This window comes from Vigna unguiculata, chromosome 3 (assembly GCF_004118075.2).
Source record: "Vigna unguiculata cultivar IT97K-499-35 chromosome 3, ASM411807v1, whole genome shotgun sequence".
In the NCBI taxonomy this organism is placed as follows: Eukaryota; Viridiplantae; Streptophyta; class Magnoliopsida; order Fabales; family Fabaceae; genus Vigna; species Vigna unguiculata.
This window is the reverse complement of record NC_040281.1, coordinates 43042421-43114509: the sequence shown is the minus strand read 5'-3', so window position 1 is coordinate 43114509 and position 72089 is coordinate 43042421. Positions and strand designations below refer to the sequence as shown.

At 32.7% G+C, this 72089-nt stretch overlaps 1 protein-coding gene across 3 annotated transcripts; it reads right to left on the bottom strand.

Annotated features, from left to right (window-relative positions):
• Window positions 1–28911: 28911 nt before the first annotated feature.
• LOC114178409 (protein MICRORCHIDIA 1-like) lies at window positions 28912–58632 on the bottom strand. Of its 3 annotated transcripts, none has more exons than XR_003603320.1 (19): window positions 58321–58632; window positions 57548–57622; window positions 56173–56207; window positions 55391–55469; window positions 55193–55282; window positions 51684–51759; window positions 48146–48224; window positions 47934–48062; window positions 46747–46845; window positions 38079–38186; window positions 37844–37993; window positions 37103–37201; window positions 35176–35227; window positions 34974–35085; window positions 34151–34385; window positions 30727–30800; window positions 29611–29653; window positions 29343–29524; window positions 28912–29261 (listed from the first exon to the last, which is right to left on the bottom strand). XR_003603320.1 is itself a non-coding variant. In XM_028064281.1 (19 exons), exons 1-18 carry the CDS (start codon window positions 58577–58579, stop codon window positions 29423–29425), a joined length of 1896 nt encoding a protein of 631 aa, XP_027920082.1. In that variant the 5' UTR covers window positions 58580–58632; the 3' UTR covers window positions 28912–29261; window positions 29389–29422. The 3 variants fall into 3 exon arrangements, 2 of the variants coding, with proteins under 2 accessions (XP_027920082.1, XP_027920083.1); XM_028064281.1 differs by having other exon boundaries at window positions 29389–29524; XM_028064282.1 differs by lacking the exons at window positions 28912–29261; window positions 30727–30800 and having other exon boundaries at window positions 29478–29524.
• Between the last annotated feature and the right edge of the window lie 13457 nt (window positions 58633–72089).

The following is a 72089-nucleotide window of genomic DNA, read 5'->3' as shown; positions in this document are numbered from 1 at the left end:
GTATTATAACTTTTATTAGTGTATAAAAAAGAGATTCATTAGAATTTAAAAGATTGAAGTAAACAAACATTTAAAATATATTTTAATTTGAATATTTATTTTCTTTTTATATTTTTTTAAAAAATATTTTTAAATTTTATCAACTATGTTTCATTAACATTTGCAAATTTAATAAATATTTTGGTTCTCATGAAATTTTATTTGGTATTATAATCTAAAATGTAAACAATTATAATTTATTTTAAAGTTTTTGATATCGAAGAATTAACCATCCTTCTAATATTGAATATTTGATAATATTATGTTTCCTTTACCATAATTTTTTATTATTTTATATAAATTAATTAAAATTAATATTGAAGTAGTAAAAAAACGGGTATGAATATGAGTACACGATTACACCCGTTATCCTATGGGAATGTGGATGAGACAAAAGTTTGATACCTATTAGTTTTGAGTATGGAGATAAGGATGAATTTTTTATAATTTGACATCCTGAAAATATATATATATATATATATATATATATATATATATATATATATATATATATAAATTCTGCTATTGCCTTTATAGTTTATATATAAAGAATTTCAAATTTTCGAGTTTTTAGCTAACATTGCTGAAGTAAGCTGGCCAATAGTCTTTACCCACAATTAGATCACAGCGTCAAAATTTATTTCTTATTGAATAATCAAATTTGAAGATTTGGAAGTCAAATGATCAGATTAAAAAGAAATGGTTAAAAATATTTACTTAATATCTTTTTATTTGAATTTTTTTAAAACTAACTTTAAAAATATATTTCAACTTTAAAAATTAATTATTATTTAAATTTAAAAAATATTTAACAAGTTACTATCCAAAATTTATCTCTCGTCACAAATTCAAAATTATTTATAAATGCACAAAAATACTTATTGCAAATCCTTACAACGGACTTTTTTTTTTCTAAAATATATTCGTTATACCTATTAATTGTAAATATTTAAAACTACAAATATACGTACTCCTAGTTGAATTTTGAAATTCTTTTACTAAATGTGTAATCCTTTTAAGTTTGCAGATTGAATTGTGAAATTTTTGGAGAAGGTATAAGTGAAGAACGAAAAAAAAAATTCAGATGTGAATGATGTTAAAATTAATAAGTTAATAATAAGAGTGTAAATTAATATACAAGAATGAATATCAGATGATCTTTATTCCGACGGAAACATTGTTGGAAGTGTGACTCAAAACCTTATTTGGTGTAGAAATGGATAAAAATATCAATGTATGGGAAGAAATATAAATATATTGTTTGAACGTTCAGAGTTAAAGATGGTAAATTGACCTTTCATATAGGATTCACATTAGTTTCAATGTAAATTATAATTTGGACATACATGTTAGTAATAAAGTCAACTTATTGTTTTGGGTTAATAATTAAGTATAATATTTTCAAAGATTGAATAGCATGATGTTTAAAATGTTTAAGACGTGGCGTCAAAATTATAGATGTTTAAGACATTGAATCAAGCTATTAGAGATATCTAAGGTATATATAAGATTGAGCTAAAAATGTTCAATATGACTATGATTTTAATTTTTTATTTGATAATGAAAAGATGAAAGTATATAAGTAAATCTAGAGATGCTTAAGAATGAAGTCGATTCGAATATATATTCGAAAATAAAAAATAAAAGTTGACATATTATTAGAAACAAATCGGCCTTGATAAAGCAGTGTGACAGTTGAGAAAATTTTCTTTTAAATAGATAAAATACAAATGCAAAAGGCAAAACAGATTTGTATGTCATGTATATAAACAGTGTTTAAATACAAAGATTTTTGTATGACTAATGTAGTAAAACTTGTACTGAAGTAATAACTTGGTTGTGGCATATGGGTATATGATAAAGATATTATATTTTTTTATTCTATTTTATTATTATCAAATATTCTATTTTATGATGGTATATATTAGCTTGTTATTTTCTTTTTATATTATGGGATTTTGTATTTTATATACTGGACAACTTTCTAATAAACCGGTCTGAAAGCTCTCATTAAGTTGTTCTTCATCAAACGCTTCTTGTGGGTATTTGTTTTTCTCATGACTTATACGTATCTAACATGGCATCAAAACTAAGTTAGAGTCTATCATAACGATATTTTTTGGACATATTGTTTCACCCGCTATCGGACCACCCATTTCTAGTCCGCGAACGAGATACATATACCTTGAGGTGAGAGGATGTGTTGGAAGTCTCACATCGACTAGAGATAAAACAATTTCATAGTATATAATTGGGGTGCAAACCTTACCTTACTAGTTAATTTTATGAGGTTAAGTTAGGCTTAAAGTCCACTTCCTAACATGGTATCAGAGCCAAGTTAAAGTCTATCCTAGCAAGATTTTGTGTTTCTTAGGCATATAGTTCCACCCGCTACCGGACCACCCATTAATGTCTAGTCTCAAATATAAGGAGGGTTGAGTTAGCTTATATATAATGTAGTGTAATGTCTCATTATTAAATTTCTTGAAAAGATCCATTGGTTTATTTGGTACTTAAAACATGCTCCTGGATATGATGTTTTCTTAGGCCCCTCTTTGGTCTTCTTCTGAGGTTGAGTGACAACAATTTCGTTATTCATAGTGTCAAGAATCTCACTTTTCATGAGAGAACCAAACATATAGAACTTGATTGTCACATTATCTGACAAAAGCTTGTTGATGGCCATATCCACATTTTTCATGTTCCTTCTACAAATCAACTTGCTTATATGTTTACTAAGTCATTGCATCCTTTTGCTTTTCGGTATGTTACTTTTAAGTAGAGCCTTTCCAATATTCATGCATACCTTGAGAGGGGTGATAGCAATGGCGGATCTTGACCAAGAGTTTTGGAGGGGCTAGAATAATATAATTTTTTGATCATTTGATTGGATCATTAGTATAAAACTTTAAAAAATGACTCTTCTATAAAACAATTGGATCATTAGATTGGATTATTAGTATAATGCTTTAAATACTTTAAAAGATGTGAAGAAATATAATTTAACTTGTTTTCATCTGTAGCTTCCCTTTTACTACTCCTACAAAATAAATTATTATTTTATTCTTCATCGATATGCTTTTTTTTAAATATACTAAAAAATAATTTATCATAATCTAATAAAATATTGAGAGACATAAGTATTAGAAGAAAAATATATTATAATCAAGTCACAATTAAAAATCGATTATAAAAAAACATATAATACATGATTTTTTTTCTTCTACAATCATAAAAAATAAGTATACAAAAGGCTCATGAGATAAAAAATAATTTTAATAACTATTAAAGTAATATTTCATCATCAAGTAAGACAAGAGAGAGTTACATTTTTTTTTCTTCGAGAAATGAAGGAAACAAATGAGAAATGAGAGCAAACATAATGAGTATGTGTCTAACTTCATTTTTTCTTCAAAAAAAAAAACATATGATAGTGAGAGATGAGTATAATTTTGTCAAAATTTTAAAAGCCAGAAGAAAATAAAAAATATTTTAATAAATGTTTGATTTAATTACTCTTTTGGTTATTATTTCCAAAAATATAAGTTGATCTTCCCGTTCTTTTACTTTCAATTTAGTGGCAATTTGATAATTTTATATGAAAACAGATACTAGAAGACTAATTAAACCTAAATATTTTTTTTATTTTTTATTATTTATTAACATTAAATATTGTATTTTATAAAATAAATAAAGAGACACAATTTAATTATCATCAATTTCTAAAATATACTATATATAATTTTAAAATTTTCAAAATTTTTAAAAATTAAAAAAAATGGATATATAATTTTGGAAAAAATAAAAAATATTTGGGGGGGCCTAGGCCCCTCCCTGCTCCTATGAGGCTAAACCCTACACCCTAAACCCTAAACCCTCCGCCTCTGGGTGATAGAGATATTATATTTTTTATTCTATTTTATTATTATCAAATATTATGTTTTATGATAGTACATGTTAGGTTGTCTTTTTCTCCTTATATCATGAAATTTTGTATATTAGACAAGTTTATAATACCTCATTGAGTTGTTCTTCATCAAACACCTCTTATAGGTATTTGTGAGTTTTTTTTTTCTCGTGATTTATACGTATCTAATCGTATATGAAAACATGCTTGTAGAAAAAAAAATGCACATGGTGTGAAAGATATACCCATGTATAATTCCTTCTTGTTGAGATTTTGTATGCTGATTTATGATTTTTTCTATTATCTTACAAACAATTATGGAAATATATTTAAAGTATTTTTGTATGTTAATGTGATCATATTTTTGTTACACGTGATTTAAAAATATAACATGTTGGAGATAAACAACTGTCTCAAAGAAGAATCAAGACTCTTATTTGTATGATGTCAAAAAGTTTCATTGGATCTTTATGGATGTCAAATAGTTTGAATATATATATATATATATATATATATATATATATATATATATATATATATATATATATATATATATATATATATATATATATATATATATGAGGCAAAATAGGATACGTTGAAATGATTCAAACAAGAATCAGACTCTTATTTGTATGGTTACAAAAGGTTTCATTAGAATGTCAAGTATATTTACTAAAAGTTGTACATATATAATAACTAGATCTTTAGAGGTGGAACATTAAAGTTGTATAAATTAAATTATAGATTACATCGAAAAAATAACTCTTTTCCATGAGATATAGGGTAGAAAAAGAAATCCACCTTTGAGCGACACTTAAGATAACAATAGAATAATAAAACTTAAATTAATGTAAAAAAGAGTTTGTACTACACTCTCCACCATTAAAATGTATTATATAGGTTTCACAAGTTTTTTTATTCTTTTAAAATAAAGGATACACCAATTATATGCAAGAATATATTAAAAGTATATAAGCTGTTATGTTTTATATGATTAATAAGTGATTTATTGATAATAACTATTTCATAAGCCCTACTGCAACACTGCTTATCTATGACGGCTAAAGCCTATGAAGACGGTTCTAAATTCGTCGTTAAAAGTAATCCACAATAACAATGATTATTAAAATTGTTGTCAATATTAACCAATGTGACGACGGTTTGAAGAGTCTTTGTTGAACTATGAACGAGAACAATATGGGGTTGGACCTAGATCAAAAACCTAAAACACAACGATGATGGTTTGTGTCAAAATCGTTGTGGATTTAACACTTTTTAATGATGGTTTGGGTCATAACTGTCGTTAATTAGTATTTTTTTTAAAAGGTAGCTTTGTTTAATGTCTTAATCCGAACTTGTAATTCAGAAAACAGTTTCAATCCAAAACAAAATTCAAATTTAGACAAAGTTCCAATCCAAATAGAATTCTAATCCAACAGTTCCATCAAAGTTACAAATAACTTATATGATAACATAAGTCTAACAACATAAGTCTAAACTACCTCTAAGTCTCACTAAACCTAACTCTCACTAACTACAAATAGAAAGTACTTTGCCCACCTTTTTGAATATAAGCTATTGCTTATGAATCTATTGGACTTGGGTCATTGAATTTCTTTAAAAGTGTTGAAAAAGTTAATAACAATACATTTGTAAATTAGGTTAAGTTAAAATTAGTACATAACTTTAGCAAAGGTTTGTACTCCAACATCACGAATCATGTCCTTTAATCTATATTTCATTGTTTATTCCACAAATTGATGTGCTTCAACCATAGTTTGAGTCAATACCAATTCACCATACCACACCCATGTTGTATAATTCTTTAAAAATCCATCGCATAAAAGATGTTCTCTAATCTCGACCACATCCAATATTCTCCCGTTCAAACAATTGACACAAGGACACCTTATCTTTCCTCTATATTTTGCACTACCACTATGACGTTTAGTCAATTCTATAAACTCCTTGACTCCTCTCTCATAATCATCACTTATACGTGATAGATTAATCCAGCTTCGATCCATTGTAACATCTTAGCCAGATATTACTTATTTAGAATTAAAATAATAGAAATACTATTAAACTGCATTTATTCATAAACTATTTTCCCAAAAACGCGAGAAAATTAAAACTTTAGTTTATACATGCCAAAAGATCAATTCCATAAATGTGTTCCACGCTTACAATTAAACAACAGTTAATGTAAAAAGATTACAAATTAAATAAGAAAATCCATAGAAAATAAATCCATGAAAAAGTCCCCAAGTTGGCCCCCTCTCTAGCTCTAAGTATTCACGGGCTCACCTACATCAACATCTGCTCCCTTGTAAAAAGTTACATGATCATCGCTAAACACACACAGATAGGGTGAGCTCAAATAAAAAGAAATGCAATATACAATAAAGTAATGATTTTAAACTCATTACTCTAACATAAAACCCCATTAAACCCAACATTCACATCTTTCTCTGGACGCCTCTTGATTCTATACCATTTGATGAGTACATTGATCGATCTTTGTTGCCACAAGTGTCTACTCGCCCTTCTAACTACAGGCCACCACCTATAGTCCATATGTGGGAATAAATTTGTTGCAGCCACAATCTGCAACACCAATGGAGTTCCCTAATACGAACCACAGTCCGCATTTGTCCTAAGACTACCAAACTCGTCGGATAAAACTAAGGATGGCAATCTTCCGGAACCCGTCCGTACGAGCCACGATCTCGTACACTCCACTGGACCTCCAAAACCACTAGGCTACAACCTCGAGTAGCCAGGTGTTACTCCAATTCAAGATACACTCGTAACTGGCCCCCCAACAAAAGCATCGCCTCAAGACCTCCATCCAAAGCCGTGTAGAATCTTCCTCACAGTCTAACTCTGCACCCAAAACTGCCCGACTCTTCACACAAGTTGCTAGGCGGAAATTGATTCTAGACTGCCTGGCGGGCACCACATGCCACCAGGCGCTACGCACCTCCAAAGCTTTATGTCTAACAATTGTCGCCTGGCAGAACCATCCTCACCATCAGGCGCCACGAGATTCAAGTGGCCTCTGTCTTAGCCGCTATCGCCATACTAGTAGCGCTAGTGCTACTGGTTTGTGACATTTTAGGCAGGTTCCAAAGAACCTAGTCACCCCACATGCAATCTAAAACACCAAAAATGCCTATCATGTTACTAACATGCCTCAATCACATTCACTACATAATATGCATAATACATCCGCAAACTAAGATCAGGCAATCACTTAAAATTATACTCTATTTTGTTTTTAGTATTACAAAGACACATCTCGAAAGAAAGAAAAAAACTACGATATTATTCAACCACATAAATATACATATAAAGACTTACAATACCACCGTTCAAATATATAACATATACATCTCTCATTCGTAATTATGACCTTAAAAACATGTCCGAAATCAATTTAATATTATAATTGCATTCATCCAATTCCCTTTACATAAATATCTATATGTATAATATTTTAATATAGTTTAGGCATCATCTTTTGCTCTTTACGCTAAATATACTATATAAAACCTATATTCTTATTCTAATATATAAAATGAAAACCACATGCGCAACTTTATACCATTATAGTAATACGTTTAATATAATCTTTACATGAAATCAATTTCAATTATACCATTTTCATTCAAAAAGCATTTGTCCCAAACTCTCACGTTTGGATACTTAAAGCATTAAAGGCATTGGACTTCATCGAAAATTATGCAATGGTTTGAAGCATTCCTATATATGGCCAAATTGGAAGCATTTATTCCACCATATAACAGCCACAACAAAAGAGTGAAATATTGTAACATGAAAAATACTTATATATATATATATATATATATATATATATATATATATATATATATATATATATATATATATATATATATATATAACATAGTATAAAATAACATGTTACTGAATCAAGGACATGCACCACCGTTGAGAATCAACAACACCAATGACAAAATGAATGCAATTTACGGTTCTCCTATAAGGCATCTAATCATGGTCGTCGTATATATATATATAATTAAGGAAACAAAAGTTGCACCATAACCCAACGAAACCAGAAGACTAAGCAAACTAGGGATTTCTAAAATGCAACGAAAACAGTGTGATTGAAAAAAAAAACTTTAAAAGCACACAACTGCCACACTAACCAACCAATAGCACGACCTCCTCTAGCAAGGTTTGCAGAGAATGCGAAAACAACTAAAGCGTAGAATGAAATGTACACAATTGTAGAATATTAGTAAGGTTCTAAAGAGCAACCACACCACATGAAAACTTTCACAGCATACTAAAAACCACGAGAACAAGAATACAACATCAAGAGAAGACAACCACATATACTTTTTAATGCCCCATTCAACAACCAACACAAGATAAAGAGAAGAAAACAAAGCCAAGCTTCCCCTAACCTGGAAATCCCGCCAAAAATGTTCTTTCTTGCTCCCACGTTGATCCCCACTCTTGAGACCTTCTCTCAACCGTCAACACTCTCCTCACTCGATTTCTTAGGGTTCTAAAATTTCCTTGTCGGCGAAATTTACCTAAGTCTCATAACTCCCTTGTCTATGTCGAGATTCATAGAACTCACCTCCAACTCTTCACCTACTCAAATTCGTCACTAAGGCAAAATAATATATTATGATTTTTCTCTAGACAAGGTTCGAACATACAACCACTCAATTGTCAAGTTAATGCACAACCATTCAACCAATTCGTGGTTCATGATAATTCCTATACATCTAGGATTATATTATCACTAGTGTATTTTAGAGCTTTTACAGCGCTGTATATGCCTCGGTTCATGCGGACCCGCTGCATAAAAGCACGCGGTGGCAGTTTTGTAATTAAATTGAACTTTTATGCCTCGGTTGTCATAATAACCGAGGCATATAGAGCTAAAAAAAATTTGACTCAGCGCGTTGACCATAATTTAATTTATTTATTTTTTTCACTGATGCAATATGCCTCGGTTCTCTCTTAACCGAGGCAGTAGAGACACTTAATTATTTTGACCACTGCGTTGACCCCTAATTTGAATTTTTTATTTTTTTTACTGAAGGAATATGCCTCGGTTCTGTAATAACCGAGGCAGTAAGTGTAATATATGCCTCGGTTCAGCGCCTACCCGAGGCAGTAAGTGTAGAATATGCCTCAGTTTCGAATAACCGAGGCAGTATCCCTTCGTAGGGTTAAAAAACCCCAATTCCTTCGTTGTTCTGCGATTTCATCTTCTCCGTTGTTCTGCGAGTTCGTCTTCTCCGGCCAACCTTCAGTTCTCCGACGACCAGCACCACCGTCACGCACAGGTCCCATCGTCCGGCACACCTCCGGCGCACCTCCGACGCTCCAGCGCAGCTCTGCGCCACCGTCCCGACGCTCCAGCGCCGCGGCTTCTTCTTCTTCGACCAACTACCACCGCACTGCTCCGCCCTTCTCCGACGACCAGCGCAGCTCTGCGCCACCGTCCTGCACACCTCCGACGTAGAGCTCCCACCATCCCGCACACCTCCGACGTTCCAGGGCATCGTTTCGTCGCAGCACCGCACCGCCGCGACTTCTTCTTCTTCTTCGACCAACCACCACCGTCGCTGCACCTTTGAGGAGTCGTGCACTGCCACCGGAGCCGCAGCGTGTTTGTTCTTCGAGCAACCATCACCAACGGCTATTGCAATTCTGTTCAGTCTGCCTCCACAGCCACTGCACGCAGCTCGAGGAGGTTCTTCCGGTGCCGTTGCCATTGCCTCCATTCAATCCACCGCTCCTTGGTATGTTTATTTTTACGATTTGGATTATTTTTGGATCCACTGGATTTAATTTTTTTGGATTGCTTGTATGTTTTTATATTTTCAATCTTGAATTTGAGATTATTAAAAATATGGAAGAAATTTTGGATTGTTTGTACTAGAAGATAATTTGGATCCTAGGAGTTAGTATGTATCAATTTCATGAGAATTTATTTTAAACTTTTGACAGTGTTGACGTAGTATCCCTGTTGTCCGACTGTGGGTACAATTGATTCTCCTCCGTTGCTACTCACGTCTCACACTCTAGGTTCTTAATTTTATTATGAGCTTATAATTGTTTAGTATATTGTTTATTTAATATGTTTTTTATTTATATTTTAAAGTAAATCAATTTATTTTGTTTGATCTCAAATTGTCGTTGCATGGAGTTAGCCATAGTTTCCCGTTTGAGATTGAATACGAAAATTATTTACTTGTCTCCAAGTATTTTTTTTAAAGAATGTGTATTTTTTTTAAAAGGAGACAATACTAATAATTTAAATGTATTCAATCTTGAATTGTCCGGTTGGACAGTTTAAGAAGATAAATCACTTCTTAATAGTTTATTAGTGCATGTCTATTTTAATATACATATCTCAATATTCATGAATATTTGTCAATTGTGTTTTGTATTGATCTTTGGGTGCATATTTGACTGTGGTTAATAATCACTTTCATTTCGTGTAACCTGAAGACCAATGCGAAATGTTGGCGAAATTTCGTGAAATTTAAGATATGTGTTTTAAAATTACTATGTACCAATAAACTAGAAGAAGTGAATCTTCTTGAATGGGATAGGGTCACACCTTAAATACAAAAGCGAGGTGATCATTCATTTAAAGATTACTGAAATTGTTCACACAATTTCAGTATATAAACGTATGGATCGAGACTGGATTTACTTGCCACGCATCAGTGTTGAGTATGAGAAAGGAGTAGAAGAATTTATACAATTTGCGCAACGTTATGAAGGTAGAAGTGATGATGAAGTGAAGTTTAGATGTCCTTGTGTGAATTGTTTGAATGCGAGAAAGTTGAATGCAACTGCAATTAGGGAACATCTTATTTGCGATGGTTTCCTTCCAAGTTATACAATATGGACATGGCATGGCGAATTAATAGACTTTCCAACTGTCTCCCGAACTGAAAATTTTGTGGATTCCATCATGGAAGATCAACATGAAGAAGACAAATTAGAGGACATGATTCGTGATGTTGGCGCTGAAGCTTTTGCCGAAGCGCACGTGTATGAGACAATCTCTACTGATTCAGAGACTCCGTTGTATGTTGGTTCAACTAAGTTTACAAGGTTGTCAGCGGTGTTAAGATTGATGAATTTGAAGGCGACTAATGGGTGGACCGATAAGAGTTTCACAGAATTATTAGTGTTGTTGAATGAAATGCTTCCAGATGGAAATACACTACCCACTCGCAACTATGATGCCAAAAAAATTCTTTGTCCGATGGGTATGGAGTATAAACGGATACATGCATGTCCTAATGATTGCATACTTTATAGGAAAGAATTTGAAGGATTGAAAAAGTGTCCGAAGTGTGACTTATCACGGTACAAGGAGAAAATCAACAATGAAGATAAAGGTGAGTTAGAAAAGGATGGACCCGCTTTGAAAGTAGTCTGGTACCTTCCAATCGTACCTAGACTTAAGCGTTTGTTTGCGAATCCAAAAGACGCTAAAAACCTTCGATGGCATGCAGATGAGAGAAGATGTGACGGCCTGCTTCGTCATCCAGCTGATTCAATGCAATGGAAAAATATTGATCACGAGTTCCCCCAATTCGGTGAAGAATGTAGAAATATTCGCTTTGGTTTAGCTACTGATGGAATGAATTCATTTGGTAATTTAAGTACCAACCACAGTTGCTAGCCCGTTATATTATTTATTTACAACTTGTCTCCTGGACTTTGCATGAAAAGAAAGTACATGATGTTGTCTATGATGATATCCGGTCCAAGACAGCCTGGAAATGACATAGATGTTTATCTCAGTCCACTAGTTGAAGACTTGAAGATGTTGTGGGAGGATGGGGTTGAAACATTTGATGCTTTTACTTCTAAGACTTTCATGATGCGTGCAATGTTATTTTGCACAATTAATGATTTTCCAGCTTACGGTAATTTGTCAGGATATAGTGTCAAGGGTCATAAAGCATGTCCTATATGTGAAGAAAATACTGCAGCTCATCAATTGAAATACGGAAGGAAAACAGTATATATGCGCCATCAAAGATTTTTGCAATCGAATCATCCTTATCGAAGGTTAAAAAAATCATTTAATGGACATCAAGAGAATGATGATGCACCAATTCCATTGAATGGCTTTCAAATTCATGAAAAAGTTAATAAAATACATCATGTATTTGGGAAAACCTCTAAGAAATCATCTACAACGAGCCCTTGGAAGAAAAAATCAATATTTTTTGATCTTCCATATTGGTCGAAGTTAGAGGTTAGACACTGCATAGATGTAATGCATGTGGAGAAGAATGTGTGTGATAGCTTGATTGGTACACTACTTAACATTCAAGGAAAGACAAAAGATGGAGTAAATGCTCGGTTGGATATGCTTGAAATGAATATTCGCAAAGACTTGGCACCAAGGGAGGCTGGTAAGCGTACTTATTTGCCTCCCGCATGTTACACCATGTCTAGACAAGAAAAGATAAGTTTTTGCCTTTGTCTTAAAAGTGTCAAGGTACCACAAGGATACTCTTCAAATATTAAGAGTTTAGTGTCAATGCAGGATTTGAAGCTTGTTGGCCTGAAGTCTCATGATTGTCACGTCTTAATGCAACAATTGTTACCGGTGGCTATTCGTGGAATTTTGCCAAAAAATGTTCGACAAGCTATAAATCGTTTGTGTTCATTTTTCTCTTCAATTTGTAGTAAAGTCATCGATCCTTTAAAGTTAGATGACCTTCAAAGTGAGATTGTTATCATCTTGTGTCAGCTGGAGATGTTTTCCCCTCCATCCTTTTTTGATCTTATGGTACATTTGCTTGTTCATTTGGTAAGAGAAATCAAGTTCTGTGGGCCAGTATACTTAAGATGGATGTATCCTATTGAACGCTATATGAAGATTTTGAAAGGGTACGTGAAAAATCAATATCGTCCAGAAGCTTCAATGATTGAAAGGTATATAGCAGAAGAAAGTATTGAGTTTTGTTCAGATTACATGACAAAAGCAAATCCGATAGGAGTTCCTCCTAGATCATGGTTGAACAGGTGTTCTATAAGTAACAACATCCGGGGTGTGAATGTGGTAACCAAATCTTGCGCAGAACTATTGCAAGCACATCTATACATATTGAACAACACTGATGAGGTGATCCCTTACTTATCTGCACACAAAGCCATTGTAAAGAAACAACATCCAAGACAATCAGAGAAATGGCAGTTGATGGAGCATAACAAAACGTTCATGCCTTGGTTTAAATATGAGGTTTTGAAAGATTCACAATCTTCTGAGACTTTGATGTGGCTAGCAAATGGATTGAAATTTGATGTCGTAACTTCTACAGGTTATGAAATTAATAATTGCACATTCTACACAAAGTCTTTGGATGATAAAAGCACAGTACAAAATAGTGGAGTGAGTCTTGAAGCTGAGTCGCTGCAATTTTCCACATCCAAAGATCAAAATCCGGTAATTGGGTCAATGACGTACTATGGTGTAATAGAAGAGATATGGGAGGTTGACTATACTGTGTTCACTATTCCACTCTTCAAATGTAAGTGGATTGATAATAAGAGTGGTGTCAAAATTGATGAATCGGGTATGACTCTAGTTGATTTTCGAAAGGTGGGTTATCGAGACGAGCCTTTTATCATGGCACATCAACCATCTCAAGTTTTTTATGTAAAAGATCCTGCAACTGAACATTGGTTTGTTGCTCTTCATGGCAAGAAACAAATTGATGTTAATGAAGAGAATTTGAGTAACCTTCATATTGCTGACACTCATCCATTTAAAACAGCGATAAATTTTGATGAGGCCCCAGTACTTGACGATGTACAAGCAATTCGGGAAGATCACGATGAGGGAATATACATATGACCAATCCATAACTTTATGTATGAATCTGAATTGTTTATATAAATTTACGTCTTTTGTGAAATAATATGTTATTTGTTATTAATCTTTTGTATTTTTTTGTTTTAACAACAGATATATGGCTGACCATCAGACTTCATCATCATCATCGGAGGATGAATTGCCTAAAAAGAGAACCACCAGAGGAGCCACTAGATTGAGGAAGCTCATGTTGAGAAAAGCTAAAGGTAAGAAGACTCATGTCATTATTGACGTCATCACTGGTCAAGCTTCAGGTCGTAATGGAGACCTCTTTAGAAGCTATTTAGGAGTACTGGCACGTGAAAGAATATCCATCCTTACTCCTAGTTTCGATCATGTGTCTGAAGTTCAACGGAACATGATATGGCAGGATCTAACGGTAAATTATGTCACGTAATTTTTTTAATTTATATTTTTATTATATTGGTAAAATACTTATTGATGTTCATTTTCTTTATTGCAAACGACATTTGATATTCCAAATGTGCCGACACTTAAACATAGATGTCTGGCAGCAGTCGCCGAAGATTTTCGTGGTTTTAAGACAAAACTAACGTCTAGGTATGTCTATGGATCTAAAAAGAATGAAGATCCACGTGAGCTATACACTTCAATTGATGAAGACACTTGGCGTCAGTTTGTTGAGTCTCATACATCTGAGCGATGGAAGGTTAGTTTACTTGAATTCAAAAATTTGTTGAAATTGTCTACAAGTTGAACTAATTCATAAAATCAATTATATGTTACAGGAAATAAGGACAAAAGCCCAAGCAATAAGTAAAAAAAATAAAAACCCACACATATTGTCTCGTGGTGGGTATAGAAAGCTTGAAGAAAAGATATTGAAGGAAAAAGAAAAATCTAGGCCCCCACCTTCTGAAGATGATTGTCTTGCGCCTCCTTCACCACCATCTCGTCATCAAAAGTGGAAGTTAGCCCGCCTACGATCATCGGGCACCTACACTTCCGAAACTGCACGAGAAATCTCTGAAAAAATTGTAAGAGTTAACTTTACTAAAATATTAATATCATTTTATACCGAGTTTCTCTTAATTTTCTTGTGTTATATTGTAGGACTCCTTGGTTGAGCAGAGCTCCCAAGGTACTTTCATTCCAGAAGGTCGTCATGATATTCTTGCTACTGCAATTGGACAACCTGAGCACCCCGGACGTGTGCGTGCTGCTGGATCAGGAGTCGGCATTCGTCAATTTTTTGGTGGCTCCTCTAGTCAATCTTCATGGACACATAGTGCTGAGTATGAAGAAAAACTGACTCAACGGTTGACAGAACAAATCACTGAAAGGGTTATGCGTCAATTCGAGCAACATTTTGGTGGTCATGGCAACCCTCCGCAACTAATTCCCCAAGCAGAACCTTTTGTGCCCCCAACAGGTAGAAGCAAAAAGGGGAGTTGCTCGGGTCCAGCTGTACCAGGGGATGATGCAGACAACACTCATCGATGTGAACTATATGTTCTGCATGGTACAGGGAAGACACTAGTTGCTCGTGGAACAAAATTTGAGGCAGCCACTATTCTTCATGGTATGGAGCTGGCGGATGATGAGGTTAAGGTCACTGTAGAGGAAGTTATTATACCAGATGCTTTAGTTCCTGTGCCAACAGATGAGGTATATACTGTGGCACAGGCATTTCAGTCTTTCCTCGCTTGGCCTAAAGATTTAGTTGGTTCTATTTCTGACCCTTCGGTATGGATCCCCAAACTCACCTTATAGTACTTTGCATTTTAAGTTTACATGTTATTTATGTTCACAATCAAATTATTTTTTCCATGTACTAATAGTCGCATGAAGTGGAAAGTCCTGAACCTATGAAGATTCCAATATCTTCGGACGATCCTCTTGGTGCATTACACCAGCTTGCTGACATCATTAGTGATAAGCCGATGGTAGTTCCATGGGATTCTGATGTATTTGGGAGAGATAGTGACATCCCAATGTACCTGCATAAGCAAGATGTCTTAGAGCTTGCGTCGGGTACAGAAGAACTGAATATTACCCTTATTCAGTTATGGATGATGTAAGCATCTAAACTATTCATTATGTTTAATTAATTTATATAGTAACTTATATTAAATAAATGTTTTTGTCCAGGTATATTTTTAGTGTTAGTAACAATATGGGGTTGAGTGATGTATATGGGTTCATAGACCCCCAACTCACTCATGTAAGCAATAAATTTGATGACATTCAAGCATACGTCACTGAATGCTTTGGACAAGGGAAGAAAATATATTTTGTCCCTTATATTTCTGGGTAAGTGTAGTTTGTTGACTTCTAATTATAATATATTATTTTAAGGTACAACAACGAATTTTTTTTTATTGCAGGCGTCATTGGCAACTAGTTGTAATTTCCATGAAGGACAACATTGCTGTGTGGCTTTGTTCCTTGCACAGGCCTCCTCCTAACCATCTGAGACAAGTTATAGATTGGTAAGAACCTTAATTTTATGAACTTTCTTTCTTATATAATTGTATCTTAACACATTACCTTTTTCATAGTTCAATCGCTAGACATAGCATGTTGTTAGGGAAATCAACTGCTATGACAAAAAGGCTAGCATGGTTGAGCCTCAAGGTTTGCTATTTTGGTCTATAGTATTATAATTATTCAATTTCTTTTCTTCATCAATTACTTATATATGTGCATTCATTGTAGTGTAATTTACAAACCGGCTCATATGAGTGCGGTTACTATGTAATGCAATGGATATCAACCATTGTACGTGCTCGTATCACAAGTGGTTGGGAAACGGTAATTGTTTCACTATATGAAATACTTATATGCAATTTTGGCTTAGTTTATATACTAATTTAAATTATTCTCTTGTGTGCAGAGATTTGGTACCAGTACATCAATCCCCGTCAAGTCCATCAAATATTTAAGGATAGCTTTGGCAAAGTATATTATTCAAATGTACAATAGTACTTAGTATATTTGTTTATGGAAGCACATGATATTGTAATGAGTGCTACAATATGAATAGTATTTAAGTATTGTAATGAGTCCATCAATTATAATATGATATTGTTTCTGGCTGGGTTTGTATTTCTGGTTCAAAATTTGCAGGTTAAATGTGCTAGATTTGAATGAAATAGGACTAGAATTTAAAAAAAAGAAATAGCTTTATGCCTCGGTTGTAACCAAAACCGAGGCAGAAGATCATCGAATTTTTAATTTTTTTTTTTAAATGGCCATATGCCTCGGTTAGACCAGAACCGAGGCAGTAAAGTGCACTTTCTGTCGCGGTCAAAACAGACCCGAGGCAGAAAGTATATTAAATTTTTTTTATTTTTTGAATTTCTGGTACGCATTAGGCCTCGGTTGGGCGGAAACCGAGGCAGTAAATATTTTATATGCCTCGGGTTATAACCGAGGCATAAACTACTGGCTTTTTACCTCGGTCGTATATGCAGCGGTTGCAGACCCGAAGCCAAAAGCTGAAAATAACCGCTGTCATTTCCCTTCCCTGCACTAGTGTATCACTCATCACGTTCAAGCACATTATTATTAAAATAACAAATAATTAAAATAAAGAATAAATGGCAAACATAGGACTCAAACCCAAGTCCTTTAATAATAAAGGAGTACTCTCAAGCATTTGAGCTAGTACTATTCCACATCATAAAAGCCCGTATTAATTACTATAAGGGTTCCCATTACCCGCATTTATTAATTAATTAATTATTTAATTAATTAAATTTCTTGGGTCTTACATCCATCATTGTTCTGTAACGAGAAAGAATTTTACAATACATAAAAGTAATAAGTGTCTGGGGTCGGATACCTCCAGACTCAATCTCAACGCATTGCCGAGGGTCGGACACCACCGGACTCAATCCCAACTCGTTTGAGAATACGCATATACCATAAGAATTCAACAAATACTCAAACATTAATAATTATAATATTAAAAAACTAATTAAAAAGAAATACATTTACCTAGTAGTCCACAACCACGATGTTTCGAGGGAGAAGAAGATGATACAATTAGCACTACTTTGGGCTGCTCTCATTCAATTGGTAGCGACAAGGGATGTGCGGTGGTAGCAATTACGACGCAATGACAACAACGATGGAGACTTCGCAAGGGTAGAAACGGTGTGGTTGTAGCGGCTTCGAAGAACCAACAGCGACATGGTGGCAAACTTCCCAACAACGACGTAGTCACAACAGCAATGACACAGTGGCAGTGGCGCAGTGACAGCGCAACCCAAGCAGCAATGTCAGCAAACCTCGCAGCAGGACGCAATGGCAGCGGTGGCAGCAACTATAGTGAAGCGGCGACAACGATAGTAGGGACACGGTGCGATGGTAGCAACATGGTGGACGTCGCAGCAGAACACAAGCATAGAGATGGCAAATAAACCCGTGTCCGTGGGTATCACCTGAACCCGTCTCTGTTTTGACGGGAAATTCTGGCATTGACTAGGTATGAGTATGGATATGGGTAATATCCGAAGTTTTCAACTGGGGATGAGGATATGTATGAAAATATACATATCCTCGCAAATACTTGTCCAAGCTTAAATTACTAAAATATCTATAATTTATTAGATAATCTAATTAATATAATATATATATATATATATATATATATATATATATATATATATATATATATATATATATATATATCGCAACCGAAATCGCGACGGGACAATGAACCAAAAATAAAAATTTGTAAAAATAGAGTTTGGAGTCGCCACCATAGTTATTTTAGGAAAACCATAAAAAAGAGCAAGGTCTGCGAAAAACCAGATTTTGGATCCGGGAGTCGATTATGCGTGGGGAAGGTATTAACACCCCACAACGCCCGTCCTAAGACGATACCTTTAATTAAATGTGCAAAAGTTATGTGATTTTTCAAAATATATATTTTTTCCAAAAAATAATATAAAAGGATGTACAAAAGAAATAAAAACATTTTTTTTGTTTTTTGGGCCCGACGAGGATTAATCCTCGCTCTTACGTATCTCCATGTGAATGGAGAATCAGGGTTACGTAGTTCTTCTTGAGAAAGCTATTTGGAAAAATATTTGAAGAATGATTTAATTTTTTTTAGTAATTTTGAAAAAAATTTCATTCAAAGTTTTAGTATTATTTTATTATTTGTGTCATGCGACGCGAGCAACCGGACCGACAATAAAAATAATTTTTTTATCTCTTTAAACTCTTATAATTTTTCATATTCTTTTAAAGTTATTTAGAAGTGAATGTCGATGTCGCTACGACGTGAGCAACCACATAGATATTAAAAAATAAACAAAGAAAACTATTTTTTTTATTCTTAGATTGGTATATATTTTTTAAAAAAAAAGAAAAAGAACGAAAGTCTAAAATGAGTGTCATGTAATGCGAGCGGTCAAGCAAACACCAAAGAAATATGATTTTTTTTTATGATTTAAACAAAATAATGAAAATTAAAAAAAATCAAAAGAAAAAGAAACTAACAATGACATACCTTCTGTCTTTTCTTTTTTTTTCTTGTCTCTTTTTATAATATTTTTATGTTTATTTTTTCAAGAGAGATAAAAATGAGATGCGTCTGTATGTGTGGTAATGAGAGAGAAAGAAAGAGTATAGAGAATCTTCTATTCTTTTACCTCCTTCAATATGTTTTGTTTTAAAGAGAGATGAAAGAGGAGGTGTGTATGTGGGAGTGGTGATGGGAAAGAATTAGAGAAGTGTAGAGAATATCTTTTTTTTTGTCTCAGAGTGCGTATTTATACTCACACCTTGCAATATCAATGCAATCTTAGCCTTAATTGTAATAAACAATATAAGAAAGGAATTGGTCATGCTAGCAGCACATTATAGAGATCGAATCATAGCAAATCAGAGCACAAAATCAATCAAGATCATTAATATTGATTCTAATTATATGAAGAGATATTACTTTTAAGTATTAGAATAATATCACTAATTTCTCTATCAAAACAAAGGTGGTAGAAGATATGTTGAGTTGTTGGGCTCATAAGACGGAGTGTGATAATAAATAACAAATTGGATCTTCCTTTTTTTTTTCCTTTTTTTTTCATCTCTTTTTTTTTTAAATTAAAGTTTGAAAATTTTTGAAGAAAATTTTGTTTCACATTTTTTTATTTTCCATTAACTAAAAAACTTTATTTTATTTTATTTTTTATATTTTTTTAAAAAAATAAATTTATTTATCCGGACGAAATTGGGTGTTGACAATATATATATATATATATATATATATATATATATATATATATATATATATATATATATATATATATTCATGAGAATGTTTGACTCTTATTTTGTAACTCTTCTTTTTGTTATTTTGGCTATTCACTTTTTTTTTTGCTCTCTTTTAATTGTTTGGCTTGTTCTTTAAGTTTAAGCAAATCTTCAAGGTACTTTTCTTTTTATCACAATCTTAATTATACATGTTTTTCCTTTTATATAATTAGTTGAATTTTCTCTAGTTGTTATTTGATACTTTAATCTGAGATTTATACTACTATAATATTTTTCTTAATATTTGACATCATGAAAAGAAAAAAAGAGTATGTTATTTTAATTTTGAATATTTTGATAGTATCATGATTCTGTTGGTGTGATTTTTAAAATTTTTTATAAAAATTATTTAATTGATATTTGGAACAGTAACAAAAATGTGTATGGGTATAAGAATATTGTTACCCGATGGGGATGAGGATGGGTCAAAAATTGTATATACGTTGGGTTTAGGGATGAGGATGAGGATGAATTTTTATTATGGGGATGGGGATAGGATCATGATACCCGTACCCATCCTGTCCCGTTGCCATCCCTACCCAAGCAGCAGCAGTGACTAGCGGTGATCGCAGTGGCTGGCACAGACGGAACGAAGGTGCAGCGGGAGACTGTTAGAGAGAAGAGTGGGCGCGAAGAGGAACACTGAAAATGGTTATTTTTTTAACCCTCGATAAGCTCATCCACGACGGTTCTGGAGACCACCGTTGTGGTTATCACACACCAAGCACATCCACGACGATTTTGGAGACCATCGTCATGGTTATGATAAACAACAACGATGGTTAGTTAAGAGGGCTGTCATTGTTCTCTCTGGGATGGCCAATAATGACGATTTGAGGTAAAATCATCGTTGATTTTGTACACTTATTTACAAAAAAAACCACCACCTTTTTTTCATAACGGGTGTGTTGAAACCGTCAATAGTTAGCATCGTTGAACATACAGTATTTACGCACTAGTAAAGATATACAAATTTATGCGTGTATTAAACTTTAAAAGTCTCTAATAAAATTTTAGCATTTATAATATAATTTCATGTTTTAAAATAGATATTATGAAATAGATATAACAGTAACAATATATATTTTAAAACGAAATTATAATAGATACTATAAAAAGCTTGGGATTTCATGATGAATAAGTCCCAAGTGATCACATGTGTGCTATTTATGAAGCTCGAGAGTAATTGAGAACGTGGCTATGGATCTTGTATATTTTAAAGAAATTTTTAAATTTGTTTTAGTTTTAAATTAGTCAAATTTTGTTTTATTTTATTAGTTGTTAGTGGATTAACATCCTATATATTTTTTAACTAAGCTATCAGTTCAGTGGCTAGAATCATAAAATCTGATATTTTAATATGTTATTTTCTAAGTATATTTAAATTAAGTTACATTAAATTAATAAAGAGCAGCAGTATTCTCAGTATTTTATTATATTTGTATCATTTGTGTTTTAAGATGTTTTATATATATATATATATATATATATATATATATATATATATATATATATATATATATATATATATATATATATATATATATATATATATATATATATATATATATATATATATATATACTATTCCTTTTACGTATAAGATCATATTTCATACGTCTTTGATGTAAAAAACTTCTAACAGAACTAATTAATTTAGTTGATTTTATTAAATTTTTAAAACGATAATATTACAACCTCGTTAAATTTATTTTATCATTAATTATTTAAAAATTATCTTCTTTATTTATCAGTAAATGAACACGTATATCATAATATGTAATCAAAATAATAAGATTTCATAAAATTATAAGGGATTATAGTTAATGCGCGATTACTTCTCAAAGAATTTTCTGTGTGTGGTTAATTCAAGTTTATTTTCATGATCATTGTTACTATTGCCATTTAGGTTTTGATAAAACACAATATCTTATTGTGATGGGTTTTTAACCGATAAAATAATTTTGATCATGAATATAAGGTGGCATAATAATTAGAAGGGAAGGAAAAGAGGGGAAGATTGTGGGTTTGATCTCTCATCTAACAATTTGGAGAAATAAAGTTAATTTAATGTAAAACATTAAAACTCGATTCTATTCTTGTATAACACTTCATGTGAAGACAAATAGTTTAGAACTTGCGTGAGAAGCATGTTTACTACATGAGCAACACGTTTTACAACATATCACTATAATTTTTTTGGCAAATTAGATTATGCCAAGTTACATTCAATAAATGATCATATTTTCCCTTAAAATACGTTGTTTTGTTGAGAAGTATTTTGTCATGTGAAGATCTCATTATCACTCCTTATTATTTTGTAGAAATTTCAAATTTAGTTTTTTTATTGTTGTTTTAAAATAAAAGGTCTATGATCTTGAGTGATTATCAACTATGGTTACACCATAGTTACAAGCATAAATAAATGGTATTGAATATGATCCTAGAGATAAATATAGATAAGATAAAAGCATTCTTTATATTTTGGTGCACTAATAAGAAAAACAACTCTCTTTTGGTTTACATAATGACAAACATATGACTTATCGTATTTAAAAAAAAAAAAAAAAACTCTTGACATCAATACACTTATTTGAAACATGTTCTAATTGAAAATACCAAAAAAAAAAATTCAAGGTCATTGTTAGTGAAATTAATAGTAGTAGTAGCATATGAAGCCTATTTTGCATTTTAGCTAAATCAATCATCTTTAATGATCTCTTTTCTTGAATTTGACAACAAACACCTCTGACTTTTGCTTTAGAAAAAAATATTGAACTCATCCTTATAAAGTCATCTACAAACAACAAAAAGTATCTATTTTCATTTAAAGATAATGTGCTCATTAAGTCACACACATACATCGGTATAAGTTGTAATTTTGAAGTAGTTCTCCAGCTTGCTTCAATAGAAAATGACAATTTACTTGCTTTCCGTATCAATATACATAACACACATTATCAAGTTCTTGAATAAAAAACATATTTTACACTAAATTATTATACTTCATTAACTTGATGTTTAGTAATTAAAATAATTAAACCTCTTATGCCGCAAGACAGACTCATCTACTTTGTTTGGAAAATTGCGCAATAATTTGTTTCCATTATAAAGAAATGCTTCTCTCTCATTTTAATAGACATCACATCCATAAGAATTAAATATGTGCATCTCATATTTTTAAAATGCAAAACATAATTCCTTTCAAGCATTTGTCCCACACTCAAAAGACATTGGCTTAGACACAAATAAAATATTTGAAGTTTATTTACCTTAAGGTGTTTCTATAATAACCAATCATTTGTCTTTAACACAACATTTTCTCCATTACCAACACTGACTTTAGAGAGGTATGGCTGATCAAGTTCCTTGAAGAAACCATCATCATAAGTCACAATTGGTACACCCATTACCTATTAGCCAAACTTATTTGCTACTAATTGCATAATAAAAAGAAGCAATGATCAGCTACTGCACAATTTGTTCTTGGTGCTCAGCAAGTGAAGTTTATTGTCCTTATTGTTTTCTGTAATTTTTACAAATTTTTTCTATATGAACAAGTTGGTTGCAAGCTCTAAATTTCACTCCAGACCTGTACCAACAACAATTTTTTGTGCAGTTTGTCTTTCTACAATGATAGCAAGGTCAAAACTTATCTTTCCAACTTCCTCATTTGTTGTTAACTTCTTTCCTTTTTTCTTTGCATTTCTTCCCACCGAGGCATGTTTTTTAAAAGCTATTGTTAACTTCTTTCCTTTTTTTTTCTTTGCATTTTCCCACCGAAGCATGTTTTTAAAAGCTATTATGGCCTTGAGGTTTAACTTTGTGTTAACCAGAATCTTCAACATTTTCTTCCATTCTTTGATATTTTCCTTATTTTCTTTCTTCGAAATAGGATATTTTAGATGAAAATCTATCTAGAAGACACACCAAAATTTTTCCTTAACCCTTTACGCGTCCATTTGAATAATCACTTTGGAAAGTGTTTCAGAAAACTCCTTCACTCGGACTCATTCATCTTAATTTCTTCAAATTCTTTTCTCAGATTTAACACCTCTATCCTCCTTGTTCTTTTGCTACTTCGAAACTCCTCAATGAGCATGTCCCAAGTTGTCCCAAGATTCAAGAAATTGATAAAAACATCATGTATTGAATGTATGATTGCTTTGCCTTCTTTTGACACTTCTTCATTATGAAGTGTTATTTGAGCCATTGTTGGGTTATTGGATAAAGGATCTGGATTCCATTCTTTTTCCTCCATTTTTCTTACAAAATTTGAGCTCTCAAATAAGTTCTCATTTTGCAATTCATGGATCACAATTTTCTCTCCAAAAAATTAGTGGTGGAGGTAGGGAATTGCTACTAAATAGCTCAAATAGTTTCCCTCAATGGCTACACACTTGTGTTGTGTTACCCCAACCATAGTTTCTCCTATTTTGAGACATATTGCCTCCTCTAAAATTGTTTCTTTAACTTCCTCTACTAGTAACAACCACGACCTATGAATAGTTGACCAATTCACCAAAGATTTTTTTCTCTCACAACACTACAAGGGAGAAGACTTTATTCAAGGATGCCAGAGGATCCATAAGAATAATATAATAGGAGTCTTTATAGTTAAATAGCTCTGATTGAGTTCCCTTAAAAACCTAACACTTCGATCTTATGTCTTATAGAATACTACATATTAATTTAAAGACACATGAACATGGGGACATATCCCGTGACTTTTGAGCGGAAAAAATCACATAACTTTAATGTTATCAAAATATGTTTTATTCAATATTAAAAAAAAAAACAGTTAAAAAATAATCCATTGATCATCCCCTATTAAGTACAAAGTCACGTGACTTTTCCCATTTTAAGTCACTGTATCCATTTCCCATGAACAAAAAAGATGATCAAGATTTTGAAGGCATTGTCCATGTAGATAATGCTCTAAGGAGCAGAAGGTGACAACTTTAAAATCCAAAAAATAACTAGTATGTTGCCCTTCTGTCAATCGAAAAGAGTATGTTGATGCTATTGAGAACTTTATAGTTCTAAGAAACATCTTGGTCATAGAGATGAGATTCATTTTTAAAGATCCAATAAGAAATGATGAATGAATTAATTAATATAATAAGGTGATAAAAAAGTCCTCTTGGAGGTCAATGCACATGCGACTGTAGCACCCAAAGTTGTGATACCATACTATTATCTTCCTCCTTTAATACTAACATCTTAGTTCTACCTCAGCGAATACACCATATTAGACAACCAATTCCCAACAACTTACTATATAAACTCTTCAACAATGTAATTATTATCAAATATTGAGAAATTTTTAATAATTTATTTGCATTCTCTTACAACTTAGTCCAATCCACAAGAGAACACATGCATTGCTATCTTACCTTGCAACTAGAGATATCAAAATGAGTTTTAACCCGTGAGTCAACCCGGCTCACCACGGGTTCAAGCCGGATTGGGTTGAGAAAAATTTAACTTTTTCAAAAGTGGGTTGAACTCAACCCGGCTCACTTAACCCACGGGTTAAACGGGTTCGAGCCGGGTTGAAGGTGGGTTGGCCCACTTAACCCACCAACATATTTTTTTTACATATTTTTTTTAAGTTTTTTTAAATTTTCTTTTAATTTTTTTAATAATTATTTACTACTCCTATTATATTTTGTTCACAATTTCATATTTTTAAATGCTAGAATGTTGCTTAATTATATTTGAATAGTTTGAATGTTTAATTAATTTGATTGTCAAGTTATATATGTTGATACTTTAATCTTTAACTATAATCTTTATAATAAATTACTCAAGTAACCGTCTTATAAATAATTTTTTCTAAATTAGCATGAAAAAAATGTATAGTTTTTTTATTTATATTTTGTTGCATAACATGACAGAAAATTTGTAATATTAGTCATGCTTTCTTAGATTGTATGGATACTTTGTTGGAAATAATTCTTCATATATTGGTGGTGAGCATGATCAAAACATTGGTTCTTGATTTTATTATGATTGTCATCTCATGGGTTACTTAAAAATTTATTTAAATATTTGAATACTAAAAAATAAATAAATAAATAAATTTTTTAGGTGGGTTGGTGAACCAACCTACTTAACTCACCAATCTATAGTGAGTTGAACCGAATTACAAAATTTCTACCTCACCATAATGTGAACCGGGTTGAATTCACTCATTTTCAATCCGGCTCATGACGAGCCAACCCATGAGCCAGGTTGACTGACTTTGACATGTCTAGTTGCAACACCATTTAATTATGAACCAAAACTTGCATATGATAAAGATGAGACCCTTTAGTCCACTTGATAAAACCCATATAGGTAGATAAGAATCCACAAACATTATTGGATACAAATATTCATCCTTACGCAAACTAATAAGTATAGTTACCATTGAGACCGCTACAAGTTAGCTTATTTCCACTGCATAGGATTTGCTAATGAAATACAATATTGCAAAGAATTCAAAGTAGTTTTCTAGAAAACAACTTATCCTTTTGTAAGCAATCATAACATTTTTTTTTCTTTCTATATGTTATCCACTTTGGTAAAATTGAAAAGAGCCAACGTTTTTTTTCTCTTTCTAAACGCATATGTTACAGTTGAATGAGATGAGTCAACGTTTCCTCTCGCCAGCATACATACATATATATATATATATATATATATATATATATATATATATATATATATATATATATATTGTTTTTAGTATTACAAAGACACATCTCAAAAGAAAGAAAAAAACTACGATATTATTCAACCATATACATATAAAAACTTACAATACCACCGTTCAAATATATAACATATACATCTCTCATTTGTAATTATGACCTTAAAAACATGTGCGAAATCAATTTAATATTATAATTGCATTCATCCAATTCCCTTTACATAAATATCTATATGTATAATATTTTAATATAGTTTAGGCATCATCTTTTGTTCTTTACGCTAAATATACTATATAAAACCTATATTCTTATCCTAATGTATAAAATGAAAACCACATGCGCAACTTTATACCATTATAGTAATACGTTTAATATAATCTGAAATCAATTTCAATTATACCATTTTCATTCAAAAAGCATTTGTCCCAAACTCTCACGTTTGGATACTTAAAGCATTAAAGGCACTGGACTTCATCGAAAATTATGCAATGGTTTGAAGCATTCCTATATATGGCCAAATTGGAAGCATTCATTGCACCATATAACAGCCACAAAAAAAGAGTGAAATATTGTAACATGAAAAACACTTATATATATATATATATATATATATATATATATATATATATATATATATATATATATATATATATATATATATATATATATAAATATAAAAAAGACATTTGAAATCACCAAATACTTTTATTTCTTGACATATAGGATATTTGGAATCACCAAAATAAATAAATATTTTATTCAATAAGATAATTTTAGAGATTAAAAATTAATTAATTACAATATTGACTAACTTGGATACATTTTATAAATTAAAAAAATTATGAATATCTAAATAGTATATATTATAAATAAAAATATAATTAATTTATAAATTAGAGTTTAAATTGGTTTTTACATCAAGTATCAAAATTTTAACTATTAGCGATTTAAACATTAACAACAAACAAATAATATATATTCAGCAATATATTAAATGAATGAAAATGGCATACAAATACAAATTGAATACACAATAGAACAAGACTCTTTCGAAAATAAAGAAATAAATTAAATATTAAAAACTAACGTAGATGAGATTATAAACTATGAATAAATACGTAATAATAACAATATTAAACTGTTTGAGAATTCATAATTAAATAATATATTAAGATTTTAATATAATAATAATAATACTTGCCATCAGGTGCAATTAATTGCGATCACTGATTTCTCTACGTCATCATTGTTGTGGCTACGCAATTAACATTAGGAACAGACGATTTCAAAGGGTTTCAAGTTTTAGAATGTGGTGGAATGTAGTTTTTTCTGTTTCTTTCCTCCAGTTACTGCTGCCTGCATGCATTCACACTCACTGTAGTTTAATTAGCTCTTTCTAGATTTGATAAAGTTCAAACTATCCTTTCAATGACATGAATATTAAATAAGTCCAAATTCAAGGTCCTTAACATAAGCTCTGAAAAAAATATATAATATAACACCTGGAACATTTCATAGAAATCATAATCTTTTAGTACATATTACTTTTAGGTGCAGTTATTTGTTAGACAATAGTATCCATGCAAAAGCTGAGAGGATTTGGAATCGATTCCCATATTTGTGTGGAATGGATATATGGATTATGGATTGTATTAAACTCCTGACCCCATGGATAATTTACACTTTTCCTAGGAAGAAACCATGAATGGAGGAAGTAAAAGCCCGTGTTTTATTTGATTATACTCCAGTTACTTATTTGAATTCAATATGATTCTGCAAACATTTTGCAATTTTTATACACAAAAATAATGAAAATAATAATAAGGAAATCACCATAAAGTGGGGATTAAACAGCTTAACTTAAACAATTGTCAGTAAAAAAAAATATCAGATAATCAATTAATTCAATATCATTTTAAATTACTTTTAAAAGTAATTATAAAATTAAAGACAATACAATTCACAATTAGTGAACGAGAAACAAGGTTTATAATTTTAACACATTCTTTAAATTCTTACAAATTCCACATAAATGATAGAGTATCATTGTTATAAAAACACCTGAATAAATGTCCTTTGCATATTAACTTCCGTAGCGAAAATATGGCACTGACATAGTAAAAAGCATACAAGATTTATAAATTGTGTTTACAATATTTTTTACAATTACTACTAAAATGGTATTAGTGTAGCCTAATAATCCTAGTCATTTGATGAATTGTATCATAATCAGGATTTTGATGTTTAAACAAGTCCTCTTTGCTCTTCGAAACCCTATTCCACAAGGACAAATTATCTTATTCTTTTGATGTTTAAACAAGTCGTCTTCGCTCTTCGAAACCCTTTTCCACAAGGACAAATTATCTGATTTGATTCTTTGACAAAAACAGCAGAAACATATAACCTTAAAAACAGAACTTCACAAATTAGAGGTTCAAGAACAAAATAAGAGCTTTTCAAATAATTTCAAAACAGCTACACTTACACTAAGACATTACTTGAAAGGTAATTACGAAACGCAATCAACTTGCCTCTTATTGACATGATTCTTGTGTAGTGTAACCATCATCCCTTAGCACGCTTCTCCTTCCTCTTGGTCTCCAAGAGTGAAGCAAGAACGGCACATTTCTTCTGGATTTGTTTATATTCCTCCTCCAAGTCCACAACCTATATTACATCAGCAACACTAACAATTAAAACACAACGACTAATTAGAACACAATAATCAAACTTTGTAATCTGACTACTATTACCATCTTTTTCAGTTGTGTCTCCTTTAGCCTGTACTCCTCACACCTGCAGAAAAGGGTTTTAGTGAAATTCTATTCGACAATAAAACGAGTAAACAAAAAGCACAGGCATACCAAGGTATACATACAGATACACACCAAAGTGATTGCCATGTTAACCTTGCATTTGCAAAATTTTTTAAAAAGTACACATGTCATGTCATGTCATAGGTATTAATAATTAATTATTTGGAGAGTTCATATTATACTAACTTTAAAATATCGTGATAAAGTAGAAAATAATGAATTAGTGGGAAATTTCCGGTATAAGATTGTAGGATATAAATATATGATAAGAACCATGGAAGAACCAAACTACAAAAGCTAACTATTGTTGTGGGACAGTACAAGGCATTATACACCCAATACTAGAATCTCAGTCTTCCAGTCTAGGACTCCAAGTTCCATACATCCATTTAAATCCTAACATCATACCACATCCAGCGGGCTAGTTGTGACCTAGACGTTATAAACTGCAACACTGACGTCACCACCAGCGCTGCTTGTTTGCAACTGAGACATGGTGGAAAGCTGTAAACAATTGGAAAAAACCTTGAGTGATCCACACCACAAGCTAGCTATTGTAGTTGGAGAGCCCAAGATTTTACACACCAACAACCAGAATCCCATACTTTCAATGTCGGACCAAGTCCCATACCCTACAAATGGATCCTAACATTATCTAACCCAACAAAGTATTTTATCAGAATCGTGTTACTGCCGGAATACGAAATTAGGAAATGTAAACCATTGCCAACGGATCCTCCTAACCCACAAACATACAAAATGATAGAAGAGAATAATACATGTAGGGTGGGTAAGACTACATCCCAGAACGGAAAATAGAGATATAATAGAGCCAAGCAACTCAAAATTACACATCCCTGTCACAGTAGGTGAAGTAAAACAGAAGTAAAAATGCGTTTGGTTGATGTACAACAAACGGATAAGAGAAAATGGTTGATCAAGCAGTACATAGAAAGAACAAGTATAGCCATTCAAAAAGTATAACCAAGGATGAAAACGACAATTTTTTTATTGTCTTCACCCTTGAAGACAAATTACAAAAAAAAAAATTACCTCTCAAAAAGTTTTATGTTTTCTGCACAGATTTCATCAACAGATACAGACTGTAGAGTTTCCACCACTGTACCCTGTTAGAAAAAATACATGTTCGTGAACAACAAAATCTTGCATACTTCCAAAAAAATAAAATAGAAAAAAATTTGTTCCAAGGGTGCATATGAACAAATGGTAGTTTTTGACACAAATCCTTAATTTTCAATCAATTATTTTATAAACTATTGTCTTAATTTGATACTAAATAAATCTTTTCAAAATAAGATTTCTATAAAATCTTTATCATGATCAGAGCATAGGTAATATGTTATTTATTGGTTCCTGATTTTCTACCACATTGTGGCAGAATGGTTTCCTCTATGGAACTGACACTGTCCATAAATTAGTGACTGTATTATAAAACAAAAACAATAACTAGAGAAATAAAAGATATTCTTCTCCATTCCAATATGGTATCAAAGCTTTGACTCTAAACCTTGCTTTTTCCCGTTGTGAAAATGGAAAAGGTCAGTATCGATTCATATCCTTCAACAACTGTAAACCAATCAAGACCCAGAAGAATTCTAATAGAGAAAAAATACATTCCAAACCACCACCGAAGATACCAAATTGTCAACATCTACAAATGAGCCAACTTATTTCACAACGGAACATTGCCGATTCTTGCAAGTTACACTATTATCTCATGGTATAAGCTAAGTGAGTCGAGTCATAGATGAAAAGTTTGATTCATAGCGGGACAATTGTTGAGGGAAATATTGTTGCAGGATGCAACAACTGTCCCATGGAGAGGGCCAAGCGAGCCGACTTACAATTGAATTGTGCTACTTTGACTGTTTACACTCTTTAGTAGAAAGAGTTGTATTTTAATTATCAACTATAACTTTTAGTCTGGTGGTAAGGATTCGACCCAACAAAAAGGTGTGTTTATTCGTTTCACTCCTATACAAAAGGGATACAAGTGCTTTGATTTGATTTCAAAGTTGGATGCTACCATTTTTATTTCAAAAACCCGTTAGAGTCATCATAAAAGTTGGATTTTGCACTGCCTCCACAACTTTTTTAACCTACAGATCACTTTTATATCAGAAATTGATCATATTTAAACGAAAACAAGTGCTATCCAAGTCCCCACTGTGAAGATGCAATGGTACTTGATACATAACCTTTTGGTACCATTTACTCAAGCGAAAAAAAAATATATGTACAAAAATATGAATCCAATGATCAGAACTTGCATCACATAGAGTTCGAGGAACCAGAGAAGTCAACAATTTCTAGAACAATACAACCTGCTCATTCAAATAATAAATTTGTTCGTGAATCTCATAAGGATGATGATTCCATCCTTCTCATTAATATTAGAAAAGACATAAGGACATCTTGCTTTTCCTTCATAACTGTCGGGTAGAAAATTCCCAGTAACATTCAATATGCTTTTAGAGTTCAAAAGCGGAAAAATACTTACATTAAAAGACATAGAAACTCTTGCAAAAAATCAAATTTGGGATTGGACTTTGTAGAATTGGTAAAGGGGAAAAAATGGTAGGGCACAGAGGGTGTTCATAATCAAGTACAACTCAGAAAGAAAACTTGGATGTTAAAGGTTATACCCAATCTTAAGTATCGATTATTCAAAGATGTTTGTCCTTATAGCAAAGTTCAAAATTTTAGTGTACTAATTTCTTTAGTTACCAATATTGAAAGACACCAACTAGAAGTTATGAATGCATTTCTCAGCACATACACAGAAGAGGAAGTTTAAAAGGAGAATATGTTGGAGTATGAAATGAATATCTTTGATTCTCATCCTTTTTTTTTTTGTTAATGTTGGATGTAACTCCGCCCAAAGTTGAAGTGTCGTCAAGTCAGTAGATACAACCTTGTACAAGCAGATTGTTGGATCATTATGTTTTTTGTTTAGCAGCAAGCCTGACATACTAAGTAGTTGGGTTGATTAGTATATTTATGGATCATTCAAGGATTTCACAAATGCTTACAGCTAAGATATGTGAAAGGAACTTCTGGGCTATTGGTTGCTGCTCTCAAACCATGGCAGAAATGTTTCTGATGAATTATGACATCTTTGGCTGACTCAGATTATCGTGGTGATAAAAGTAACACAAGGAGTTGTATTTCATGTTATTCTAAGGAGTCAGTGTTGGCACTGTCCTCATGTGAGGTTGGATACATTTCAGCCTCAATGGAAGCTTTTCCTTGTGGCTTTAAAAACTTGATGTCAGAAATGAAGATTAAAGAGAAGAGCCTGTGAAAATGCTAATAGACAGTAACCGTTATAAGCTTGGTTAAACACCTTTTTTCTCATGGAAGGAGCAATCATATTCAAACAAGATTTCACTTCCTCAGAGATCATGTCAGTAATGGAAGTTTGAGTTCAAATATTGCAAAACTAATGATTGGGTGACTGATATTTTAACAAAGCCTCTTAAGCTTGACTGATCCAAGGTTATTAGAGACATTATAGGTGTGATTTCTATTGCTAATCAGAATTGAGCGGAAGTGTTGTGGATATTTCATTAGTTAGTGATTTTATGTTTGCTAGTTACTGAGTTGTTAACAAACTACTTCTAACTGTGCACTAAAAATACTGATGCTCTATATATGTGACAAACAAGTAAAGTCAGAAATAAAAATTTCTATTTAGTACCATATCTCTTATCTTATTCTTTCTTCTTTTCTTCTCTGATCATGTGAGTAATCTCACTCATTTTATGTCTATGTTCTAATAAAAACAAATAACAAGTATATAGAGCTATCAAAGTGAATCAGAACCCGTGGGCCAATCTGGCCCATCACGGGTTTAGGCCAGATTGGGTTGGAATTCTTTAACAAATTTCAGTATAGGTCAATTTTTGACCCGACCCACCAAGAACCCGGTTCACCCAGGTTAAACCCATGGTGAACTAGGTTGGTGAGCCAACTCACCCACAGATAAAGGACCACACAATTTTTTTGGTTGGGTTGTTGTTTTTAGCCAACATATTGGGTTTACAAATGCAAACCTAATATTTTTATGATTTTTGTTTAAATTTGGGGTTGAACATTATTTTGGATTGTACTGGAATTGTATTCAGTTTATTAAGATTTTAATCACAACTATAATTTAGTTTTTTTGGAATTGAAATAAAAAAATTGTATTTTTTTTTAATTAAGTGAGCTAATGAGTCAACCCGTTTAACCCACCCACCCGTGATAGACCGGGCCGAGTTCGAATTTTTTTGGCTCGTTAATAAGTGAGCCGGATTGGGTTGACTCACTAAGAAAACAACCCGTGGTGGGCCGGGCCAAACTGGACCGAGTAACCCATTTTGACAGCTATCAATCCAAAGACAGTAACAAGTATGATTTCAGGCTGTATACGTCAGATAAATACAATCTTCTGCAGATAATGTCAACAACTTACAAGTTGCTCGTGACTTAAATCTTGCACGCCAGTCACATCAAGATCAACAATTGTTTGATTTAAACTCAGGGTGTTTCGATGCTCAGGTACAACACCAGTAAACTGTTGGTCAGAGGGCAATTCATTCTGTGGATTAGTTGAATGTTCAGCTGATTTTCGTATCTGGGCTTCTTTTACAACATTTTGTGATCTGAAATCTAGGGGCTGATATCCAATCAAGTGACAGTGGCCTTTCCTGTTTACTCCAGAAAAAAAAATCAATAAATCAAATAGTCAACCCCATAATGTTGATATTTTGGAAAAAGATCACAAACCTCTAACTAGCTCTTCATTTGAAATAAAAATTACTAGTAATTGCATAAAAATAACACAGCAGAGGATAATGGTTCTGGCATCTAGTTACTATGATTGTCATTCTAGTAAGTTTTTTGAGTGTGTTTGTGCTTGAAACTTGCGGTCAATAAGTATAAAGAAGGAACTACAACTGAAAATATAATATACTTTCATGGCCAACTTACACCATCACGTTTTCTAAATACATGGGGGCCTGTTGTGAAGCAAAAGTAGCTAACCACAATTACAATGTCTACAGCTTCTGGCAACAGTTATTTACTTCCAAGGAAATTACAACTTGAACAAATAGTAAAACCTAAAGGAACATTAACAGAAAATCAAAACTAAAGCATCAACTGCAATCATTTTGTTCAAAGAAAGCAATATTAGCTCGCTAGAAGCAATCATTAAATATACTACATATTAAAGAAGCAAAACCCATATATAGAAGTAAACTGTTCACAATAAACTATGCAAAAGAGAGACAAACCAGTAATCCATTGTCATTTGTTTCATCTTGTTTTCCAACCGAATGAACAGAACTGATCTCTCAAAATCCTGCTTGTCATGCGCTGGTTCTATAAAATTGGCTTCAAGAACTCCTAAATATGTGCCAGTAAATTAAAAAACCTGGGAATTTTGGAGTAAGCACATGCAGAGATAACTTGACATGGAGAAGAAAAAAGACATACCAACAACACAGCTCCCTTTTGATGAACCATCGGCAACAACTTTCCAGAAGGGCTGCACCGCAAAAAAGTTAAGCAAGTCAGGATCAGAATAGAGACCAAATAATATGTTCGCAAAGAAACTTCTGTACTGCTACCAATAAAGCAATGTAAAGCTCCCTAAACATCCATGTTTCAATTGACATTCAACATGTCAAATTAAGTTTTTTAGAGTAGTGTAGAGGAGAACAAAAAGACGAATACACCAAGTTTGCGAAATGATTTCATGTTTTACATGATGATACAATATATAAAACACTAGCCTTCCATCTTTTTATTAATACTCGATTATATTGCATAGTCCTAACTAAAAAGAAATACAGAAACAAATCATAGGAAATAAAAGAAATATGGAAACTAATCCTAGCACAACATAAAATACTCTAAACTGTTATAAAATATAAGGGATATAATTACATTTATCTCCATTGAGGTTGGTGCTAAATACCTTTTATACCCTTCTTAATGAAAAGTTAAACCCACCTTCCTTGCACATTCATTGCTTTGTTAAGTGTACTCGTGTTGTCAGCACATAAACATAGGAAACATAGATGTAGTTATTTCAAAACAACAAATGTCTATAGAATAAGAGGTTGGAAAAAAATTTCAGAAAAAAAAGGCGGAAGTGTAATTAGCAGAACTAAGAGAAGGTACTGAAAAAAACAAAACAGATATTGGGCAGAAAAGGTGAAGCAGCAAAGTTTTGAAGGAGAGGACTCACTGGGTGGATAGCCAACTTGGAAATTTTTTATTAAGTGCCACACGTGTGACATGGGGAGAATTCTGATCTATGGAGGTCATTGCAGCAAACTGGTTTAGTTTTATGTGAAAGAAAGCCAAAATTATCAGGGGAAACGTTCACTGTGGCCCTGTTGCAACATTAAGACAAAAGAATAGAAAATGTGTATGAAGGACTTGCTTTGCTACAAATAGGACGCAGTGGAGGATTTTGTTCAGGAGTTTGAAGAATTAATTGCTAGGACAGCCAATGTCATTGAGAAGAAGCTGTTGTGTTTTGTTAGAATAATTTATCTTGATTAAATAACTTGACTTGTTTAGATAGGTTAAGTAGTCTGTCCTAAAAAGTTGTCTTGGTTATTAGCAAAAATTATCTTGACATAGCCTCTTCCTCGTAAACTCTTGGTATTCTTTATGTAATTTTCTTCCATAAATAACATGGGTCGGATAAGAGATAATCAACCTCATAAGCCCTTTTTATCATCTTTTCAGTCTTAAGTGGTTTCTTTCTGAGGCTTGAAATCTAATACTAAAAACAGGGCCACAACACATTATCCCAAAGATGCAACTCAGGGCATTAGGTTATGGAAGCGGAGCTACAGATGCAACTAGTGGGAAGAGCACACGAACTCAGAATCACGAGCACCAAATAGAGTTAATTCTGGTGGAGGGTCAGTCTTCAAAACTTACATGCCTTTAAACAGTCAATCATGGGAGAAAGAAACTTAGTAATAAATAAATAATGGGGCGTAAACCAGCATTAATAAATCTGTGACAGCACCAGAAACTGGCCACTAATGTGGAACAGCAACACAATAGCAGAAATGGGGTTAAACCTTGTGCCATATCAGGAGTGCCTCTAAAAAAGAGAGGAAGGTTGAAGCTTTTAGTGTGATCTACCATTTAGATCTACTAATAAATGCCAAGAAAAAAATTAAGGGTATCAATTTGAATACTATTCAACACTTTTCACATATTCAACCACTAAATAATCAAAGTTTATTCAGGAAAAAAAAAGCTAAAATAGAAAATCAGATTCCATGCGCATAAAATTTCAATATTGAATGAGAATATAAAGAAAACGAAGATACTTTAAAACACTGCTGAAATAAACATTAAGTCAGATAAGGCATTTCAATCATTCATAACAAACCTTGATTAGGCGATTTTTGTGGTAGACATTAAATCCAGTAACCTTGATAGAAGGTGCCTCCTTTATAAATCCAATGGTTGTCTTTGTCTCTGCTGCGGCCTAAGACAATCCAAACTCATTAATTTGAAAATCTAAAAAACTAAAATATCTTAGTCAAATGCTCATGAGTAGTGATAAAGATAACTGAAATGGTACTAGTTGGAAAACACTGATAATATCCCTTTTTCTGATACTCATGAAAAAAAAAAAAAAAAAAAAAACAGTAGAAGAAAGAAAAAGATACAATCAAGAAATGAATAAAAAAGGATAATGCAGGTCTTCAAGGGTCTATCCACCCAATCACCAAATCCCTTCACCCTTCTCTCTATCGACTTATCAAACCATTATGCTCCACTCATGTATGAAACTACAAATATTCTCCAAAATTCCAGTCTTACCCACCTTACCAATGTGAGAGATTGTGTTTCTTTTGTTCATCCTTTTCTTGCATACTATAGTATTAGGAGGTTTATAAAGAAAAAATTATGAAAACTATTATCACAAAAAAAGATTGCAAATTTTACAAACAATAAAAGTTTTTTATTTAACTTTTGGAGCATAACAACCTCACAAACAGGCTTCATATCAAGAAGACATCTAATTCAAGTATATTTCTACTGTGAGGAATATGTAGCAAGTTTCATGGTGGTGCCATATTGCTTTAACCAATTTTGAATTCATACTCCATATCATGGATCCTACCTCATTTGATGCAATGGCTAGCTGAGGCCTATACGGAATTACTTTTGAATGTATCAAGTTATCTGCTATGTTGTACTGATCCACAAGTTTACCCCTTAGTATGATTTTGAAGTTGGAGAATTTTCTGAGGTACAACATGGAAACATATGCCTGAAACATTTGAAGTGTCAATCAGAATACACAACAAAAAAAGGAAAGCAACACCAATAAATACAACTGAAGTCTCAAGTATTACCCGTAAAGAATAACGAAGGCGGTAAGAAATATGAGACTGAAGCAGAACAGTTTTTTTGTTCAATTTTTTCTCAGCCCCATGGCTGGCCTCATCTCTCAGCATAATATCCTATGCAAAAGATCAAAGATGATTATAACTGCTATCAAAATGATCAACGATGTCAAGTAATTGAAAAGTTATAGAAACAGCGTCTAGCAAGATACACCATAAAAGATATGTCAGTAGCACAAATTATTTCAACAGCAAGACTTGTGATTGCACAAGAAAAATTGGCCAAATATGGTAGTTGGTAATTCGTACCACCAATTTGTAACAATTAACATAGGGAATTAAGTTGTAGCAGAAAATGTTCAAGATAGGGAACAAAAAAAATCATTACTTCATAAAATAATCAAGTTGTTAAGATCAATTGGCCAAATATGGTAGTTGGTAATTCGTACCACCAATTTGTAAGAATTGACATAGGGAATTAACTTGTAGCAGAAAATGTTGAAGATAGGGAACAAAAAAGATCATTACTTCATAATATAATCAAGTTGTTAAGATCAGACGATCTATTGAACCCCATATGACAATTATATAGTAATATGAAATCATTACATACGATTTTTCTAACATGTGTGTTATTTCAATTGAAGGTCTTTTAACAAGTATGTTTTTCTCACATATTAGACGAACTATAGGACCTTGTCTAACACTATAACAGATGACATCTGACTTATCAAATTAAGATCTAATAAAATCAATCACGTTGTAATGATAAATGCTTTATAGACTAAGTTAAAATTAATCTCAAACGGCTAGTTTATCCAGGATTAAATTGGTATTAGAAATCCAATGTCTCTATTATCAAACTCTTTAGGAAACAAATAATCTTATGCGTTCATGTTTAACTATGATTAATTACGCTTAATTCTTATAGTTGCATATATTGTTTGAATTGTTTTCTTTAGCAAATCCAAAAATATGAACGTTGAGGAGATCAAATTAAATCTTTTCAAAGCAAGCATTCATTATCATAAAGATGGAAGATACAACTTGAATTCCCTACACAAAGACATTGCAAGATCCAAGTCTACCTTATATAGAAGCAACCGCCAACTTTTTAGAAGCTGAACAAAGATAACAAGTTGAAATTACATAAGAAATACATCTTTCTAGATCCTGTATATATTGTGTTCTTTGTTTGTTGGGTTGTGAAAAAAAAGTTGTAAATCCTTCCAGAATCTTGTAAATCATGTATACATTGTGTTTTTCTTGCTTTCAATTACAGACACAAAAGGAGCATAATTTGATGGAAGTCCTTCCAGAATAGCATCTAGAGTTCTTCATGTCGAACAGGAACTCCACCTCCAACAAGTCATCAACATAATTTTTTATTTTCAGTAAGTAGACTTCAATGGATTTGGAATCAAGTTTGACAACTCGCATAGCAGCATAGCAGTACGAAGCTGTCTAGCACGAGACTCAGTTTGAAGACTAAATGGATCTTCTCCCAAACTTCATAGGAACGAGTACAGCCAAGAACATGAGATTAAACCGATTTGGATTAGATTGAAGCCATACTAGCAAAGTTTGATCTTGAACCTCTCGGGCCTCAGTCAGGATTAACGATGACATTAGCACGTCAAGTTCATTAAAATATCTAGGTGGAACCACTGGATTAACAACAAAGTGTTGCAACTTATGCAACTTAACTACTGGTCCAATGTATTGGCACCAATGTAGGTTGTTAGAGTCACCCAATTTTTCAACAATGGATGTAGGAAATGAATTAGAAGATAGTGAGTCCCAGCAAAAAAACAGCTAAGCGAAGAAGCAAAACGCTGAAGTGAAAAAGAACTAGCCAAAATGACCATGTACAACAAAAGTAAGACTCGATTAAGCATTACGAACTTCGTAAAGTACAAGCACACAACAAACCGCGACTACAAGCACAATTGAGCATAGAAAAATAAGCTGAACGACTAGCAATTCACCAATTAAAAAGAAGAGGAAGGTTGACAAACCAGATCTGAGACAAATCACCAATTAAACCTTGAATTAACTGAGAATGAAGACAATTAACCAATTAAAATCTTCAATTAATAGAGTTGGACCCATCGCAGATCAAAACTGGAACAATTGACCGATTGTAAACTGAATTGAGAACGAAGCACAAGGCAAACGCACAATCTGAGAACAGTGGTGAATTGGAAAATTGCATCGATTCTCCAGTGAAAAACTTGAAGAAGCTAGATCGGTGGAAAAAAAAAATGCACTAGATACCATCTTAAATAACGTGAACAAAGAGAGAAAATGAACAATTAACTGTTTTTATTATCATCACACTCTTTGAATCGTATGTACATTGTCTATTTATAGAAGTAGTTTTCTGTTAAGTGTATCAGAAAGTGGCAGTTGTACATAAAAAGAAAGAGTTGTACAAGAATAAGAAACCTATAGTTGTACAATGCAAAGAAAAACTATACAAGTAAACTATAGTCAACTATAGTATACTAACACCTTCAATGCGCGTCTAAACAATTGAGCCTGTTGAGAATAAAGAAAATAGGGTTTGAGATTAATCTCCCTTGTATATACACCATACATAGGGTAATCTATTTATAATAGAGGTACAATTAAAAAGAGTAACTGAAAATAAATAGAATAAATAGAAGACATTGTTTGATATTGTGATTAATAATATCTTAATAAAATCAAATCAATATCTAAACAATATCTAACACTCCCCCTCAAGCTGGAGCGTACAAATCATATGTGTCAAGCTTGTTACAAATATAATCAATTCTCGGCCCCCGTAAAGACTTAGTAAAAATATTTACTAATTGATCACTTGAGTTAACAAACTCGGTCTTGATGTCTCCAGACATGATCTTTTCCCGAATGAAATGACAATCAATCTCAATGTGTTTGGTCCTCTCATGAAAGACAGGATTAGAGCTAATATGAAGAGCAATCTGATTGTCACACACAAGTATCATTTGAGTAACATCTCCAAATTGTAACTCTCTAAGCAATTGCTTGAGTCAAACAAGTTCACAGGCACCTGAGGCCATAGCTCTATATTTTGCTTCTCACTGGATCTTACTACAACACTCTGTTTCTTACTTTTCCACGAGATCAAGTTACTACCAATGGAGACACAATTACCCTAATGTAGATCTTCTATCAGAAGGAGATCCTGCCCAATCGGCATCGGAATAGTAGACAACTCTTGTATGGTTATTAGAACTATATAACAATCTTTTTCCAGGGGATCTTTTAATATACTTCAAGATACGAATGACTGCATTCCAATGATCTTCAAATGGGGAATTAAGAAATTGGCTTACCAAACTGACTGCAAAGGAAATGTCAGGACGAGTAACGGTAAGATAATTCAATTTCCCAACCAATCTTCTATACTGCTCAGGATCATATATAGGCTCCCCCTGATTTGGTAGAAGTTCAGTATTGGGATCCATGGATGTATCAACAGACTTTGAACTCACCAACCCAGTTTCCTCCATCATATCCATGGCATACTTTTTCTGAGATATAACAATACCATCATTGGACTGTGTCACCTCAATACTCAATAAATATTTGAGTTTGCAAAGATCTTTGGTTTGAAAATGGTGACAGAGATGTTGTTTCAATTGAGAGATGCCATGGTTGTTACTCCATGTGAGAACGATGTCATCAACATATACTATCAAGTAAACACATCCAGCACTCGAGTGTTGATAAAAGACAGAATGATCTGCTTCACACAGAGTCATACTAAATTGCTGAACAACATTGTTAAACTTTCCGAACCAGACCTTAAGAGATTGTTTTAGGCCATATAGAGATTTGCGAAGACGACATACCATCCCAAAAGACTCCCCCTAAGCAACAAACCCAGGAGGTTGCTCCATATAGATTTCTTCTTGCAAATCACCATTGAGGAAAGCATTTTTAACATCCAGTTGATAAAGAGGTCATTGTTGAAGAGCAGCCATGGTAATAAATAAACGAACAAAAGCCATTTTTGCCTCGGGGGAAAAGGTATCTCCATAATCCAACCCAAGAATTTGAGTATAATCTTTGGCCACAAGACGAGCTTTGAGGTGATCAATAGTACCACCAGGTCCAACTTTGATTGCAAACACCCACCTACAACGAACAACAGATTACTCAGGGACCCGTTCCCAAGTTCCACTGTTATGAAGAGCACTTAGTTCATCTGTCATGGCCTGACGCCAACCAAAATGGGTTAAAGCTTCACGAACAGTTTTTAGAAGGGTCACAAAAGAAAAAGAGGAAAGACATGTATAAAAGGTAATGACAATCGATGATAACTCAAAGCAATATAATGGAGAGAGGGATTATGGATAGAACGCATACCTTTTCGGAGGGCAATGGGAAGGTCAAACTCAGATGTCAGAGCCGGAGGAAACAGAGTAGTTGGCACTTGAGTGGAGTCACATGGTGGTGGTTGTGACGGGTTTCGGGAACTATAAACCTGAAGAGGTGGTGGAGGATAAGCTGACTATGGAGCAGGAACCGATGGTAAAGAAGACACAGTAAGAGGGTCACAAACAATAGGAACATTAAAGATACTAGGAGAGTTGTCAGGATTGTATGGAGTTAGAGGTGAAGATTAACTTTTAAAATAAAGGGAGAACTCATCAAAGGTGACATCTGCAGACTCAAAATAAAGGTTAAGAATAGGAGAAAAACATTTGTATCTGTGATCTTGTAAACCCTAAGAAAACACACTTATGTGATCTAGGAGAAAACTTGTCAAGACTAGGACTGAAATTATGAACAAAACATATAGACCCGAAAACTCTTAGAGGTAAGGGATGAAGATGTTCATGAGGAAATAAAATGAAATGAGGTGTGTTATTCTTTAAAACCGAAGAAGGCATGCGACTAATGAGATAACAGGCAGTAAGAATAGCATCACCTCAAAAATGTTCGAGAACCTCTCCATGAAATAAAAGAGTGCGAGTTGTTTCAATAAAATGTCTATTTTTACGTTCAGCTACACCATTTTGTTGAGGGATATAAACACAAAAAGTTTGATGCAGAATACCGTGAGAAGCCATAAATTGTTTAAAAGAATGAGAAAGATATTCATGACCATTATCACTACGCAAAACTCTAATAGAAACACCAAACTGAGTTTTAATTTCATTAAAAAAATATTGAAAGATATGAAATAATTCCGAACAATGTTTCATTAAAAATAACCAAGTAGATCTTGAATAATCATCAATGAAAGTAACAAAGTATTGAAAACCTAAAGTAGACTTAACGCGGCTAGGACCCCAAATGTCAAAGTGAACCAAGGCAAAAGGGGACAAAGCATCATGTGTGACACTACGAGGAAAGGAATTACAACTATGCTTGCCTAATTGACACGACTCACACCCAAACGAGATAACTTGGACAAGGCAGGGACAAACTGCGGTAACGTAGCAAGGCTTGGATGACCTAACTGAGCATGAAGAGAGGGAGACTCCATAAGTGCACCGTGTGTAGAGGGACGAAGATAATAAAGACCATGAGACTCACATCCTGTGCCAATCACCTATTTCAAACTCCGGTCCTGTAAACACACAGAATTGTTCATAAAAGAAACAACACAATCAAGAGAGAGTTAGACGACTTATGGACAACAGGTTAAAAGGAGACCCAAGGACACAAAGAACATTATCAATAGTTTAACAGTGCCAACACCATGAGATAAGACTCTAGAACCATCAGTCAGTGTAACAGAAGGTAAAGGATTAGGAGGATAAAGAAGAGAACAAAGATTTGTTACCAGTAATATGATCAGTGGCTCCTGAATCAAAAACCCAAGAATCAAAAGAAGAAGATCGAGTCAGACCAACAAAAGATGTACATGTGTGAGCGACAAATGCAGTGGAATTAGAAGACTGTTGATCCTTATACCATTTGAGAAATTTGTTGAATATAGCAGATGTATCGGATGAAACAAAAGGCGGATCTCAGTAGACGAAGGTGGGGAAAGGTTGGTCTGAACAGCTACAGCAAAGCAAGGAGGACGACCATACAATGCATAACACCCGTCAATCTTGTGACCTGGCTTGCCACAATGTTCACACTCTTGTAATGCATAACACTTGTCAATCTTGTGAACGAGCTTGCCACAATGTTCACACTTAGGACGCCCTTTTCCCTGTTTGCGAAGGCGAGTCCGGTCATCATAGTGAGGTGCCAACGCAGGGTCGAGGAAGGAGACAATAACTTATTGAAGGGTCGAGGAAGGAGACAATAACTTATTGAACTCATGAAAAAGAGCATGAATTTTTCCCATATAATCAATCATAGAGTCTTGATGTTTAGAGGAAATAAGATCTGCAAATTTAGAACAAACACCATAGAGACGTTGAGTATCATTGGTGTATAATAACTTGGCATGCTCCCATATTTGAGCACATGTTTTGTAGGAACGAAAAAGTTGCTTTAACGAAGGATCAAGAGTACCCTTGAGAACCACACATAATTGAGCATCAATGGTTTCCCAACAATCGTCCTTAGTAGGAGTGAGAGTAGCTGCTTTTGAGGCAAGATGATCAAGATACCTCTGACTCTTAAGTCATAATCGGACGTCTGATGACCATGTGGCATAATTAGGGCCAATTAACTTCTCAATGGATAAGTGTACATTTAGTGTAGATGGACGAGTCAAACACACCAGAAGAAATTTCAGAACTGAAAGAGGCAGCGGAAGATGCCATGGAGGAAGGGAAGAGAGAGAAAAAAACCCTAAAATACCAAAGAGGTCCGATTGAATCAACAACACCAGATCCAGAAAGAGCAGAATGAGACAATTCCGGCATAGTGATTGTTGCCGGAGACAGTGGATGTCGCGCTGCCACGTGCGGCGGCAAAACGAGAGGAGAGGCGACGTCAAACAGCACGTGAGGGAGCGTCGCTACTCTGATGGCGACGATTTTGGCGGCGTTGAGGTCGCTTGGCCAGGGCAATCAGAACCGTGTGGCCGCCGGTCGGAACTGACACTCCGGCGACAGCGGCGATGATGATGGTGGCAGCGATTGCAGCGACAGGGGCGACGAAAAAAAAATGCCAAAAGAATACCTTAAGCTCGGATACCATGTTAGAAGTGGGCTTTAAGCCTAACTCAACCCCACAAAACCAGCTTGTAAGGTGAGGTTTGCATCTCATTTATATATTATGAAATTGCCTTATCTTTAGTCAATGTGGAACTTCCAACACACCCCCTCACGCCGAGGTATATACATCTCGTGTGTGGGACTAGGAATCAATGGGTGGTCTGTTAGCAGCCCGATAGCGGGTGGAACAGAATGTCAAAGAAATCTCGCTAGAATGGGCTTTTATTTAAAGATACCATGTTGAGAATAAAGAAAATAGGGTTTGAGATTAATCTCCCTTGTGTATAAATCACACATAAGGTAATCTATTTATAATAGAGAGAGGTACAATTAAAAAGAGTAACTAAAAATAAATAAAGTAAATAGAAGATATTGTTTGATATTATGATTAACAATATCTAACAATATCTTAATAATATCAAACAATATCTAACATAGCCCATAGGAGATAATTTCAATCGTTAAGACAACTACCGTCTGGCAAACATGGAAGATCAACATTACCTAGTGAAGAGACCATGCCAAAACAAGAGATTCCTAAGGCTTTAAAAAATAGTGATAAGTCAAAAAATGGAACAATGTTGCGAGTAGTGGTATTTCAATGGAGACATGCGACCCAAGGCAAAAGGACAACACAGGAAGGTCTAGAACATCCACCTTAGGTCTACTTCAGGGAAGCAAGACACAAAATTGATGACTGCTCTGAAGGTGAGATAATTCCAAGAGTTAGACGATTAGAGGACAACAAATTTGCTAACATGATCACATTAAGACTGGAGGCTTTGAAGACAACAGTGGCGATGAGGGCAACAACAATGAAAATGACAATGCCATAGATGGTGGCCATGAAACACCAATTGGGTGCACTTCATGCAAACCTAATAAACAAAGGTAATTGGTGCACTTTAGGCAACCCAAAGAATAACGGAATCCACAACTAAGACATCAATGAAAAAAATGAGAAAGCAAACCTTTCTGAAGATCGAGAGCTCTAATACCAAGTTTAAAAAAGATTAAACTATATGTGAGAAAAAGATTTTATTGAATTTATTTAATGAAATAGTACATAAACATCCATATATAGAGAACTTTATCCCTAATGTAATGATTACAAAGAGATCTCTAATATCAGACAACAGCACACTTGTAATAATTACAATATCCTATTGTAGCTTATGAAAACATTTTCTCCTAACTCAATACAAGATTTAGGTCTAACTTAAACCTAAAAGATCTTACGAGATGAGGTTTGTCCCCACTTACATAGTACAATTTAACAATTTCTCAAGAAAACATGGAATCACAAATAATTTTCTAATTCATATTGTCACAACATAATGCTGTCAATATATGCCTTCATCACCTACTTTTATCTTGAAACACATTTGTCCTACTCAAACTTTGTAATTTCAACAAATACTCACCAACATATATCTGAATATGTCCTCTACCAATAAAGAATATCTCAAAATGCATTTCCAAAACGAACCTGCAAATGAATAAAGTTAATATAGCAGTGAAGAAATACAACATACCTCCATATCATCATCAAAAGTCAGTTCATATATCCCTTCATCATTCAACCACAAATTGTATATTAAAACTTTGGTTCCATGTGATCCTATATCATCAAACTGAAAAGTGTAAAACAAACTGGTCAATGAAAGGAGTCTACAATGCATCAACTTCTTAAAATGAAAGAAGAGTCTCCAATGGCTCTCTACAATACATTCAATTTATAATCACAACCATTAAAAGGAAGTTGTTTACATGCTAGTGTTTTGGATAGTAGCTAGAATTGATGTCAGCAAAATAGAAAATGTTAAGAAAGTATGTAGACATAGAAATGGTAAGGGTAAAATTAATCCTCTACTTAAATTGAGAAAACAAAATATCTGCTTTTAACCTTTAACTTCAACTTCTACAAACCTCAAGGGCATGCTCAAATACGAATTTCCCCAACTAACTAACACACTTAGTGCCAAATTTTAGAACGTATAACAAAGTTGCAAGTGGTTTCCGTAGAAATTTAAGTCTTGCAGCAATGTGGAATTTAAAATTGAATTTGCATAAACTTGGAACATAATTAATGAGATTTTGATGGCATGAAAATTTATTTGAGATGACATCAGACATTTCAGTTTATATTTGGTAAAAAGAATACAATGTATTAAGGGGATTCCCTGACAGCTAAGATGACAGATTGGGAAGCAGATATAAACTGTTTCTTTATTACAAAAAAAAATGTATAGAGACTGATCAACAAAAAGAGTGCAGAAATTCCCAAGATATTCAAGAGATTTAATACTCTCCCTAGCAACCATACTAACTCCTCTTCAACCCCTCTTCTTATTTTTACGCTCATGCCCTATTTTAGTAAACAAGTCTCTCAACTAACAGACCTATCAAAAGCTCTGTCATTCATGTTTTCTTTTTCTTAGCTGTTTTGTCTTTGACTATTCTTTCTCCAAATGACTTCGGACACTCCATTGTAATTTCTGCATCTTATGATGCTTTCTCATCAAAAGAAAAGTTGCACAGCAGTCATAATGTGTTCATAATATAGACAATGAATCTGGAAAAATTACCCAAGGATAAGCTATTTTCTACAGGCAAACAACAAAATATTACCCAAAATCAAAATAACTGTATACAAAAATATTTACTTATGATCATTTCCAAATAATATTTTTTTGTCAAGATACAATCAATTGCAATGAACCTGAAGCATGAGCTCCTCCTTTGATGTGAAAGGAGACCAATCAAGAATTGTTTTCAAGTTCGCTGTCCATTCATCCTGTGAGCTATATACAATTGGCTCAGGCCAATGGCCAGATGTGTCAAAATCTATCTGCAAGGAAAAGGAAACTAAATAAACGAAAGCAGAAAACATTTTATATTACGTATTTAAACATTAGAGGAAGGAAATATCACCATTGGAACAACTACATCATCTTGCCCAGTTCTCCGCAAAAAGGTATAGGATAGTAAACCCACACTTTGTGTTGCCCGGCTGAAAAATTAAAAGTTTTAGAAATTAAAAGAACAAAATCTTATCCAAGATTAAAAGTTACAAATGTAACTCCAGAAAATGAAGAACTGTGCATATGAAACCCAAAAGGACAAGGTCAGGATAGAAAATATAGTATCAACTCTGATGAACCAAAATGTTCATCAGGAAAGCGTATATGTGTAAAAGACATATTTGACACGAATACATTTAGATACATTTAACATGTGTCCGCAGAGTACTTAGAAGTCAGCACTGTCGCTCATTGGTGTAGAACTAATAATCCTGTTTTATGAGCATTGCCTTTTTGGGTTAAACCTTGATCTAATAGAAGACTTTATTACCCATGCTAAATAAGATAACATGTCCCAAGATCCCCACACTACCCCCTTATTCCTAAAATAGCCACAAATATAACATTCCACTAATATATATAGCAATCACAATTTTCTTAGTCATTTTTTTCCTTTTAGTCTCATTTAAATATGATCATTTTTATTTTTATATTATTCCAAACACAAAATATATCAACACCATGGTAAATGCAGAAAACTAGAACAGACATTTCTCCTGCATTGCTTCGAATATATCAACACCAGGCATTTCTCCTACATCACTTCAGGTATATCAACATCATCTACGACCAATAGCTATTCTAGTACACAAGATCCATCTTTGACAGATAATGATATGGTGGAGGTCATGCCGTAAACTTCCTCGAAGCCATCTCTTGTACCAAATTTTGTCCCATCTAAAAATGATTCGCCTATTGCTTTTCGAAAAGGTACATTCTATCCGTAATCCTTCTCCTCATTATACGAACAAATGTTATCATAGGCTTTCTCCAATACAATATACTTGTTTGTCCTTATTATCATCTACTCATGCTCTTAAGTCTCTTGGTGAAGTTTTATCACACTCAGAGTGTCTATAAGCAATATGTGTGCTCTTGAAAGTAGTGGTTCTTGGGAATTTGTTCCTCTTCCAATTGGCAAATCAATTGCTCAGTGTCAATGGTTGTATACTCTAAAAACAAGACATGATAGCAACATTGATTACTATAAAACTCAACCGGTTGCAAAGGCTGGACGCAAATCAAAGGCCAAGATTATAGTGACCCTTTCCTATTGCCAAAATGATATTTATTTGATTTTTCTTTTCCATTGTAATTATTCGACATTAGACTATGTTTCAAATTGAAATCAAAACCACATTTTCTACATGGTGACCTTGATGAAGAAATATACATGAAACAAACTCCTAAGTTTATTGCTCAGGCGGAGTCATCTAATAGGGGTATGTCACCTGCACAGGTCCCCATATAACCTCAAGCAATCACCCTATGCATGGGTGGTTTTGGACTATCATCCAACGGTTTGGAATGACCCTCAAAGAGATGTTGATCAGTCTTTGTCCTTTTATCATTCTCCCTGAGAATGTATCTAACTCAATGTATATGTGGACGTCACCTTATCAAAGGTAGTGATAAGGAAGGTATTATACAACTAAAACAATAGTTTGCTCAAAAGTTCCAAACAAAAGATCTTGGTCATATCTCAAAATATACTCCTAAAATTCTAAAATAAAAAGGATGATATATGTTAAGTTTGTAGGCACACCAATCGATCTAAGTGTCAAACGTATACCTGACCATGAAGAACCTTATTTTGATTACGGGAGATACACAGAAGGTTAGCTGGTAAGTTAAATTACCTCATTGTGACCAATACAGACATCACCTATGCAATGAGCAAGTCAATTTTTAAACTCTCCCTGTTCAGGCCATTGGGATGCAGTTCTATGAATCCTAGAATGTAAAGAAGGCTCTTGGAAAAGGCCTCACTTATGAAGATAAGGGAAATACTCAAATTGTAGGGTATTTCAATGCTGACTAGGTTGGGTCACCATAGACACTCCACTTCAAGGTATTGTGTTCTTGTTGGAGATAATTTAATATCATGGAGATGAAACTAACTATGATGGCAAGATCAAGTGCAGAAGCAAAATACAAGATCATGATATTAGTCACTTGTGAGCTCATATGGCTAAAGCAAATCCTCGAATAACTTATTTGAAGAAAGATCCCAAATGCACCTTGTATGTGACAACCAAACAGGCATTATACATTGTCTCTAATCCTGTCTTTCATAAGAGGACCAAACATTGAAACGCTAGACTTGTCAACTCTAATGAACAATTGACAAACTCACCAAATCTCTAAGAGGACCAAGGATCGATTAAATTTGCAACAAGCTAGGCATATATGACCTATATGCTCCAGGTTAAGGAGGAGTGTTAAAAGTATAGGAGGAGTTGATCCTATATCATAAAAAACATTAAGATTATGTGTGTATGTGTATATATATGTAATTTTTGGAAATACTTTTATTTACTTTTGTATCATATATTTACTTTTGTGTCATATCTTTGTGTTTAGAAGATATCAAATCTCCTTTATTTATTGTATTGATTTCTTTTTCTCAATATAAATAAAGCATCCATATTATCTCAAAAACACACGGTTTTGGATACTTTAACATACATAGAGGAAAATAAAGATGGAGTTACCATAGATTATCTCCATCTCCTCATTACGCTACATTGAGTTACCATAGATTATCTCCATCTTTTTATACCTACCTTTCATATATTTCTACTGTGTCAATTCCAAAATCCGTAGGTGATTTCTTAGCCCATCCTGGTTGATGTTAGGTCATGCTTGATGAAATCAATGCTATTCAAATGCTGATTGAGCAGAGTCACTTTCTGATAGAAGATCTACCTCCTAATATTGGAGGTAATTTGATTTCTTGGAAGAGCAAGAAACAAAAATGTTGTGGTAAGATCTAGTGCAGAAGTAAAATATAGAGTTATGATCTCGACCACGTGTGAACTTGGTTAACTTAAACAATTACTTATAGGGTTACAATTTTGAAATGTCACTCAAATGACACCTATATATGACAATCAGGTTGCTCTTCATATTAGCTCAAATCTTGTTTTTCATGAAAGGACCAAGCACATTAAGATTGATTGTAATTTTATTTAAGAAAAGATTATATCTACAGACATTAAGACTAAGTTTGTTAACTCAAGTGATTATTTAGTAGATTTTTTCACCAAGTCTTTACGAGGACCTAAAATTGATTATATTTGTAACAAGCTTAGTACATACAGTTTATATGCACCAGCTTGAAGAGGAGTGTTAGATATTGTTACTTACAATATCTTATGTTTGTTACAATATTATGTATATTCAAGCTAGCCCGAATTTCCTGTATTATTTTTCATTCTAAATATATTACCCTATGTATATTTTCTACACAAGGATGATTAATCCTATAACTAGTTTTCCCTATTTTCATAGTTAACATCCAAGGGGCCAAAGAAAAATTCAACAAGAAAAACAGAAAATTTAAGAAAGTTAAAATAGAATAAAATAAACCAATTAAAAATGTGTACCCCAAATGCCTTGCCCTACTGAAAACGATAACATCAGCACCCAGTCTCATGGTACTAGTCTTGAATCCATTGCCATCTAGCATAAAACAAGATGTTACTTACAAATAAACAATTAAAGTGCATCAAAACTAGCAACATTCACCCCAAAACAATTGGTTAATTACTACTGAAATGTGTTGTAATTAATGAATATCTTTTGTCAGCTTAAATACTTTTCAACACAGTTTAGACACCTCCCAAACAAGTGGAGTGGGACGACACCAATTATTGGTTAAACACTTCATAGACACTCCTATTATAAAATATATATAAAAATAGTTCCTACGATTTAGCTAGTTGTTTTAACTATTAACAAATATATTTTTAGTTTATCTTTGAGGGCTCTTTATTATATGAAAACTATATAAAGCTTAACAATTTTGATTTTAGAATGTGAACTATACAAATCTTAATTCACAATTGAGATTTTTGTTATGTTGATTTATATATATATATATATATATATATATATATATATATATAGACACAAACACATACATATAGAAGCAGTGTCCTCATGCCCCATATTTTGGAGCCAAGCCATGTTTAGACGTCAGTATTGGTCTGTGTCTAGTGTTCATGTTAGAGTCAGTGCCTCATGGGTCAGTTCTGCTGAGCAGTCTAGAGTTCAATTGTTTGTTAGGCTAAGCAGTCAAGTGTTTAATTGTCTGTTATGCAGAGCCATCAGTTTCTATGTTGGACAGTCAGTTTTAGGCTGAGCGGTCCATTAGTTAGTTTCTGCTATAGTCATTAACCCCGAATCATCAGTTAGTTACATAGATCTGTATGCTGGCTTGGTTTTTTTAGCTTCCTCAGGAAGCCACTGTAATTTGTATGAATATAGATGGTTGTATCTCATTCCAATGTAATGAAAAACATAATTTTCAGTTCTCTTAAATCTTATCTCTTTCTCTTTATTTTTAGTTTACATTTAGTTTCTTTAGTACATCTGTCAATCTGTTATAGATTAGTTAAGTTGTGACCCCAATCTGTTATTTCTATCAAGAGCCTAAGAACCCACATCCATGGCTTCCAAGAGTCCTCCACCATCACCTAGTCCTCCCCCACTTCTGTTCTGGTTACTTTCTCTCATCAAACCATAAAGAAACTTGAGGGCAAAAGTTTTCTTTCACAGAGACAGCTGGTCAAACCAGATATCAAAGCTCAAAGACTTCACCATTATCTTGAAGCCTAACAAATTCCACCGAAGTTACTCATTGCTAATAGTTGTGATCTCAATGAAGTGAATCCTGAATTCCTTCCCTAGGAGTTGCAGAATCAATTATTGATCTCTTGGTTATAATTTCACCCTCTACCACAATTCTCTCACACATTCTAGGGTGTAAACATGCATACTAAATTTCAAAGAAATTTCATGCTCACTTTCAACATCTATGAGAAGGTGCAACATGTGAGATTGAAGCTTTTCAACACTTCTCTTGAAGGTTGATATTTTACTAAATTTTTTCCATAAAGGCTTTCATCGATGCTTGTTATGTGGTTGTTGATCCTATTTCATATCAAGAATAGATGCATATAATTCTTGAAGGTCTTCCTAAAGAATATGATCCCGCAATTTCTATAGTTGAGTAAACTAGATCATTGTAGGTTGAGAAAGTTTAAGCTTTTGATTCTTACCCAAGAATTGCAACTCAAAAAGAACAAGAAGTCATTAGAAAAAACCGTAATTAATGTCAATGAAGCCACTACTCAATCTTCTTGCCACTCACAGGGTGAATCTGTAAATCAAGCTTCCTGACCAATCTTCATGCAATCACTATAACTATAGATGTTCTCAAAGGTCATAGTGGTTGTTATGGCCCTCGACACAAACATGATGATCGGTCATCTATTCAATGTTAATGTGCTTCAATTTTGGGCACACTGCTACCACTATTTATGATCTACCAGCCAGTTCTCCCTCCGCCCAACTATTATCAGCTCTAACAATACTCTACTTCATCACATTGTCTAACAGCTTCCAATACTAAAGTTGACTAGGCGCTCACTTTGTCAAGTCAAGCATTTGAAAGCTATTTATAGTTTGAAACAAACTCCTTAGGCATGGTATAGAAGGCTCACTAAAACACTAGTCCAGTTTGCATTTGTTTAAAGTATGTGTGATCTGTTAAACAGATATTTCACTACTCAAAAATAACTATTTCTCATGGTTTCTATCTACAAACTGCATTTACTCCTAACGAAGACAATCTCTCTGAATCATGTGAAGCAGATAGGACCTTCGATATTGATGACAGAAGGCCTACTTCTGGTGCTTTTGGTGCCAATATGGTCTCTTTCTGGTCGCAAGGTCAAATGCACAAGCAAAATACTAAACCCTTGCCATTACAGCCTCTGAGATTCTCTGGATCCAATCTATACTTTACGAACTGAAGAGCAATTGTGCCATACCAGGCCCTTACCGTGGCAATCAAAGCATAGTTGCTTTGAACCATAATCAAGTCTGCACTCTAGGACAAAATATGCAGAATTGAAAATCTTTTTCTTCAGAATTGAAAGGTTCTCAAATGTTCCTTAGTGGTCAATAATGTGCCTGCATGTGACCAATTTGCTAATTCTTACCGATTTGCTTATGTTACCCAAGAGACAAACTCAGTCATTGACTGTTTTCAATGACCCTGTGATTGTCAGGGGGGACGCATTACAGGAACTGTTTGCAAGCTAAGAAAGGCTCTATATGATAAGTAACCAACAGTTTCCTAAAGTAACCAACAGGTTCATGTATTAATAAGTCCAACGATCTCATAATTGATACAATAAAGTAGAATATCATTCCTTCTAAACTTGAGATTGCATGAGAGCCTATTCAGACAAGATTTGATAGGTATATTGTCAACTGCTATTAGACCACTGTCAAACCACCCATAAATATCTATTCTCACACCTGAGATGACTAAACTTCAGTATGAGGTAGTTTGTTAGAGATCTCACATCGATTAGAAATAATGTTAAATTATAATATATATATATATATATAAAAGTGAGGTGCAAACTTTACCTTACAAAACGGTTTGTGATATTGAATTAGGATTAATCCAGGATTTTGTAGGATGTATGACTAAGGTTTGGAGAGTGAAATTTTGAGTTTTTATTTTATTTTGGGTGTAAATTTTATGTTTTTCTTTGGGAGTTATGGGCACAAAAAGGTTTAAACCATGTTCAATTTATGAAGGTTCTTGGAAAATGAGAATATTGGGGATTTAAATGAAAGAAAATTGCGAAAGGGATAAAATTTGCTTAGTTTGAGTCCCTATTTAAATATTTCCATTCTCATTGTTCTCGCCCTAGAAATATAACATAGTGCATGTATCAAAAAAAAAATTAAATAGAAAACAAATTGAACACCTTTTGAAAGGGATATAAATGTTTATGCAAATATTAACATGAGTAGAGTTCTTTAAGTCAAGTGCAGAAAAAGTTAAAAAAATGAATAAAATAATTTCAGATACATTGTCCAATTGTTGTCTTTGACTTCTTTGATGAATAACCCAAGCTCATGCATTTTCGAATTGAGCTAGGGTCCATTCCACCACCATCATCTGCATAGGAAACAAGTGCGGTATTAAAACTTTGTTGAGAATAACTAACATCAAACAAAAAAAAATTACACAGTAAATAAAATGCATGTTTGGAATTGGATAGCATACCTAGGAAACATAATGCTGGTGAATTATCCTTCTTGACATCAAACTTGTCAATCTTTATAAAAGTTGCACCATTTTGAATCTTAAAGTACAGAGCAAAATTCAGTATTCAGTAATACTCATGTTCTATAACAACAATTCCCAAATAGCTTATTAGTAGTTCCTCATAGACAGAACTTTTTTGGAGGAAAGTTTTGCAAGCATGCAAGTGATTTTCAGGTTCTACAGCCAAACAAATATGACTAATATTTGTTAATTCAAATTCAAAATATTCGTGATCCTTTTAAACCTAATACATAGGTTCCATTTAAACTAAAATATTTTCATTTGAGAAATAGTGATCCAAGACAGTGACTCCGGGTACTACAGGCATGTCTAAGAAAATAGGATAGTAGGATAGGACCAGAAAGGAGAAGGTAGAACCCACTCATAGGATTACCTAAATATCCTACTCCAACAATTTCTTCTTCGAAGGAGGCTATTCAACTACCCTGGGCATCAAAGATTTCCCAAGGAGGAATTGACACCCAGCATGAATACTAGTAAAAGGGGTTTCAAACCCATGCACATGGAGAATACAATTTTTTATCCCCATCAACCAGGTGAACTAACCCTTGTCAGTCGACCAACTTTGAAATGCTATAATATAAACTCAGTCAAAAGTGCATTTAAACCATAGTAGCTTATCATAAAGCTAAAAGTCCTCAACAATATTTTTGTCACACTGACTAACTGATTATCTTACTACCTAGAAAAGAGTAAAATACTTTCTACTGGAATCATACCTCATCAACAGCATTATCCACAAGCTCAGCAATTGCTGCCAATTAAGAAAGGCATATACTATGAATAAACAAGTAATCCATCATATATGAAAAATATTTAAAGCAATAAGTCTTCATTCAACATTTAAAATAAACAGTTAGATATTCCAAACACTCTCCTTGCTATCCAAAATTATCTTAGAAACATATCAGTTTTATTATTAATAAAACCATCCTAAGTTGTAGAAACACAGACAGCAATTTGAAAAGGAAACTCAATAAGAAACAAGTCTTTAAACATATCATATCCTTAAAAAAAGAGTCTACAAATGTTTTCTATTTGCCCAGTTAATGCTTCATAAAGCCTGAGAGCACAAGTTGCATCAGGCTCTAGCTTTCTCAAACAACCAAATTCACGAGTGGTAGAAACTTGCAGCAGTTGCATGAAAGATCCAACCACTGCCACTATATTCCAACCTATACTGAACCTATAATTCGCTTCAAGTATCCAAAACCAACACCCTCAGATACTTCGCATATATACATTTGTATCCAAAAAAAACTGTCCACTACAACTACATGTGAGACATAGAAACGTGTATAATGTACAAACCAAGAAGCATTGTCCCTTGATGAACCCAAGAAGGGAAATTGTCGCTCTTCACAGTTGATTTCAAGAAAAAATGAGATTGATATGATTCCTACGTGTAGTGTAGATAATCACAATAGGAAATCATTAATGGTGATAATGATGTATAAATTTTTACTTTAGTATGTTAATTTAGATTTTCCAAATTGCAATTTTATGAGTTATGTTTTATGAATTTTATATCTATCTAGACAAGTTTCTTACACATGATATATCCTATATCTTCAGAATAATCATAATGTTGCATCAGACATATCATATCTGCACATCATCATAGATTCCAACTAAACAAAACTACAAAAGACACAATATGCATCTTGGGAAAAAGACAATTACATTCCAAACCAGGAAAAAAGTAGTATGTTAGCAAGAAAATTACCTAGTCATTCTATAGAAGTAAATTTTACACACAAACCAGACCAAAAAGGTAACATTTTTGGAGTGTACTTGCACTATAAATTGGACGGATTTTGCATACAAAATTTGATGCATGGAACAATTTGAATGAAGTAATTTGCTTTAATACATTTACTTGGAATATGTACGAGAGTTAAACTAATAAGAGAGAAAATAAATATCAAAATTATTAAAATTAAAATCAAACCAAATCTATAAAAAAAATTTGAATCAAAAGGATTTCAAAAATAAAATAATTCTTATCTTAATTTTTCAAACAACGAATTTATTCTACAAATCAAACCAACTCCCAAAATTTGTTCAAATACAAGAGAGACAAAGAAAGCACACCTCCAAAAGCCCATTTATGGGAAGTCGCATTAGAATGCAGAAACTTGGGGTGCACCCGGGCATGCTCTAAGTGACCTGAAATTGGAGGGAAACAGTTAAGGGTATGCCTGAATGGCAGGCTTTAGAGGATAAAGAGAAATAAGGGTTAACTTTTGAACCTAAATCAATAACTTAATAGTAAAGTCTTCACCCATCACAATATTAAGAAGGAATAAGATGACCCTTAATCTATGGCAACTTTTTCTTTTTAAGTTGTTTTTATTGTTATGGTCGTTCTACAGTTATATCATCAAGCGTGGATGTTTTAATTCAGTTATGAACACTCAACAGAGGTCCGGAGATTAGTCTCTTCCACATCTCTCTATTTGACTCTTCACAACATATACAGGTAAACACTTCTCAAAATGAAAGAAATAAAGCAAAAACCCAGGTTTTAAAAAATTATCAAGGACCGCAATTTTGGCCGCAACTTCAATGTTCATGGAGTGTCCGCGACTGCAATTGTGGCACATCCGCTGCATTTGTCTGCAATTTTCCACAATAATTGCGACAAAATCACGATAACAGTTTAGAACCTTGTACGAAAGGTTAGCATGTAACTTTCCGATCATCAACCATTCAATGTTTAAAATATCATACACACATGTTACTCTATCAACCCTTTTCCCTCCTCACACCTTCGTCAAAATATAACCTAAGAGATCGGTGTGAGTAATGAAATTAATTTTAGAGGAATGAAAAAAATTAAAGTGAAAAAGGGCAATGTGCAAAACCTTGAAAGGCAGTGGGCTTCGAAGAGGGACCAACAGCGTAATCCCCGGCTTTCCAGAAACTTCTAAACCGGCCGTCGGAGACAGAAAGAGCGGAACTGGAGACAGGGGTTTCTTGCTGCACAAGCTCGACTTGAGACGATGGAATCTTCTGCGACAACTCGTCTTTAATGGCCGAAGCTACAGTGACGCCGTCGTCGCCGTCGCTATCAATGTCGACGACGGGGACGTCGTTTTTCTCAGTTTTGGGAACCAAGGACATGGAGGAATCGAGAACACTGGGAAACCAACTGCTGTGCCAGGTTTTCGATAGTGAAGATAAATACGTGTTTTGCTCAGGAGAAATAAGTTTAAAAAAATTAAAAACTTCATATTTTTTTCAAAAATCTTAATTAGGTATAAGATTTTTGTATCCCAATTAGTTCCATATTTATAAAAATGCGTAATAATTAAGTTTATTATATTAATATGGTAGTAACGGTGTTAAGGATGTGTTACGGGTGAGTTCTTCATTTTTTTGAATTTTTTAATTTTTTTGAATTTTTTTTTTTATTGAAAATTATTCTTACCACGTGTCACGTCAATATTGTGCCACGAAGTCAGTAAGGTGACACATGTCAAGTCATTGTCGAAATCTCAATTTGGTTCATATATTTGTTATTTTGATTACATTTCAATTTATTTATTTTAAAATTTTAAATATATTTATTTTAACCTTTTACAAAATTGTTTTAAAATTTTATATTTAAATTTATAAAATTGTTATTTTTAAACAACTCTTACATTTGTATATAAATTATTTAAAACAATTTTGTAACAAGTTAAAATAAATATTTAAAAATTTAAAAATTTAAAAAAAAATATAAGTATAGTTTAATGTAAAATAAAAATTGAAATAAACTTAATATTATTAAAATTTTTAATAAAATATTATTATAAAATTTATATAAAAGTTAAATTTGGTCTCAATTTGGAGATGATAAAATTGAAAATTAAAAAAAAAATAGACTGAAATATAATCAAAATAATAAATATATGGACCAAATTGAGATTCAGATAATGACTTAACATGTGTTACCTTACTGATTTGACACGTGACATGAATAATTTTCAAAAGAAAATAAGAAAATTAAAAAAAAAAGTTTTAAAAAAAAATAAAAAACAATAAAAAAATGAGGAGTTGACACGTGACACATTTTTAACACCGTTATCATCATACTAACAAAATTGGCATAATTGTTACGTATCTTAAAAAATATGGACTTGATTAAGACTAAAAAAAAATCTTAGAACTTAATTTAGATTTTTGAACAAAAACATATTTTAACTTAAAAAAATATAAATGAAGATAAATACTAAATTTGGTCATGAGAAGATATGTCAATTTAATAATTTAATAAAAAATTATAAAACAATAATATAAGTACGTATTTTTTAAATATTCTTAATTTTTTTTAATTTTAAAAATTATAATTGAAAAATAAAATTGAAAATCAGGATGGATATATATATATATATATATATATATAAAATTGTAGATAATTTATATTTTGATTAAATAATATTGAGTAAATAATATTATGAGTAATTATTTAAATTTGTAAAAGTAATTAATAAAATTATGAAAATGTAAATAATATTTTTTAATGAATAAGTGTAAGGCCCATGAAAATCCATATTGCTATTTCTGCCCTAAACAAAAAGGGTTGCCCTTGTAAGTGGGCCTAAGGCCGGCCCAACGTACAAAGTCCTTAGGTCTGCCCTAATTCCACCCTCACTCTCACTTTGCTGAAACAGATCCCCCAAACCCTTTGAGCAGCCGCAATCACCTCCGCTAGGGTTCAATCCTTGGTCTCCGCCGCGCTTGTTCAAGCCAGTTCCGCCCCATGTAAGTTGTTTCCACCCCATACCTCTTTTGTTTAGCACTGTTATTCAGATTTCCAATTGAGACTGTACTAGGTAGCTTCGTTTCACAATATCCTTTTGTTTCCAGCTCGCTAAACTACTCTAGGAGCTGTTGTAGTCTCTGTTCGTGCCCAAGGACCCAATTGTTAGCCCTTTTCCAGGTACGGGAAGTTAGGGTTCTAGTCTTTTGGTGTTGTTTTGGCTGTTCTTGAGTTAGTTACTGACTTTATGGATAAATCGTTCGGTTTAGTGTGATTGAATGCTTTGTATGCTTGGTGGTTCGATAGATATGGCTGTTGCAGGGTGAGACAGTGGCGAGACCTGTTAATCTCGCCCAAGCGAGCCAGTCTCGCCTAGGCGAGATGAACAGGGAGCTCGCCCAGAGCTTTTGCGCGAAAGGTCGCCCAGGCGACCAGCTCGACTTTTGAGCGAGCAGACAACTCGCCCAGGCGAGGGGGGTCTCGCCTAAGCGAGATCCTGCGTTGTCCATGCTCGTGTTTTTGTGCCCTCGCCTAGGCGGAGGGGGGAACTCGCCTGAGCGAGACCCCTCAGCCTGAGCGAGGTGCTGGGCGAGATAGTTCTGAGATTGAATGTCTGTTTGTTCCTGACTGATCTGTTTTGGTTGAGTATGATTGTATGATGAGTAATATGTTTATAATAAAGCATGGGGTATGTTTGGCATGATTCATGAATTGTCGATGATGGGTTGGGTATGAGGATTTGGCATGTGAATTAAATGAGGCGGGTATTATTAAAGTGGCATGATAACATGATGAGTTGGATCCTACTTCCATGAATAAACTATGAGGTGTTGGAATGAGTTGGGCCTGGATCATGAAAGGCGTTGGCTTCAAAGGTTGGTACGAGTGATGTATGTCTATGCATGGTAATTTTCATTTTGGCTATGTGAATGAGGTTGATCTGTGTCAGTGCATAATTCCTTGGGGTCTCTAGGTGAGACTTTCAGGGTTGCGCTTCAGTGGTCGGGACGTAATTTCATGGCCCCTGTTAGTGGGTGTCCATGGTGGTGCCCCATTGGTATAACTAGGTAAGGATTCAAGGTAAGGTTGCATCCTGACACTCTGAGGAGCCAGTTAGTCTCACCTAGAGCGAACTGACTCCTGTGGTGAGAGTAGCAGGAGGCCTGAAATCCATTAAGGGCTAACCTTGTGGTGAGGGAAATTTGATTCATCATAACACTTGTAACACGTAGCTCAGGATCGAGCAGAGGTATCCACCACAAGTTCAAACATCCGCTGAATCCGACTAAGTTATACGTATCCGGATGAGTCGAGTTGAGTCGTAGTGTATTGAATGAAGAGTCATGACATGCTTGGTTGCTATAGGGATATGGGATGATGATAGTGTATTTGACTGTATGATGAATATGTGTTGGCTCTAGCTTACCCGTTTTGTTGCATGGTTGTATTGTATGTGGCTGTTCTTTCTTGCGATGATCATCAATCTGATTGATGGGAGCAGATGGGCGAAGTTGTCGTGGTCAACAAGGGAATGGTGATTCCGCTGCTTAGCCATCTGGGCTGGAGTTTTCTTCATGTTTTCTTTAGGGCTATGGCCCATGTATCTCTTTATGTATTTCTACTCTACACTCTATGTTGTATTCGTATTCAACTTTCCTTTAGCATCGCGGTGTGCCCGGGTTTTGTCGGGGTTGTGTTAAGGACCCCAGGACTACGCTACTGTACTAATATTATGTGACGTTTCCTTTAATTGCGTTTATAAATTAAATGGGACGTTACAAAAAGTATTTTAATTTAAAAAGAATAATTATTAAAATAATAAAATAAAAAATTATTTTTTATTATGAATAGTTATTTAAATTTAAAAAAATAATAATTAATAGAGGTAAATTGAAAAAATAAAAGAAAAAAACACAAAAATAATATATCTGTATGAAATTATAGATGTTCAGAAATAAAATAATGTGGACACTTGCTTCCTGCATGCTATATGTTTTTTCAATTCATTTATGCTCTTAGAATGTTTTGTTGAGTATTTTACATTATTCATATTTTATTTGTTTGTTTCTATATTTGTTTTGTGGGTAACATCAATTGTTCTGTGATAAAAGTTAAGTGGGTTGGATCATAATCGATTTGTGGCATTTGGGATGTTATATTCTTAAGTAAAAAGAATTGCGTCTTGTAATTGTAATTTTTGATAGTCTTTTATCTAGTGGTAAGCGTTTAATCTAATCATTGGTATCAAAGACAAGGTCACACCCTCTCTTAATAAAATTTAAACTAGGTTTAATTATATCTTTGGTATCCATTTTCGTAGCAAAATCTCAATTTGGTCTCTCTATTTTTTTTATCTCAATTTGGTCCCTGTTTTGGGAAATTTGATCTCAATTTAGTGTTTTCTGTTAGTACACTAACAACGTTAAATGAGGTGTCACATGTCAGTTCTTGATTTTATTTTTTTTTATTTTTTTGAATTTAAAAAAAAAATTGTCACGTGTCAAGCTGTCGTCGTGCCATGTGGCAGTGATAGAGTGATGTGGTAATGATAATGTCACATGTCAATATTATGCCAAATGTCATTTCCTCACCTAAATTTGGTCCCTATATTCTAATTTTTGTCTCAATTTAATCCCTATATTTGTACAAATAGTGCAATTTTGTCATCTCCAAATTGAAACAAAAATTAATTTTTATATAAATGTTATACAAATATTTTATTAAATTTGATATTTTTATTCAAATTGATATTTTTATTATATATTTTTAACATAACTAAGTTTATTTAATTTGTGTTTCATATTCAATTTTCCTTAAAATTATTTTCAAATTTTAAATTTATATGTTTTTTTTATTGTTACATGAACTGGTTAAAATTATTTTTAAAATTTTTATAATTGTTATTTTTACACCAATTCAAACATTTGTGTACAAATTATTAAACTTTACACATTTTAAAAATATACAATTATTTGAAATATAAATTCAAATAAAAAAATAATATTAAAGTACAATGTAATAAAATATCAATATAATTTATGATTTATTTTCTATTAACAACTATAAAAATATTTTAAATAAAGTTCAATGTAAAATATTAATTAAATAGACCTAATTTTGTTAAAAATATTTACTTGAAATATCAATTTTGATAGAAATATTTGTGTACATTTATATAGAAATTTAATTTGATTTCAACTTGAAGAGGGACAAAATTGCTCAATTTTCCCCAAAATTAAGACTAAATTGGGACAAAAATTAAAATATAGGGACCAAATTGAGAAAGTAAAAATCACACCTGACATATAAGTATATAAGTAACACGTGTTATTGTCACTGTCACATCACTCTCTCATTGCCATGTGGCACAAGGACAATTTGACAACAGTGTTACTATATCACTAACGGAAGTGACTAAATTTAAACAAAAAAAATAGAGACCAAATTAAGATTGTGTTATTAAACCAAATTCGTCATTAAACCTTCATACTACTTTCATAAACATGACCAAAGTGAACATAGTTTAAGAAAATTTAGATCAATGATATATTCAAGCCATTATTTCTTTCTGCATCCTATGATTGTTTTTTCATCCCACAATCTAAAGTCAACGACGTAAATACCTTTTATTTTAAAAAAGTATTAAATATGGTAATAGGAAAGTGACCCTTTCCTTTTGTCTTTAACCTAGTTGTCACTCCTCCTGCACCTCCACACACAGGTTCTGCTTCTCCATCACCAGAAGTCACAGTTTGGTTATTGAAAAGACTGCCTTGCTTGCATCTCCGACATCACACAGGGACCTCTCCATGGCTGCTAGAGACGCCACCTCCATCAATAACGACAACCACCAAAGGATTCACCAGCGTCGTCATTCAACCATTTGCAACCAGGTATTCTTTCACACAAAAACCCAAAGAGTAGCAGTCACCGCCAAACCACCAACGTCGCTACAGCGCAACCAAAGCATCATCACCGACGTCATTTCTGTCACCGTGATTCGGCGCCACCAGGGCCATCACTACTCACAGTTTCTCTTCCGCTAGATCATGTGGGAGCTTCCTCATTTTTTTGAGACGCGAGCCCCTTCGTCGTTATAAATTTAAAATTTTTGTAAATAGTTATTTTATAAATATAAAAATTTTGTATGTAATTTTTTTATAAATTTAAAAAGTTTAGAAGTAGTTCCATATAAATTTAAAATATTTGTATCTATGTTAAATTAAAAACTTTTGTAAGTATGTCCCTTATAAATTGAAAGGTCCTGATAAATTTTAAAATATGTATTTTAAATATTTGTAGGTATGACCCTATTAAATTTAAAAACTTGTCCAGTATGTTATTGATCAATTTAAAAACTTTGAAGGTAGGTCCATAATAAATTTAAAAACTTTGTAGATGAGTCCTTTTGATAAATTTAAAAACATTGCAAGTCCATGTTAAATTTAAAAATTTTACAAGTATGTCCCTATTTAATTTTAAATATTTGTAGGTAGGTCCCGATTAAATTTAAAAATTTTGCAAGTAGGTCCTTGATAAATTAAAAAACTTTGCAAGTAGGTCCATGTTAAATTTAAAAACTTAGCTAGTACATCCTTGATCAATTTAAAATTTTGCAGTTAGGACTCTCTGATAAATTTAAAAACCTTTAGAGGTAGGTCAATGATTAATTTTTAAAAATTTTGTAGGCGAGTCCCTTTGATAAATTTAAAAACATTGTCGTTAAGTACCTGATAAATTAAAAAACTTTTCAATAGGTCCCTGATAATTTAAACCTAAAATTCTTTTAGGTAGGTCCTGTTAAATTTCAAAACTTTGCAAGTAAGTCGCTTATAAATTGAAAAACTTTGCATGTATATCCCTTATAAATTTAAAATATTTGAAGGTAGGTCCTTGATAAGTTTAAAATATTTGCATGTAAGTCCCTGTTAAATTTAAAAGCTTTGCAAGTAGGTCCTTTATAAATTTAAAACATTGCACATAGGTCCCTGATAAATATAAAAACTTTGCAAGAAAGTTCCTATTAAATTTAAAATTTTTGCAAATAGGTCATTGATAAATTCAGAGACTTTGCAACTAAGTCCTTGTTAAATTTAAAAACTTTGTATGTAGGTCCTTGATCAATTTAAAAATTTGCAGTTAGGTCCCTTTTATAAATTTAAAAACTTTGCATATAGGTTCCTGATAAATTTAACAACTTTCTAGGTAGGTACCTGATAAATTTAAAAACTTTGCAGGTAGCTCCCAAATAAATTTAAAATATTTGCAAGTAGGTCCCTGTTAAATTCAAAATTTTGACAAGTATGTTCTTAAATAATTCAAAAACTTTGCAAGTAGGTCGCTGTTAAATTTGAAAACTTAGCAAGTAGGTCCCTAATAAATTTAAAAATTTGTAGTTAGGTCCCTCTGATAAATTTAAAAATTTTGTAGATAGGTTCTTGATAAATTCACTACAAGAAAAACCATTATTACCGACGGTCAAAATCCGTCGGTAATGGTCAAAATCCGTCACTAAATCAACATTACCGACAGATCATCGACGGTCAAAAATTCGTCAGTAAAATGCTTGTCTGTAAAATTTTACCGACAGAAATCATGTTCTGTCGATAATTACCGACGGAAAAATCCATCGATAAATCTGTCGGTAATTATCGACAAAAAAATCCGTCAGTAAATCTGTCGATAATTACTGATCGAAATATCCGTCGGTAATTACCAAAAATCCATCGATAAATTTGTTACACTATTCATCTTCTTCCTCCTCCCCTCTTTCAATTTTTTTTTCGTTTTTTTCTCATGGTCGTCGTCCCCGTCGCCGTCAATGTCGCCGTCGTCGTCGTCGTCGCCATCGTTGTCGTCACTGCCACCATCGTCGCCGCCACCGTCGCCGCCGCCGTCTTCTTCTTCCTCTTTCTTCTTCTTCTCCTTCTTCTCCTTCATCTTCTCCTTCTTCCTCTTCTTCTTCTCCTTCTTCCTCTCTTTTCTTCTTCTTCTTCTCCTTCTTTTCTTCTCCTTCTTCTTCTCTTTCTCCTTCTTTTTCTTCTTCTTCTCATTCTTCTCTTCTTCTTCTTCTCTTCTTCTTCTTCTCCTTCTTTTTCTTCTTTTCTTCTTCTCCTTGTCTTCTTATAAGGTGAGATTTGGGCGGGAAAATTCCCGCTTCTTTTACCGACGTTATCCGTCGGTAATTTCATCGATAAAAAAAAATTAAATTATCGACGGATTTTATCGACGAATTTTGAGTTATGTAAGTATCGATGGATTTACCGACGGAAAAATCCGTCGGTAATTCAAATTTGGGCGGGAAATTTCCCGCTTCTTTTGGTCTCCAATAAATTTTAAATATTTACAGGTAGGTCTCCTTTAAATTTAAAAACTTTGCAAGTAGCCTTATAAATTTAAAAATTTTGTAGGTAGGTCCTTGTTAAATTTAGAAAATTTTCCAGTAGGTGCCTGATAAATTTAAAAACTTTACAAGAGTCCCTCTCACATATTTACAACACTGTAGGCAATTCCTTGATAAATTAAAAAAAAAAACTTTGCAGATAGGTCCCTGATAAATTTAAAATACTTGTTGGTAGGTCCCTATTAAATTTAAAAACTTTGCAAGTAGGTCTCTTATAAATTTAAAAACTTTGCAGGTAAGTATCAGTTAAACTTAAAATATTTGCAGGTAGGTCCCTTTTAAATTTAAAATATTTGATAATAGGTCCCTTATAAATTTAAAACTTTGTAGGTAGGTCCCTGATAAATTTAAAACCTTTGCAGATACGTCAATATTCAATGTAAAATATTTGTAGGTAGGTCCTTGTTAAATTTAAAATTGTGCAAATAGGTTCCTTATAAATCAAAAACTTTGCACGTAGATTCCTCATAAATTTAAAAACTTTGCAGGTGGGTCCTTGATAAATTTAAGAACTTTGCAGGTAGGTCCTTAATAAATTTAAAATATTTATAGGTAGATCCCTGCTAAATTTAAAAAATTTGTAAATAGGTCCCTTATAACTTAAAAACTTTGCAGGTAGGTCCCTGATAAATTTAAAACACTTGCATGTAGGTCCATATTAAATTTATATTAAATTTATGAACTTTTCAAGTAGTTCGCTTATAAATTTTAAAACTTTGCAGGTACGTTCCTTGTAAATTTAAAACCTACTTTGGTGGTAGGTCCTTGATAAGTTTAAAATATTTAGAGGTAGGTCCATGTTAAATTTAAAAACTCTGTAGTAATTCAATTATAAATTTAAAACTTTGTAGGTAGGTGCCTAATAAATTTAATAACTTACTAGGGACATACTTGATAAATTTAAAATATTTGAAGGTAGGTCGCTTATAAATTTAACAACTTTGCATGTAGGTCCTTTATAAATTAAAAACTTTGTAGGTAGGTCCTTGTTAAATATAAACACCTTAAAAGTAAGTCCCTGATAAACTAAAAATATTTGCAAGTAGGTTCCTTATAAATTTAAAACTTTGCATTTGGATCGCTAATATATTTAAAAACATTGAAGGTAGGTCCCTGAAAAATTTAAAATATTTACAGGTAGGTCCTTGATAAATTTAAAAACTTTGCAAGTAGGTCCCTGAAAAATTTAAAATATTAAATTTATATTAAATTTAAAAACTTTGCAAGTAGTTCGCTTATAAATTTAAAACTTTGCGGGTATGTTCCTTATAGATTTAAAAACTACTTTGGTGGAAGGTCCTTGATAATTTTAAATATTTGAAGGTAGGTCCCTGTTAAATTGAAAAAGTTTGTAGTAAGTCCCTTATAAATTTAAAACTTTGTAGGTATGTCCCTGATAAATTTAAGAACTTTGCAAGTACATCCTTGATAAATTTAAAATCTTTGAAGGTAGGTCCTTGATAAAACTTTGCAGGTAAGTCCCTGATAAATTTAAAAACTTTGAAGGTATGTCCATGATAAATTTAAAAACTTTGCATGAAGGTCCCTTATAAATTTAAAAACTTTGCAAGTAGGTCCATAAAAAATATAAAAAATTTGTAGGTAAGTCCTTGATAAATTTAAAATAATTGCAAGTAGGTCCTTTAAAAATTTAAAAACTTTATAGGTAGGTAACTATTAAATTTATAAACTTTGCTTGTAGGTCCCTTAAAAATTTAAAACTTTGCAGGTAGGTCCCTGATAAATTTAAAAACTTTGCAAGTAGATCCCTGATAAATTTAAAATCTTCAAAGGTAGGTCCTTGATAAATATAAAATATTTGCAGGTAAGTCCCTGATAAATTTAAGAACTTTGAAGTTATGTCCATGATAAATTTAAAAACTTTGCTTGTACCTTTATAAATTTAAAAACTTTGCAAGTAGGTCCCTAAAAAATATAAAAAATTTGTAGGTAAGTCCCTGATAAATTTAGATAATTGCAAGTAGGTCCCTGATAAATATAAAATATTTGCAGGTAGTCCCTGATAAATTTAAAACTTTGCAGTAAGAACTTTGAGTTATGTTCCTGATAAATTTAAAAACTTTGCAAGTAGGTCCCTGATAAATATAAAAATTTGTAGGTAAGTCCCTGATAAATTTAAGAACTTTGAAGTTATGTCCATGATAAATTTAAAAACTTTGCTTGTACCTTTATAATTTAAAAACTTTGCAGTAGGTCCCTAAAAATATAAAAAATTTGTAGGTAAGTCCTTGATAAATTTAAATAATTGCAAGTAGGTCCCTGATAAATTAAAAATTTGTAGGTAAGTCCTGATAAATTTTAAAAACTTTGAAGTAGGTCCATAATAAAATTTAAAAACTTTGGCTTGTATCCTTTATAAATTTAAAAACTTGCAAGTAGGTCCTATAAATATAAAAATTTGTAGGTAAGTCCCTGATAAATTTAAATATTTGCAAGTAGTCCTTTATAAATTTAAAAAACTTTGCAGTAGGTCCTTATAAATTTAAAAAACTTTGCGTAAGTTCTTAAAATAAAAAATTTAGTAGTCCTATAAATAAAATTTAATAACAATATTTTGAATAAAACGGGTAGTCCTTATAAATTTAAAAAACTTTGTTAGGTAGTCTCATAATTAAAATTGGTAAAAAAAAATATTGAAGGTAATCCTATAATTTAAAATATATTTAAAGAACTTTGCAATAGATCCCTTATAAATTTAAAATCTTCGGAAGGTAGGTCCTTGATAAAACTGGAAGGTAAGTCCTGATAAATTTAAAAACTTTGAAGGTATGTCTATGATCAATTTAAAAACTTTGGCATGAAGGTCCCTTATAAATTTAAAAATTTTGCAAGTAGGTCCCTAAAAATATAAAAAGTTGCAGGTAATTCTGCTAAATTTAAATAAATGCAAGTAGATCCTTGAAAATTTAAAGACTTTGCAGGTAGGTCCCTGATAAATTAAAAACTTTATGGTAAGTATTGATAAATTTAAAAACTTTACAATGGTTCTCTCAAAAATTTAAAAATATTGAAGGTAATCCCTGATAAATTTAAAATATTTAGAAGTAGTCACTGTTAAATTTAAAACTTTCAAGTAGGTCCTTTAAATTTAAACTTTGCGGGTAGGTCTTGATAAATTAAAACTTTGCAGGTAATAAATTCAAAATTTTGAAGTAGGTCCCTTATAAATTTAAAACTTTGGAGGTATGTCCCTGACAAATTCAAAATTTTGGAGGTAGGTCCCTGATAATTTAAATTATTAAATTTATTTAAATTAAAAACTTTGCAGTATGTCTCTTATAAATTTAAAATCTTTGGAAGTTATGTCCTATGATAAATTTAAAAAAACTGTTGCATATCTGTAGGTCCTTGTATAAATTCTAAAAAAACTTTGCAAGGTAGGTCCATAAAAAATATAAATTTAAAAACTTTGCAGGTAAGGTCTCTATATACAATTGGTTTAATAAAATTAATTTGCAAGTAGGTCCTTTAAAAATTAAAAGCTTTGCAGGTAAGTCCCTATTAAATTTAAAAACTTTGCTAGTAGTCCTTATAAATTTAAAACTTTGTAGGTAATCTTATAAAATTAAAAACTTTGCAGTAGATCCCTCATAAATTTAAAATCTTTGAAGGTAGGTCCTTGAAAATAAAATCTTTGCAGGTAAGTCCTGATAAATTTAAAACTTTGAAGTTATGTCTATGATAAATTTAAAAACTTTGCTTTAGGTCCTTTATAAATTTAAAAACTTTGGAAGTAGGTCCCTAAAAAATATAAAAATTTGTAGGTAAGTCCCTAATAAATTTAAATAATTGCAAGTAGGTCCTTTAAAAATTTATAAACTTTGCAGGTAGGTCCTTTGATAAATTAAAAAACTTTGTAGGTAAGTTATTGGATAAATTTAAAACTTACAAATGGTATCTCAGAAAATTTAAAATATTGAAGGTAAATCTCTGGATAAATTTAAAATATTACAAGTAGGTCCCTATTAAATTTAAAAACTTTGCAAGTAGGTCCCTTATAAATTTTAAAAACTTTGCGGGTAGGTTCTTGATAAAATTTAAAACATGCTAGGTAAGTCCTAGATAAATTCAAAATGTTGCAAGAGAGTCCCTTATAAATTAAAATTTTGGAGGTAGGTCCCTGAAAATTTAAAAACTTGGAGTTAGTCTGATAATTTAATATTAAATTTTATAAATTTAAAAATTGATAGGTTGATAAATTTAAAATCATTTGATAAGGTATTTCCTGTATTAAATTTAAAACTTTGAGGTAATGTCCTTATAAATTTAAAAACTATCTATTGGTAAGTCCTATAAGTTTAAAAATTTAAGGTTGGTCCATGAATATATTAAAAACTTTGCAGGTAAGTCTTATAAATTAAAACTTTGTAGGTATGTCCTGATAAATTTAAAACTTGCAAGTAGATCCCTGATAAATTAAAAATCTTTTTGAGGTAGTCCTTGATAAGTTTACTTTGTAGGTAAGTCCTCCTTATGAAATAATAGGGAAAATTTGAGTAGGTGAATTTAAAACCATGATAAATTTAACTTTGGTAGTGTCCCTGTTGAATTAAAACTTTGCAGTTAGGTTCCTATAAATTAAAAACTTTGCATTAGTTTTCTTATAAATTTTAAAACTTTGGTGGCATGTCTCTAATAAGTTTAAAATACTTGAAAATAGGTCCCTGTTAAATTTTGAAAACTTTGCTAGCAAGTCCCTTATAAATTTAAAACTTTGTCGGTAGGTCCCTGATAAATTTAAAAACTTAGCAGGTACGTCCATGATAAATTTAAAATATTTAAAGGTAGGTCTCTTATAAATTTAACAACTTTGCAAGTAGGTCCTTTATAAATTAAAAATTTTAAAGGTAGGTCCTTAATAAATATAAAACTTTGCAGGTAAATACATGATAAACTAAAAATATTTAAAAGTAGGTTCCTTATAAAAACTTTGCAGATGGGTCCCTTATAAATTTAAAAACTTTGGAGATAAGTCCCAAATAAATTTAGAATATCTTAATGTAGATCGCTGTTAAATTTAAAAATATTACAGGTAGGTCCCTGCAAAATTTAAAAACTTAGCAAATAAGTCCCTTATAACTTAAAAACTTTGTAGGTAGGTCCTTGATAAATTTAAAACACTTGCGGCTACATTCCTTATAAATTTAAAAACTACTTTGGTGGTAGGTCCTTGATAAGTTTAAAATATTTGAAGGTATGTCCATGATAAATTTAAAAACTTTTGATATAGGTCTTTGATAAAACTTTCCGTGTAAGTCCCTGATAAATTTAAAAACTTTAAAGGTATGTCCATCATAAATTTAAAAACTTTGCATGTAGGTCCCTTATAAATTCAAAATTTTGGAGGTTGGTCCTTGAAAAATTCAAATACTTTGGAGGTAGGTCCCTGATAAATTTAAAATATTAAATTTATATTAAATGTAAAAACTTTGCAAGTAGTCCTTTATAAAATCTAAAAACTA

Excerpts from the sequence above, each read along its gene's own strand:
- LOC114178409 (XM_028064281.1), bottom strand. The coding sequence starts at position 58,579 with ATGTCCTTGGTTCCCAAAACTGAGAAAAACGACGTCCCCGTCGTCGAC. Across the intron at positions 55,470-56,172 it reads TGGATAATGCTGTTGATGAG|ATTCAAAATGGTGCAACTTT; the intron begins GTATGATTCCAG and ends CTGTACTTTAAG. Across the intron at positions 34,386-34,973 it reads CAAATGACAATGGATTACTG|GAAAGGCCACTGTCACTTGA; the intron begins GTTTGTCTCTCT and ends TGGAGTAAACAG.